The sequence below is a fragment of the Quercus lobata genome, chromosome 3 (genome assembly GCF_001633185.2).
Source record: "Quercus lobata isolate SW786 chromosome 3, ValleyOak3.0 Primary Assembly, whole genome shotgun sequence".
NCBI classification, from domain to species: Eukaryota; Viridiplantae; Streptophyta; class Magnoliopsida; order Fagales; family Fagaceae; genus Quercus; species Quercus lobata.
Window position 1 is genome coordinate 12,428,926 of NC_044906.1, and position 72,089 is coordinate 12,501,014.

General features: G+C 34.5%; 3 protein-coding genes and 6 long non-coding RNA genes across 21 annotated transcripts; 2 read left to right on the plus strand and 7 right to left on the minus strand.

The window, feature by feature from the left end:
- The first annotated feature begins 11,878 nt into the window (after positions 1-11,878).
- LOC115978704 lies at positions 11,879-13,109 on the plus strand. The gene is made up of 2 exons (XR_004088832.1): positions 11,879-12,026; positions 12,866-13,109. It is a non-coding gene; the product is annotated as an uncharacterized LOC115978704 (long non-coding RNA).
- A 905-nt stretch (positions 13,110-14,014) lies between these two features.
- On the minus strand, positions 14,015-15,743 carry LOC115982084. The gene is made up of 2 exons (XR_004089508.1): positions 15,552-15,743; positions 14,015-14,331 (listed from the first exon to the last, which is right to left on the minus strand). It is a non-coding gene; the product is annotated as an uncharacterized LOC115982084 (long non-coding RNA).
- Positions 15,744-17,649: 1,906 nt separating this feature from the next.
- Positions 17,650-38,081, minus strand: LOC115979356 (putative disease resistance protein RGA4). Of its 11 annotated transcripts, none has more exons than XR_004089039.1 (10): positions 34,103-34,231; positions 32,629-32,916; positions 32,402-32,505; positions 32,172-32,231; positions 31,037-31,174; positions 20,672-21,368; positions 20,496-20,586; positions 20,320-20,379; positions 20,068-20,200; positions 17,650-17,948 (listed from the first exon to the last, which is right to left on the minus strand). XR_004089039.1 is itself a non-coding variant. In XM_031101372.1 (10 exons), exon 1 carries the CDS (start codon positions 37,951-37,953, stop codon positions 36,757-36,759), a length of 1,197 nt encoding a protein of 398 aa, XP_030957232.1. In that variant the 5' UTR covers positions 37,954-38,081; the 3' UTR covers positions 17,650-17,948; positions 20,068-20,200; positions 20,320-20,379; positions 20,496-20,586; positions 20,672-20,774; positions 20,857-21,368; positions 35,116-35,253; positions 36,251-36,310; positions 36,473-36,576; positions 36,697-36,756. The 11 variants fall into 11 exon arrangements, 8 of the variants coding, with proteins under 8 accessions (XP_030957232.1, XP_030957234.1, XP_030957231.1 ...); XM_031101372.1 differs by lacking the exons at positions 31,037-31,174; positions 32,172-32,231; positions 32,402-32,505; positions 32,629-32,916; positions 34,103-34,231 and adding exons at positions 35,116-35,253; positions 36,251-36,310; positions 36,473-36,576; positions 36,697-38,081 and having other exon boundaries at positions 20,672-20,774; positions 20,857-21,368; XR_004089041.1 differs by lacking the exon at positions 32,402-32,505.
- Positions 38,082-48,128: 10,047 nt separating this feature from the next.
- On the plus strand, positions 48,129-50,797 carry LOC115982220. Of its 2 annotated transcripts, XR_004089557.1 has the most exons (3): positions 48,129-48,345; positions 49,245-49,306; positions 50,519-50,797. It is a non-coding gene; the product is annotated as an uncharacterized LOC115982220 (long non-coding RNA). The 2 variants fall into 2 exon arrangements; XR_004089556.1 differs by lacking the exon at positions 48,129-48,345 and having other exon boundaries at positions 49,055-49,306.
- Positions 50,798-54,009: 3,212 nt separating this feature from the next.
- LOC115978750 lies at positions 54,010-56,531 on the minus strand. The gene is made up of 5 exons (XR_004088854.1): positions 56,135-56,531; positions 55,709-55,788; positions 55,511-55,592; positions 55,208-55,393; positions 54,010-54,419 (listed from the first exon to the last, which is right to left on the minus strand). It is a non-coding gene; the product is annotated as an uncharacterized LOC115978750 (long non-coding RNA).
- Positions 56,532-59,153: 2,622 nt separating this feature from the next.
- Positions 59,154-60,977, minus strand: LOC115982559. Of its 2 annotated transcripts, XR_004089657.1 has the most exons (6): positions 60,749-60,977; positions 60,527-60,590; positions 60,248-60,419; positions 59,746-59,825; positions 59,319-59,398; positions 59,154-59,202 (listed from the first exon to the last, which is right to left on the minus strand). It is a non-coding gene; the product is annotated as an uncharacterized LOC115982559 (long non-coding RNA). The 2 variants fall into 2 exon arrangements; XR_004089656.1 differs by having other exon boundaries at positions 60,527-60,977.
- A 747-nt stretch (positions 60,978-61,724) lies between these two features.
- Positions 61,725-63,776, minus strand: LOC115982560. Its single transcript, XR_004089658.1, has 4 exons — positions 63,744-63,776; positions 63,436-63,617; positions 62,347-62,591; positions 61,725-62,217 (listed from the first exon to the last, which is right to left on the minus strand). It is a non-coding gene; the product is annotated as an uncharacterized LOC115982560 (long non-coding RNA).
- A 1,028-nt stretch (positions 63,777-64,804) lies between these two features.
- On the minus strand, positions 64,805-66,190 carry LOC115980345 (putative disease resistance protein RGA4). The gene has a single exon (XM_031102608.1). The coding sequence runs from the start codon at positions 66,188-66,190 to the stop codon at positions 64,805-64,807; it is 1,386 nt and encodes a 461-aa protein (XP_030958468.1).
- A 366-nt stretch (positions 66,191-66,556) lies between these two features.
- On the minus strand, positions 66,557-68,260 carry LOC115980346 (putative disease resistance protein RGA1). The gene has a single exon (XM_031102609.1). It carries the CDS (start codon positions 68,186-68,188, stop codon positions 66,557-66,559), a length of 1,632 nt encoding a protein of 543 aa, XP_030958469.1. The 5' UTR covers positions 68,189-68,260.
- Positions 68,261-72,089: the final 3,829 nt, after the last annotated feature.

A 72,089-nucleotide genomic window follows, 5' to 3' on the forward strand; every position in this document is an offset into this window, starting at 1 on the left:
ACCATAGGGTTTTGTGACCAAGCATCTTCTTGATCTTCGTCGTTGGGATGAACTGAAGAACTTTGCAGCCAACAACTTTCTTTAGTTGGTGATTAAAGTTGCGTACTGGGATCCGCGCATTGGTTAGTCATGTACTTGGGAGCCGTGCATCGAAAAGGGAAATTGTCACTACAGAACAAGTCCAATTGGGTATTGGGGTAAAGGTTCAACTGTAGGTTGGTATAAGGTACTGAGATTCCTTTACTTGTAACCGCTTGTTTTGATAATAGTGGACTTTCGGGAGTGGTGACCTGAAAATCACCCGGTAGGGTTTTTGCCGTTAGGTTTTCCCCATTCGTAAACAAATCACCGTGTGATTTATTTTCTGCTGCATAATTAGTTTATTGGTGATTTGTTTGTGCTACCACACGCTTTGCATGTTAATTTGATTAATTAATAAATTTGACTAATTAATTAATTAATTTATCACAAGGGGTCAATTCGTTTTTGGCCTATCAGTATTGACGAGGAATATATTGACGAGGTGAAATTCTGCTTCATCAAATATGTTTATACATATTTTATTCCTAGTGATAAAGAAAAAAGGATACCTTAATTAAGGTGGGATGACTGAAAAATTAATTAAAAAAGGATACCTTAATTAAGGTATTGAGAGAGAGAGAGAGAGAGAGAGAGAGAGAGAGAGAGAGAGAGAGAGAGAGAGAGAGAGAGAGAGAGAGAGAGAGAGAGAGAGAGATTTGTCTTTATATATATATTATGTGCTAACCCATATTTTTAGGAGTTTAATTAGAAGAATTACAATTAATGGTCATAAAATAAAATTTAAACTTGATATAATTAGGTGACGCCCATCATTTATAAGGTAGTTTTCTCTCTCTCTCCCTTTAGTAGTCATTAACCCATTATTTTAGCAGTTATTTCTTTTTTTAAATATGAATTATTTTTAGAAATATTTTAATTAAGAATTTAAGAGTCCAATCATTGTGTTTTTAAATAAATTTTCATTTTCTTATAAAGAGAGAACATTCGTTGTAAATTTAATGCACATCCTAAGTGGTTTCAAAGATTTGTAATCATTTTTTTTATGGGAGGTCATATATGTTTATTTCTATAATTGAGATAGACCACTTGACCTAGTACCGGTTGTGTAAGAATTGATTGAATTGATCATTAAAGTTTCACTCTGGTCTATGGACTATTCCACATTTGATACTCGCCCACTACACACAAGATTTTAGTTTAATGCTTATTTCATTTGTGTGATTGTACATGATCAAATGTGATGTGTATGCTCAATTGCTTGTGGATCAAGCCCAAAAATATTTTTGAGTATTTTATATGTTTTTGAAAGTGTTTTTATGCTTTCATGTTTTAAGTTTTTGTTCAAAACTGCATTTTTCATGTTTTTCTTCAAAAACTTCTTCAGAGGCATTTTCACAAGAAGCTCACAACTAAGCTCTTCCCGTAAAAAGAGGTTAAGGCAAAATCTTGAAAACACAAAATTCATAGAAAGACTTTCGCGACTGTCTCGTGACTGTTTCGCGACAAAAGGCTTCCCGCGAAAAGCTTTGTGCTTCAGATGCATTTTTCATGAGTAATTTCATGTGTATGTAACCCACGAAAAATGCGTGTTTTCAGTTTTAAAGGACTAATGTGACAGATTTTTTAAACACACTTGAGTTCCCTCTCTTCACCTTCCTCGTGCCTCTCTCAACCCAAAACCTTCTTTCACTCAAAAACCCTATCAAATCTCAAAAGAAAACCTTTGTTCTAAGGTATGTTTCTACAATCTTTTCTCTTTATTTTCTTAGATTATGTAGATAATTTCTAGGTTTTTCTTGAATTGGGTATTTTCGAAGAAGGGTTAGGAACCTATGATTTTGTCAAAAATTTTCAAATTTTTGATTGGGCTTTGTCCCATTTGTCTTGCTTGTGACTGTGTTGGCCCCATGTGGCAATTTTAACTTGTATTTAGGCAGATTTTCACATGATCATGCATTGCCCACATGTTAAGTAGAGTGTTGCATGTCAAGTGTTTGATAAAATGCTCAAGTGGCATTTTTGAGTTGTTTTGGACTCCAATGAGTTCCAAATCTTGGGATTTCCCATGATTGAACTTGTTTAACATGTTTTGATCTTTGGGTGTGTGTTTTACACACTTTGACCCACTTGTGCCCATTCATGCCTTGCCATGCATCACCTAGGCACACCTCATGCACACCACATGCACACTTGATGCACAGTTGTCATTTTTTTTTTACATGTTAATGATTATTTACATGTTTTAGCACTTATATCATGATCATTTGACACTGTTGTGTTTTGTTTTAAGTCTTTGTGCTTATGTTTTGGACTAACTTGACACTAATCAAGTTTGTGTTCATGTTTTTGCACTTGTTTTTCTCTATTTTGTGTTTATTTGTGCAGATGTCTCCATTTAATAGGTTAGCTGTGAAAAGAGGCAGTAGCAAAGGGAATGAGCCTATGATTGATGTTGATAACCTCTCTCCAAGGTCAAAGAGGACCCGATCACCGACAGGAGTTTATGATCCGAACAAGTTCAGATCTTATGTTACATTTCAGGCCTATGAGAGCTATTTTAGTGACGCCCTGTTGTTGGTTGAAAGGGTTGTTGACCAGCCATCTCTCTTTGACACCAAAATCCCTAAATGGTTTGCCACCAAGGATTGGAACTTCCTTTTCTCCAACCTTAATGATGCTTACGAGAACATGGTAAAAGAGTTCTATGCTAATGCTATTTCAAATGAAGAGGAGCTTAAATGTTGGGTTAGAGGAAAGAGTTTCTCAATGACACCCGTCTATCTGGCAGAAATCCTACACATCAACTGACCGATGTTTACTAAACCACCAGTATATGATGATCTGAATCCGGATGAGGAAGTTCTTCGAGAAGCCTCAGGAGATAACTTGGAGTTCTCATCCAATGGGAAATCAGTAAGTGTGGCATTCCTATCTCCCGAATTGAGGCTACTCACGATGATCATGTTTCACAACCTCTATCCTTTATCAAGCACCAGGTACATGAATCTTGGTTGAGCGTTATTCCTGCATGATCTGATCATTGACGAGGAGATTGATGTGTGCTCTCACATTTTCCACATCTTGGTAAAAACGGTTGAATGGACTGCTTCAAGGAATTGTTTTCCCTTCTGCTGCCTTAGCTCAAAGATCTTGAAGCTCAAAGGCGTGCATCCTTCGGAAGATGAGTACCCATACCCACAGCCAAGTCCAATACACATCCGCATTCTCAATGCAAGTATAAGTCACACCAAAAAGAGCACCAAGCAAGAGAGACATGCTACTCTGGGTAGTTCAAGCTCTACCTCCCATTCTTATGATGAAAGGTTAGACAACATCATGGCCACTCTCCAAGAGATCAATACTATAATATCCGGACTAGAAACCATCATGCACTCCCAACACATTCGCTTTGACACAAAGTTCACATCTCTCTAGACTCAGTTGGACCAAATTCAGAGGAAGCTAGAAGAACATGGAGACTAGCTATTCCATGACAAAAAAGGGGAGATGGTCATTGATAGGGGGAGTGTAGTGATAGGGGGAGGAGAAGCTAGAATTGCTGTTCATATTTTTATTGCTTTCTTTTAAATTTTAAGTACTTTGGATTCAGATCATCATATACCGGTGGTTTAGTAAACATTGATCGGTTGATGCGTAGGATTTCTGCCAGATAGACGGGTGTCATTGAGAAACTCTTTCCTCTAACCCAACATTTGAGCTCGTCTCCGTCTAAAATAGCATTAGCATAGAACTCTTTCACAATGTTCTCGTAAGCATCATCAAGGTTGGAGAGAAGGAAGTTCCAATCCTTGGTGGCAAACCATTTAGGGATTTTGGTGTCAAGGAGAGATGGCTGGTCAACAACCCTTTCAACCAACAACGAGGCGTCTCTAAAATAGCTCTCATAGGCCTGAAATGTAGCATAAGATCTAAACTTGTCCGGATCATAAACTCCTGTTGGTGATTGAGTCCTCTTTGACCTTGGAGAGAGGTTATCAACATCGATCACAGGCTCTTTCCCTTTGCTGCTACCTCCTTTCATAGCTAACCTCTTAAATGGAGACATCTGCACAAATAAATGCAAAACAAAGAAAAACAAGTGCAAAAACACAAAAACAAGAACACAAACTTGATTAGTGTCAAGTTAGTCCAAAACATTAGCACAAAGACTTAAAACAGAACACAATAGTGTCAAATGATCATGATATAAGTGCTAAAACATGTAAATAATCATTAGCATGCAAAAAAAAAAAAAAATGACAACTGTTCATGTGTGTGCATCAAGTGTGCATGAGGTGTGCCTAGGTGATGCATGGCAAGGCATGAATGGGCACAAGTGGGTCAAAATGTGTAAAACACACACCTAAAGATCAAAACATGTTAAACAAGTTCAATCATGGGAAATTCCAAAATTTGGAACTCATTGGAGTCCAAAACAACTCAAAAATGCCACTTGAGCATTTTATCAAACACTTGATATGCAACACTCTACTTAACATGTGGACAATGCATGATCATGTGAAAATCTGCCTAAATACAAGTTAAAATTGCCACATAGGGCCAACACAGACACAAGCAAGACAAATGGGACAAAGCCCAATAAAAAATTTGAAATTTTTTTGACAAAATCATAGGTTCCCAACCCTTCTTCGAAAATACCCAATTCAAGAAAAACCTAGAAATTATCTGCATAATCTAAGAAAATAAAGAGAAAAGATTGTAGAAACATACCTTAGAACAAATTTGAAGAGGTTTTCTTTTGAGATTTGATAGGGTTTTTGAGTGAAAGAAGGTTTTGGGTTGAGAGAGGCACGAGGAAGGTGAAGAGAGGGAACTCAAGTGTGTTTAAAAAATCTGTCACATCAGCCCTTTAAAACTGAAAACACGCGTTTTTTGCGGGTTACATACTTGCGAAGTTACTCGTGAAAAATGCATTTAAAGCACAAAGCTTTTCGTAGGAAGCCTTTAGTCACGAAGCAGTTGCAAGACAATCGCGAAAGTCTCGATTTGAATTTTGTGTCTTCAAGATTTTGCCTTAACCTCTTTTCGCGGGAAGAACTTAGTTGCGAGCTTCTCGCGAAAATGCATCTGAAGAAGTTTTTGAAGAAAAACATGAAAAATGTAGTTTTGAACAAAATCTTTAAACATGAAAGCATAAAAACACTTTCAAAAACATATAAAATACTCAAAAATCTTTTTGGCTTTGATCAACAAGTGATTGAGCATACACATCACATTTGATCATGTACAATCACACAAATGAAATAAGCATTAAACTAAAATCTTGTGTGTTGTGGGTGAGTATCAAATGTGGAATAGTCCATAAACCAGAGTGAAGTTTCAATGATCAATTCAATCAAGTCATACACAATCGGTATTAGGTCAAGTGGTCTATTTCAATTATATAAATGAACATATATGACCTCCCACAAGAAATGAACACATGTCAATATTTTATGTAATTGGCTAATCCTTTGACAAAACGCACTTTACTTGTAATTGGGTAGATTTAGGATGTGTTTAATACTTCAAGGAACAAGTTTTCAAGTTCAAGTGTTAAAACCATGCAACTCTGTCCAAGAAAACGAGTGAGGAAGTGCTGGATTTTAAAGCTCAATAGCTAGTATCTATTGAGGTTTAAAAGGTGCTAAAGCCCGATGCTCGACAGTTAGCTCGATAGATAGCTATTTAACGAGGTTTATGAAATTCAGTTTTTCAGAGTTGATTTTCATCAAATCCATGGGTATATGTTTGAGCTTTCTTTTCTCACAACCCTAAACATATATAAGGATTATTTTAAGGGCCGTCAAATGTTGCGCAAGTGTGAAGCAAAGTTTTGTTCATGCAAATTGTGACTGGAGACAAAATTTTCTCTAGTTCATCTTTCTCTTGAAGAAGCTGTTGTAATTGTACATTGTAGGGTTTTGTGACCAAGGAGTTTCTTGATCTTCATTGTGTGATAAACTGAAGAACTTTGTAGTCAACATCCTTCTCAAGTTGGTGATTAAATCGCGTACTGGAATCTGCGCAATTGGTTAGTCACGTACTGGGAGCCATGCATTGATAATGAGAGATTGTTGCTACAGAACAAGTCCAATTGGATATTGGGGTAAGGGTTCAACTGTAGGTTGGTATAAGGTACTGAGATTCCTTTACTTATAACCGCTTGTTTTGATAATAGTGGATTTTCGGGAGTGGTGACCTTAAATTCACTTGGTGGGGTTTTGCCTCAGTAGTTTTCCCTATTCGTAAACAAATCACCTGTGTCAAATTTTATTTTTCACTGCATTTAGTTTAATTGGTGATTTTTTTTGTGCTACCACGGTTATTGCATGTTAATTTGGTTAATTAATCAACTTGGCTAATTAATTGATTAATTTACCAAAGGGGTCAATACATTCTTGGCCTATCAAATCAGTGATTTTTTTTTTCTCACATGGGATTTGGTTGTTAGTAAAAATTAAAGATGTTTTTGGGCTTCAATAAATACTTACAATAGGTTTTGGGTATTAATTCCCATGTGCTATAATATTTGCCATAAATTATTTTGTAAATAATATTTGCTATAGGACTTTTGAATAATGACTCTAACAGTTTTTTACATTGTTTTAAAAACGAAACGGTCAAAGAATCAGAAAAGGGTCCAGTTTTTGGTTTTTCCCAGTTCTTGACTGGTTATTCTGGTTTTATCGGACCGGTCCTAGGTCCGATTCAATTGGTTGAATTGGCTGGTCTGGTCCAATTTTTTAAACAATGGGTTTTTTTTTTTTTTTTTTTTTTGTGAATAATATTTACTACGAGTTTCAAATATTAATGAGATATGATAAACAGTTACTATGATAATATGATATTCTCATGGCTTTTTGATAGATAGTCATAATGGGCTTGTAGGATGAATAATTACCATGGATTTTGGGAATGAATATTATGAATGTTGTGATATAAGATAAATAGTGATCATGAGTGTAAGGTTGAATTTTATCAACCATCATGTTGGCTTTATTCCGTGCCAAATTTGCTTATATTTTAGCAATTAGTAACCCTGTATTTAGGTGGAAATCATGTAAGGATAGTGAGTTAGAGAGTGTGAAGAAATGCTCAAGATTGTGCAAGGATGCAGAGACTCACAGTTGGGACTTGCAGTTGACTCGCGACTGGCAAGCCGCCAACTGCAGCATACGAGTGAAGCTTATAGAGAAGATGAACAGTCATGCCAGCTGGAGCACTACAGGACAAAAAGTCCAGCCTGGCCGTTTTGTTAACTCGCGGCTTGAACTTGTGACTTAGTCAAATTGCGAGGCCAAGCCGCCAGCCAGCTCTGTTTTGAAAAACTTGACTCTTCGTATTCCACTCTCACCCTAATATAAATAACTCTTATAGCCACGAAATGTAGAGAGCTTCTAGAGAGAATTTTGAGAGAGAAACTCTAGAGAAATACGAGATTTACTCATCCACAATCTTCAAATAGAGACTCTTCAAATTTCTCTACTCTCTTCCTCTCCATTGTTACATCCTTGAGAGGTGTATTACCAAAAACTTTTCTCACAATACCCATATCTGTGAGAAGGCTATTTGGTACTTTGGGAAGCAGTTAATAAGGGACCAATTTCATATTGGTTGATGCTATGGTCAAGTAGCAGAATCGAGTAAGCTAAAGAAGAAATAGGTTTGGCGTAACCTCGTTGGAGTAAGAGCTTGGAGGGCTTAGGTATACTGGGTAGATTAGGCTTGGAGGGTCTTCTGCTATTCATGTATCCCAACTATATTCTTTAGTGGATTATTTACCTCTTGGAGGGCGGCGGAGAGGTTTTACACCGAGGGCTTCGGTTTCCTCTTCGATAACACATCGTTGTGTTGTCTTTGTGTTAGCATCTCTCTTCCCTTAATCTTTGCTATTTAATTTCTGCTGTGGATGTGATTTTATTTGGTTTAGATTGTTTATCAATTCTGTATTAAGCTTATGTTCTTATTCCGCACATTGATGGTTTGATATTAAGCTTGAATTGGTAATTTGTTAATTGGAGGTCTAAACATTCACAGTGTTTTATACACTAATTGAACTTTCAATTTTTTATATAAATTCCATGGGTTTATAATATGGTTTGAAGTAAATATGTGTCATGGGTTTAAGATAAATAATCATGACTTCCCATGGGCATTTATAAGATGATTGCCATGAGTTTTGAAAATAGATAACATCCAAAGATTACATGGGCATAAAATAAATTATAGTAATGACTTTAAGAGCTTAAAGCATTGTTCATCGTTGGGCTTTAAGTGAAATACTTATGATATAGTATTTGCCAAGTATTAATAACCTTGGGCTTTTGATAAAATAGTGCCAAGAAGCAATGAATTTTTAATGGTGCCATATAGCAATGAGCTTTTGATGGTGCTAGGTAGTTAGGTTGGGTTTTTGATGATGCCAATAAGAATTGGACTTTAAATAATTTGCCATGAGCTTGAAACATGGGCTTTAATTATGAGATTTGACTTCCCTTGATAAAATAGCTTTGACTTGAATCATGAGTTTTTGAAATATTGCCAAGTATAAGTTGTCTAGGGCTTTGAAAGAATGAGATGTGTGCATTGGGCTCATAGGGTCGATTTTGGGCTCAGCTAAATAATGATAATGAAATTGGATAAGATATGAGTTTTCAGGCTTTTGTGATGGTTTATATTACAATCTAATTTAGATAATGAGATAAGAAATATTTGTGGCCCAATAATATGTTGAGATAGGGAAAATATCTATGGGCCAATCTCATAGTAGGATGAGAAATATTTATGGTGGCCCAAAATGATTTATGGGTGATATTTGGATAGTTTTTGGTGAGTGAATAAATAAGATAGAATAGGATTGGGCATGTGACACGTGTGAAAAATTGTATCTCAACAAACATGCACACACACACACACACACACATATATATATATATATTTTTTTTTTTTTTCCTTTTTTTAATAAGTGTGTTCTAGGTATATTGAAAAAACTAAGAAAAATCAATATATATATATATAAGTACAAACTTCATGCGAGAGAGTATGAGGTTCTGCCAAATGGTGCACTCTATGAAAAAAATTGAAATACTCTTAAGTCACATTAGAGCTAAGAACAAATTTAAAAATAGATACTCTTTATTTCCTTTGGTTCAATGTTTCAAGACTATTTTCTGTTTCCTTTGATTCAATGTTTCAAGACTACTATTTGTTTCATTTGGTTCAATGTTTCAAGACTTTTCCATTCACCTTTTTCACTTCTACTCCTTTACATACACATGCTCACATCTTTTTATGCCATCATATCTCATATACACTCAGACCAAAAATGATATCATTTACTTTCAACTTTCAACGACACCTACATAACTCCAATATTGTCGTACATACCATTTGATCTTAACCCGCATGAGTAGGCTATGACCAAGGAAAGGGGCTTGCATTTTTTATTCAATGACTATAGCTAACGATTTTAATGTTGAAGTTGGACATTGTGGATTTTGTGAAGGTTGTGATTCGCTTTGAGTCTTTGGGTGTTTGAGATTTTGGTTTGGGAAAGTTATAAATATATTTTTTTTTAGAACTAAAGAGAAAGAAAAAGAACATTCTAATTGATTATATATGAAGTTAGCTATTTTTTAATTTTGTTTAGAACTCATAATTTGTAGGTTTTTTTATTGCTATTTTGTGCAGTACGAGTCATAATGATAAAAATAAAAATGGATGATGATTTCAAAGTTTTTTTTTCCACTTTTGTTTTTTAAAGGATAAAAAAGCCCAACTAAAATTAAAGTTTGATACATGGATGTATTTTTAGCCAATTTATCTTTGTTTAATCACATTCTCTCTATATTGATACTTACAAATGATTTCCTTAATTTCATTGAGTTCATAAATCGGGTGTTTGAGATTGAGATCTCCATATTTGGTTGTGAGAATAGAGTGGTTGAGGAAGTTTTTGGGAGGTTGCTTAAATTTATGTAAGTTTAGGATATAAAAGTATTTTATACTTAAAATTATTATTTATAGATTTCAAAATAATTTAATTAGTTTAAAAAATAAAGTCTACTTTTAACCGTAAATATTATAATATATTATATTCTTATCGTGTTATTCAATTTTTTTTTTAATAAATATGAATTAAGAAAATCAAGTTTCAAAGTATTCAACAATTATGTGGGCAACCATAAATATTATACAACAAAATAAGTATTATATGTAGGTTTTAATATACATAACAATGATTTCAAATGAAATTATAAAGTATCCGTGTATCACATGGGACATTATCTAGTAATGGATAGAAGATGGAATTAAGATTCAATAGAATTCACGTGAGCAATTAATAATTCTAAAGTTTTGTATTTAGATCTTGACGCATTTATGATGTTCTTTTCATGTTATATAGTATATTTTGATAGTTGTTTGGTTAATAATTATTTGACCAGCACCTCTTTGTATATGCATGATTTTTCATAAAAGTCTGGCTTGAATTTCGGGTTTAATGAATTGCCTGTCCTAGACACTTTTGTGCCCAGAAACTTTCAGCTCAATACCATTGGTTGATTCCCTTGCTTGTTACATTTTGTTTTGGATTTTGACTGATTACTATATTGTTTATGGTCTGCTAATAATATCTCAGCGCTCTTTTTATTTTTAAATAAAAAATTGGTTAGTTATTACAGGAAAGAGGGGGTTCAAACACTAGATATCTTCGTTCGAAATACCAAAAATGTATCAGTGAACTACACGACACTTAGATCAATAGTGTTTTATAAGAATAACAATTTTGGAAATGCTACAGAACCCAATGGCACTAATTGATTGATGATAGTCATTTTTCTTTTATTATAACTAATAAGTTGCTTGTGCGATACACGGATAATTTTATAATATTTTATGTAAGACGGTTTTGGATAATGTTGTACATATATTATAAAGAAAAAGTAAACTAAATTAGAGTAAAGAAACATATATATTTTGAGATATTAAAAATTAGTTTAGTAGCTTCATTGCATATTTGTAGCCTTCTTAAGGTAAGATTTTAAAAAAAAAAAAATCATGAAACCAAAAATAAATGCAAAAGAGCAACAAGACCATGAAAATCAACTAATTTGTGTTGTATTCACATATTTCATGCTATGAAATAAAAGTATGCCCAACTCTCCTAGTGTCTTCCACTCATCGATAGTGCGACTTTAAGATATAGTGTGGGCAAGTGTGTATGCATATGTTTTATAGATGATTTAAAATTAATCCATAGTAGAATATGATTTTACATTGCGCACCAAATATTCTCTTTACTTATATACCCAAAACAAAAACTATCCAACCAAATTATCTAAACCTAAATCATATTTAAACCCTTAATTTAAATTGAAAAAAAATTACTCATAGGGGTTTCAGTGTCTTGATGGTGGTGGTAGGCGAGTATAACGGAGGTGGTAACCCCTCAGATTCCTCTTTCTCTCTCTTTCAAATGTTTTGTTAGTCTTAGGTCTTTTATTTTGGTAATATATAGTGAAATAGTACATTTTATTTAACAATCTATAATATTTTTGTGTCTCTCTATCTCTCTCCAGGGCCTTATCTCATTAGTTATTACTATTAATCCTTACTTTTGTTTTTTGTTTTTTTTTAAAAAAAAATACTAAAATAATGGGTATGCGAACAGAGAATACTTTCTATCTGAAGCTGGCTTGAAGCAACTATTTTACGCCACCAATAATAAAGCACCACGTCAGACAATAACTTTAAAATTTAATACACCTTGTTACACATGATTATAACCCACATAATATCCCAAAACCCAGCGACGTTCTTGTATCTGATCCCTTTCATCTCTGTTTCTCTCTCCCTCTCATCAAAACCTAGCGACGGTCTTCTCCCTTCACTCACACCACCTCTAATCTGCCATCACCCAACAATGATGCTCCAAAAACTGGTCGTGCATTTCAGCCACTCACCTCTGTTTATTAGATAAGGTAAAATTTTGATATCCCTTTCTTTAATTGAATTTTTTCCCCTTCCTTGCTATAGATCTCTGGTAACTGTAGTTGGGTATTGGCCTCTCTCATTTCGATTTCTCTCTCTAATGTCTTTTTTTCCTGAAACCCTTTAGGTCTTGTTTTGTTTCAATTTTGATCCTTTGGATAACTAGGTTTTATTAAGGAGTGTAAAGCTTGATAATTTTTCTTGGGTTTGGTTGTTACGTATAAAGCTTGATGATTTTGCTTGGGTTTTAAAATTGGGTTACAGGCTATGGCCGAATGTGTAGTGATTGAACTAAAAGTGACCTGCTTGTAGTTGGTGTGTGTATAGGTCTCTTGGCTTTAGCATTAACCAAGAGTAAGTTCCAAATTGCAGAACATTGGCTGATTTGAATGCCTAATGTGAGTTTGGTAGTCATCAAGATCATAGTTGCAACTTGAATGAGCTTTCATATGTAATTGTTTCTTATTAGGATACCCCTTTGCTTATATGGACAATAACGATATAGATAAGTAACCACACATTTAATGGCTTTGAGTTATCAATTCTTGAGCTAAGATCTTTATTTTTGTTGTAATTTTACAAGTATTCTACTAGATTTTGTAGTGTTTGTATCCCTTCCTTTGTAGACTTTGTTAATAATTTGAATTTTAGCTTGTAATTATTTAGAGGGAGTCCATGTATGCTGCTTGTATATACTTATCCAAAAAAAAGTGTGCTACTTTTATATAGATTTTCTTGTTTACTAATACAATTTGTATCACTTGTCAAATAATAAGTTTGCTAATATAGTTTGCTGCTAACTTGAGTTTGTATGATCTCATGCTTGAAGGTGACTGTACTGATCTATTCCTAGCTCTATAAAATCCAGAGAAATGTCTTTTTGCCCCTTTTGGAACATTAGTTGAAGACATCCAGTGGAGAGCATCACAGTTCAGAAATTTTTTTTTTTAGTTTCACAAATTCTTTATGTAATCAAGTAGCTAATGTAATATCAAAGGAAGCTCTCAAGAGAAATTCTAAGGGAATTTGGGTGGAGGAATGCCCCCTTTCCTTCTTAATTCTGTATAGATAGACATATATGGTAGACTAGGAAGATATAGTATCTGCTCTAGAACATGTCTTGTATGCTAGAGATTTGATATTGTTTCAAAAGCCTTTCAGTCGGAGGTGTCTCATATTGTACTGAGCAAGTTTGCTCCTACTGTATAGTTTGCTTTGTTTTGCATAAAATTTCTGCCGTCTAACCTCAAAAAAAAAAAAAAAGGTTTGTATCACTTGTCAAATAATAAGGCATACAGTAGGTGCTCTTATCATCTCTTCTTGTGGGCTGGTTTTGTGCTTGCAAGAATTGGATTATTTGAGGAATCCTCTTAGTATTGATTGGACAATTTGGATCCATCTTTGCATGACTGCCTATTTACAGTTGAACTCAAATCTCTACTAGTCAAGCCAAATATCTGTGAAATTAGTCTTTTAAGTGGTATTCTTATATCTTCTTTACCATATATATTGTATAAGCGTTGCAAGTGGAGCACGTAGAATGGTGCACATAGTCGAGCCATTTTTCTAGCTTAGGATGCTGTTTTTCTAATTTAGAATCATGTTTTGTAATCTTTGACATAAGTTGTGGACAAATGCTCTAATGGTTATTTATATACCAATTGGTTTGGTAATGGTTTACTAGTGTTTTGAGTATACTTCGTACATATGAATATATGGAATTAGGATACATTTCAGATTCATAGCTTGTTTTGAAGCAAAAGATCATAAAAAGAAAAATTCTCCAAATGCAAATCATGAATGGAAACAACATAAGTTTTTTTTTTTTTGGAGATATGACTGAAATTCATTCAGCAGCAAAGAAACAATACAAAACCAGCCAACACAGTATATTCAGAAGCAAGGAAAAAAAAAGTACCAGCACCAATCTAGACCACAACTAGACTCAATTACAAAGAGACCTCAGAGCTTACAGAAGTTACTACCAAAAATCTCGCTTGTTAAATTCATAAGAACCTCTTATCACTTACACAAAAGTTGCAAAAGAAATTCAACATGAGACAATTCAAGATTCACATTTTCAACAAAGAAAGCAATCTACAAATCAAATACATGTAATACTTCCTACTAAGGGTTACAAATGCTTGCTCAACTTTTGGGAAGTTTATCCATCTTCTCCTGCAAGATCTCTTTTATACTTAACACTTAGGTTTTGCCACCATATGCACCCTAGTTGTTAGTTTAATATAAGTATGATCTTGTTTTTTTCGCTTCACTCACCACAAAACCCAAGGTCTGTAACACAAAACAAGAAATCACAGTACATATCAATTGCTATGAATTTATAGTCACAGTACATGGCAGTAATATCTTTCCAAAAGCAAAGCAAGTAGGACTAATTGAGTTCTGCAGCAGCTTTAAGGAAAAAAAAATCTTTGTTCAATTTCTCATATTTTTTTTTTTTGATAAATAACGGAATTGTATTAATCAAAAGTCCAGGTACACCGGGGGTGTACGTGGAAAACAGTACATCAAACACAAAAATTACAAAGATCAAGCATTTCTAAAAAATTAGAACAAGGGAAAAGATTGAAGGATGAACTCCACTCTAGCAAGGTGTGGAGAAGAAGAGATTTTAAATCTGAAATAGACCGTTCCTTCCCTGTGAAACATCTGCTTTCTCATATTTTAAATCTTTGTTCAATTTCTCATATTTTAGGAGGCACAACTGCTTTTTCTCACTAGTAGAAAGACCATTAGAAGTCACTTGTCACTGATATCAAATTCTCCCCTAAGTCAAATATAGTTGCTCAATTTGGCTTTTTTACTTTTTAGTTTTACCCTCCAAAATCTATTGCTTCAATTAAATCAACATCACAACCTTTGTCTATTAAAAAAAAAAAAAAAACACAACTTTTGAACAGATTGGCCAAGACATGTGCACAAAGTAAGATTCATAGATTGGCTAAGGCATGAGTTCCTCTAAATTGTTGTAAATTGATAAACGCAACAGGGAGCATCAATTGGACAAAAACAAGAAATCAAAGAAAGAAAGAAAAAATTGCATATGGCGTTAAATTCAATAGAGAACTTACATTAGGCATTCAAATCAGTCATGCCTTCCAAAGATATTTGTTGAACTTATATATAAAATTTGATCAGCATATAACTTAAAAATAAAAAGATTTTGTCAATGTTTTGAAATTTGGAATTTATTCTTAGTAATTTTGTCAACTTCAGGGCACTTTCCATTCAATCACAGCATATTCGGCCATACCCAACAACCCCAATTTTCAAACCCAAGAAAAATTATCAAGCTTTACACTCCATAATAAAACCCAGTTATGAAACAAAACAAGACAGAGGGTTTCAAGAAAGAAAAGAAAGAAAAAAAAAGACATTAGAGAGAGTAATAGAAAATAAGAGAGGCCTATACCCAACTACAGTTACCAGAGATTTATAGCAAGGAAAGGGAAAAAAAAATTCAATTATAGAAAGGGATATCAAAATTTTACCTGATCTAATAAACAGAAGTGGGTGCTTGAAATGCACGGCCGGTTGTTGGAGCATCATCGTTGGGTGATGGCAGATCGGCGGTGGTGTGGGTGTAGGGAGAAGATCATCACTGGGTTTTGATGAGAGGGAGAGAGAAATAGAGATGAGAGGGATCAGAGAGAAGAACATCGCTAGGTTTTGGGATATCATGTGGGTTATAATCATGTGTAACAAGGTGTATTAAATTTAAAGTTATTGTGTGACGTGGCACTTTATTATTGGTGGCGTAATGCCAGCTCCAGATAGAATGTATTCTCATGCTAAAAAGCATGAAGAATATAGACCGATGTGGTATAAGATTTGACAATTAATAAGATATTAATGAAATAATAGTAAAAAAAAAAAATAAACTTTTAGGTAATAATAAAAAATAAAAAAACATAATGAAAGAGAGAAAAAAAAAAAGGGCTAAATGCAAAATTAAAGTGCTATTTGGCAAGACCTCATGCATTTCTGCATGAGATCTTTGAGTGCATGACGTCTTTACTTATATATAAATATATATATATATATATATTGATTTTAATATAACTAGAGGTAGTTTACAATCATCTTCTCGAATTTCTATTGCCTTATTCTTTTATGCATTGTCTTTGGGGTTTTCTGGTTCTTTAATTTTCCTTTGCATCGTTCTGGCTTGTTGCAACTTGTCTTGCATCAGTTAAGCTTTAAGATTAACACTACAATAATATAGGGAGAGAGATGTGTACTTCAAAAATTAATTTCTTAATATGCTTAACTAACCAATAACCATAGACCCATGCCATGCCCGGTATTAATTTAAAAAAGAAAAAAAGAAAAAAGACACAAATTAGCCCCAAAAAAAAGTGCAATATCCCAAAGTTACTCTCACGACAGTGTGACACAATTATAAAAATTCATGTATTATAAGTAAAAAAATATCAGCTTGAAATTCAGGTTTTTGAGTGTGGAATTTTTTAAATTCTTTGGCAACAACATTATCTGAAATTGCAGTACATACACATCACAAAAGATTCATTGTTTTTGGTCATATCTCTTGAAGCTAGGAAAAACTAAGAACACTTCAATTATCTCAATTAGAAACTAGAAAAGGAATTTCCCAATATGAATATAGCAACCATTAGTTAACAATAAATGCATCATACACGCCTGAGCAATTGAATCAAAATTTGCCATTTGAAATTGATGAGAAAACAAAGGCAAGTTCCTTCAAACATAATCACTGTTTGTTGCCATCATTTGCAAGCAGCTAGTAGGCATGCGGCATGCCTTCCATGTTGTTCCCAGCACTATATTCCTTCATGCTGCTTCACACTTAACGGCAACTGCATGAACTTTTCAAAATCCAAATTTTCTGTATTGAATAAAACTAGTAAACATGCACAAGTAGACTATCACCTGCCATCCTTGTCATTATATATATTGGGAAGTAAAATTTTCAAATAAGGCAATCAGTTACAACAAATAGAAATGTGATTTTTGACAGCATTACCATGGTGGCATGATCTGTAGAATATTTTGATAAATATATGTAGTTGTATTATTATTTGTTCAGTCAACCAAAGATATATTCAGTCAAGCAAGATGGTTGCTTAACCAAGAGTCAGACAAAAACTTTCTGTGTGAAATTTTGAGATTCAATTTTTTCTTTGGGGAAGGGTATAACTCCTAACTAGTTATTTCCATGATGTCTATTCATTAAAAAAAGTCACAAACTATAAATAGAGCACAACTTCAGTTCTTTCCTGTAATTACTATTGTTTTTCTGTTGAACACACTTTACTAGAAGTTCTTGAGTATTTTCAGAATTGTTATTTGCAGATAATCATTTTTTTTTTTTGTACCCAAGAGACTATTTGCTTGTAACTCTTAGCAAACTCGTGGAGTTGGGGCAAATCTAGTCTTAAGGAACACGTTTATATTTGCCTGAAAGCCTTTATCTTGTTCTTTCCCTTACCCACTATACCCAACATAATCTAGGGACTCTAAATCCTTCATTGAATTAGGGAAGTTCCTTATCACACCCTGTGAAAATGAGATTACAAAAACATCTAACCATCATAAAGTTCTGCATAGAGATGAATCCACTGATGCTAGGCCTTAATAGTGTAAATTGTTCTCACAGACTGAGCTACAGTGAATGTCTTTGTGAATAACCAATTCTAAAATGCAGCCTACCGTTGTTCTCCTGTAATTGAAGTTGTCAATACAAATCAGACTTAAATAAAATCATGACGAGTTTTTTTATCCCTTATTGCTGCTTCACTTCATCATCAATTGTACTAGCAAAGTCTGCTATTGTCCAAGGGCCAAGAATCTTTTTTTCTAAAATATTTATTTTCTTATGTTGGATGCAGTTCAGTGGTTAACAGAGCCTGCAAACATGAGAATGAGGCAGACGTTAAGACATAAGAGAGAATGATTTAGAATACAGATATTGACATAAGTAAATGATTTAGAATAATGATTTAGACATTGCATATTTATAATACAAGTATCAACATAAGTAAATGATTTAGAATGGGAGGAATACAGTGGAAACAGGAAACTATACAAAGTTCAGAAGTAGGGACAAACTATAACTCAAAAGAGAGGAAAACAATGTCAAATTCTCATACTTGAATAATGGAGGCAGGATGGAAGGTGATACCTTCCTCCCTCTCCCATTGAACATAAAAAGAAAATGAATACAGACAAAGATGCCATATAGTTACTTCCAAAGGGGCACAATGCAGAAGGTGATACCTTCCTCCCTCTCCCATCGAACAACACGCATTGCTAGGGAAAGAATTAAGACTTAAACTTCTTTCTTCCCATAGCAGCTTGCCAATTTGAAGCACCTTTTTCTTTGACTCTTACTGATGTTAGAGTAATTATAAAAACTGCAACTTGATACCAAAATTCTTTAATTGTCAATTTGCCAAAACTAATGTGTTTTTAGATCTTGAAATCCACGAGAAGCAAAATTTGGTGCAGATAAGAGACACAATTGTCTTTCTATCATTTTTTTAACATGAATTAGCAATAACTTTGGACTTGTAAATGATCCACTAAAAAAATTGGGCTTCCGAGTTCTGACAACATCTTTGTCATTTTATATGGGCACATTATCCTGGCATTTTGCTTTAGAGACTGAATACTAGTGAAACAAAAGCAAGTTCAGGTTGTGAAACTAAAGAGTTGGTTTTGTCCTAATTCAGAACTACTGAAATCCATAATCAGCCATTTGGTCTACTGCCGGAGATCTTGCAAAAAATCATTTCAAGGACATATGTCTTAATATTGTCTTCACATTTTCTAGAAAAGAAATGGAAGGTCAGAATTTTCAATTTAATCTTCTTAAACTATATTTCAAAATTCAGATGGGCTAACATAAATATTCTCAAACATCTATATCATATGTACTTTAATTTCCAGAGCTTGAGTGCAAAAACTGAAAGATTTCAACTCTATAATATTAAGCAGTCTCAATGTCTCATCAAGGGAACATGCCTGTGTGGGAAAAAAACAAAAAACTGAAGATTTTCTCCAATGCTCTAGTACATTAATGAAGACAGATTTCAATTTTTGAAGAAATATGGAAAGTTCACCACTTCTAGAGAATATTCTTATAAGAAAGCCTTGTTTTTAAATTCTTCTCTGCCAAAATTTTACCTTAATGCAAGAAGATTTTCTTCTAGGGGCATTCCCTAGAAATAACAGATATCAAAATAAGAAATTACAGTATTACAAGGAACTAGATTTCAATAGAATTGCACTAAGGCCTCACATTTCTTTATAAACATTTGTTTACTCCTTAATTGCTATCTATTGTTATTTTATTTGTTACCATCTTCAACTTAAATTTTTTTTTTATCAGAAAAATGAATTCCTGGACTGAGCACATACAAGATTCCAATTTATATGACTTTAATAGATTTCAAACAAAGGCTGGATTATAACTTTATGCCTTTATGTTAAGTTAAGCAGCCCTAAGCATTCAAGACTATATCAAAGATGAAAGAAAATCCATGCTATGTAAGTGCAAAGCAATGCTCTGCTCTTATGGTGTCTCAACTTTTGAGATCCATATTAATGGAATATTTGTCCAGGACAACAGCTATTCACTCTATGGAACATAAAATTGGTCATAATCCATTTATTGTTGCTAGTATGTTGAATCAACGATTTATGCTAATAATCCATCAACCTGATGGCTTTGTTTACAAACTAATATGCATCCATATCTTTCTGGAATATACTAAAAGCCAAAGCTATGAATATATAAATTAACTTTAAAACCTGTTATGTAATAAGTTGCCTATCTAACCTGGACTAATATTTTTCTCAACGATGGCTGTGAATAAGAAATTTCAAACCTATATAGGCTTTATAAATATTATTATTTTCATTGGTAAAAGAGTTATCTAGAAACAAAATGTGTCAAACTGAATCTCATAGGCAATCTGTTTCACTCGTAAAGCAACTATAGGGAGGACAAGGTGAAGTGATTACCCTTGCAACATTCTTATATGAACGAAAAAATTGATGGTCCACTTAGGTGGTAGAACTTCTGAAGTAGAAGATGAAACTGACATTCGTAGCATCTTGCGTGCAAATTGAGGATTTGTACTTTGATTAACTGCATCTGCCAATGGAAAGAAAACAAGATAAGGATTCTTAATCTGACTTTTACGAAAGCTATTACAAGATAAGGATAGAGATAATAAAGACTCAAATATTTGCTTGTAGATGCATAAGTAATACCAGCCTTTTTCGAAGAAACACCAACTCTAGCTGGTTTAGAATTCTGACCACCTCTCATATCTGCATACAGAATCAAATAATTAAGAACCTTAACTGAATTTAAACAAAAGAAAACAAGAGAAAGTTGGGTATTTGATTAACGCAAAAGAATTGAATATTGAAGGAGATGTATGAACCTTTACAAATAGTGGAGTGTATGATCCTCCAAAAATCTTCCAATCTCAAGGATAATTGAGCAGTGTCGGAGCAGTCCCCACCTATTTCCACCTAGCAGCACACTCACAAGTGAGGAGAAGGAAATACTAGAAAGTTTTTAACACTATGTTTTATGCCAGTTTACAGAAAAACACACCTGATTATTTTTTTGAATTCACTTGGGTGTTAGTCTCTCTAATTCCAAAGAATACATCGTTCAAATTTTAATATTGATCAAAGCTACACTGAATTATATACAACTGATCAAAACTGCACTGAATTATATCACATGCTACAATTAAAATAACTAATCTCCAAACAACCCATAACAAACTCTCTTACTGCTCTAAAGGCCTTCAGTTACACCAGAACTAACCCCACATGCTGATCTAATTGAGTTAGCCTTTACTGCACTAAGAAGGCTGCCGCATGAGGCATTTTGTGTTTGCATTGCATGAGATGTTGCACATGCTGTTAGTACTGTCATAGCAGGCTGCTGAGCTTGCATTATTGGGCAGTTAGATGCCTCATTCTTAACACTTCAGGCCTCCTGGTTGTTGTCACAACCTTGTGAGCACCAATGAGTATCCTTCGTATCACCAAAATTGTCAAAAAGTTCTTTTAAGTGGAATGAAAACTCTGTTATCCCCTCCTAAGATTCGATTCTATCAGAGTTGAATGATGAGCACCAAATGGTTCTTATGAATTTTGCCTCTGGGAAATTCAATGTGGGATTGACACCAAAGTATTCTCCAACCAAGGTTTGTTGCTCTGAGGGCGAATTGCCTATGATGAAGACTACAATGCATATGCGTTTTTTGTTGAAAACATGCATGAATTTGAGGCCTCCCAATCTGCCATATATGTAACATCAATGTCAAAAGGATGATAATACATGCTGTGCAATGATGATAAAAATTGTAAGGAGAGCTAACTAAGATGAGAGGAGGAAGGGATTCAGATTTTTTTTTTTTGGTTAGGAATTAAAATAGAGTTCAGAAATTTAATATCTTCATAAATGAGTATGGCCAGATGGAGTTTGCAAGAAGTGCGATGGTGAAAGTGTAGAGGCGATACGACACTGATTGGGGGGTGTGACACAAATCAGTGCAACATAAGTATCACAATTTTATGTATTACAAGAACTGTATTTACAATATCAACTTTTTTTTTTGATAGGTAACGAAAAATAATAATAAAAAGCCAACCTGGGTACATTGGGGATGTATTATGGGGGCACAAATCAGGAACCAAAATTACAACGATCAAGTAAAACAGGATGGACAAGACAAGAAGAATGAGACAAAGCCACCCTCCAATTATGGGGAGTGCTAAAAAAAAAAGACTTATAAGCTTGTACTCCTCTTCTTCAGTATAAGCTTTTTAAATTCCTGTAATTCAATTGCAGTACATACCCGACATAAGAAAATATACTCTCAGTTTCTGTTAATATCATCATATGGTTTGAAGACAAGAAAAACTAATTGTCAATTTGCCAAGAATCCACAAGAAACAAAATTTAAACAGATATGAGAGACAATTGTCTTTCTATCACTTTTATATGAATTAGCAATAGCTTTAGACTTGTAAATGATCACCTAAATACGTTGGGATTTTGACAACATTTTTGTCATTTTAAGTAGCATCTTATCCAAGCATTTTGCTTCAGAGATTGAATACCAGTGAAACAAAAGCAATTCAGGTTGGGAAACTAAAGAGTTGGCTTTGACCTAACTCAGAACCACTGAAATCCACAACCAGCCATTAGGTGTACTGCCAGAGATCATGCAACAAAATCATTCCTGTAAGGTTGAATTTAATCAACCATTTTGTTGGCTTTATTCCGTGCCAAATTTGCTTGTATTTCAGCAATTAGTAACCCTGTATTTAGGTGGGTTTGTTGTAAGGGTAGTGAGTGAAATAGAATGTTGAATGCTCAAAAGTGTGCAAGAAAACAGAGTCTCGCGGGTGACTCGCGGCTGCAAGCCACTGGAAGCAACACACGTGTCAAGCATGCCAGAAGCGTCATGCTAGCTGGAGCATTACAGGACAAAATAGGACAACTGGCTGTTCTGTTATCTCGCGGCTGGATCCGCGACTCAGTCAAGTCGCGAGGCCAAGCCGCGAGCCAGCCCTATTTTGAAAAACCTGACGTTTCACATTCCAGTCTCACCTTAGCATAAATACACCTTATACCACGAAAAAAAAAGAGCTTCCAGAGAGAATTTTGAGGGAGAAACCCTATAGTAAAACAAGATTAATTCATCCACAATCTTTACATAAGAGACTCTTCAAATTCTTCAACTTTCTTCCTCTCCATTGTTAAATCCTTGAGAGGCATTTTACCAAAACCTTTTTCTCACTATATCCATTACTGTGAGAGGGCTGTTTGGTGTTTTAGGAAGCAGTTAGGAATGAACCACTTTACATTGGTTGATGCTATGGTCAAGTAGCGGAATCCGGGAAGTTAGAAAAGAAATAGGTTCAGCACAACCTCGTTGGAGAAAGAAGCTTGGAGGGCTTAGGTATACTGGGTAGATTAGGCTTGGAGGGTCTATTGCTGTTCATGTATCCCAACTACATTTTCTAGTGGATTGTTTACTGCTTGGAGGGCGGCGGAGAGGTTTTACGCCGAGGGCTTCGGTTTTCTCTTCGATAACACATCGTGTGTTGTCCTTGTGTTTACATCTCTCTTCTCTTTATCTTTACCTTTTATTTTCTGCTGTGGATGTGATTTTAATTGGCATAGATTGTTTACCAATTTTGTATTAAGCTTTTGTTCATCTTCTGCACATTAATTATTTGATATAAAGTTTGAATTGGTAATTTGTAAATTGGGAGTCTAAACGTTCAAGGGTGTTTTTACACTATTTGAACTTTCAATTGGTATCAGAGCGGGTACACTTTTAGTGGTTTCATTACCATAGTATGATCCTTGACTCCCTATTGAGATGGATCGGTCTCAATCCTTAAATGCACCTTCATATTTTGATGGTAGTAATTATGCTTTTTGGAAGGTTCGCATGAGAGCATTTCTATGTTCCATTGATGAATCAGTTTGGGATGATGTTGATATAGGTTGGACCAGGCCTGAGGAAGCCAAATCCACACGGGATAAGGCAGCACTCGCTGCATCTAATGCTAACAGTAAAACACTTAATGCAATTTCTGTAGTGTGTCTCCAGATGAGTTTCATAGGATTTCTCACATTAACGTTGCCAAAGAAGCATGAGAGATATTGGAGACCACCTACGAAGGAACGAAGAAAGTGAAAGATACCAAATTACAGATGCTAACCACTCGGTTTGAGTTAAAAATGAGTGAGGATGAGTCATTTGACTCTTTTTATAGCAAGCTGAATGAGGTGATTGTAAGCAAGTTCAATTTGGGAGAGAAAACGAAGGATTCTAAAATTGTAAGGAAGATCCTTCGATCATTGCCGGAAAGTTTTCGTGCCAAAGTGACAGCGATTGAAGAGAGCAAGGACCTTGATGACATCAAAGTCCAAGAGCTGGTTGGTTCTCTTCAGACTTATAAAATGTCGCTGCCCAATCAACGGAAGAGTAAATCTCTTGCTCTTAAGACCATTAATGAGAAGGTGGGAAGTCCATGACTCATCAGAAGAAGATGTGGTTGACAAAGATGTTGCATACCTTGTAAAAAAATTCCGAAAATTCTTGAAATTCAAGAATAATGGCAAATTTGGTGATAAAGGAAAATTCCAAAGTTCAGGAAGGGAGAAAAGGGAATTCAAAAAGAAAGATGGAAAAGAATTCCAATCTACACAAGGTGTCACTTGTTTTGAATGCAACGGGCATGGACACTTTAAAAAAGAATGTCTGAATTATTTGAAATCAAAAGGCAAAGTATATGCCACGACATTGAGTGATTCGGATTCATTCGACTTAGATTCTGAGGAAAGCTGTGACGGAGAAGGGAATTATTCAGCTTTTATGACTATTGCCCATGTTAAGTCTTCAGACGAGTTAAATCTGCTTGTACGAGAACTTGGAGAGCATAGCGATGAAGAATCATTGGGAAATGTTGAAGAATTAGATGCTGAAGAAGATGAAAGTACAGCCAATCTTCAAGAGAATTATAACTCACTCCTGGAGAAGTAAGGTGAGTATACAAGGGTGGCCAAGGCAGCTGTGAGAAAGATGAAGAAGGCAAAGGAGGACTATAAAAGTCTCCTAATTCGCTATAAGGAGGCCAAGTGTGAGATAGAAACACTGAATGGTGAGCTGTCGGAAGCCTACACAAAAGTGAGATTTCTTGAGCAAGAGGTTGTGCAAGCAAATGCCAAAATAGAGAGGGTCTCCACCAAGAAGCTAAATGATGTTATTTCACCTCAAAAGCATTTTTCAGACAAATCTGGGTTGGGATATACCGGAGGGAGTAGCTCATTTGGCAATGTCACAAAAGAAGTGAAGTTTATAAAGGCCAAAGAGCCAGTTGAAGTTGGTCCTACTGCTGAGAAGCCCAAGGTAGAGGAGAAGAAGAATGTGGAGAATGAACGGTTGTTGAATCCCCGTAATCAATTTGTGGGCATGTCTAAATCCCAAGCCAAGTCTTGTCCACGACCACAAAGAGGTCCTAGATCAAATTATGTGTGTCATCACTGCGGACTTCAAGGACATACTCGACCAAATTGTCAAAAGCTGAGAGCAATGAATAGAGCAACTCCTCAAAGGTCACGAGGACCTAGAAATGATAGGAGAAATTGGGCTAGTGAACCATCAAGAGATCAAAACGGTGATCTCGGAATGATGGACGTGATGAAGATGATTGGTGCATTCACCAATTGCTTGGAAAGCTTCACACGAAAGTTTGAAAGCCCTAACTCCCGTACCCAATCCTATAAGGAAATCATCCCAAACGCAAGTGACATGTGGGTGAAAGAGGATACTCATGCATAAGCATTACAACATGTTCATACATCAATACTTCCTATGCTTTGTGACGGTGTTTGATTGTTTGCTTATTGATTATGTTGGTGGTTGTTTGTTTGTCTATTTGTGCATACTTTTGTTCATTTTTGTTTTTGATTAATCTTTTTCTTCTTATGTGTCAAAAATCCAAAAACCACATAAAAATAGAAAATCAAAAAGTTTGATTGACATTGTTGAGTTTTGTCTCAAAACTTGTTTTGCCTTGTACCTTTGTGCTAATGGCTTTGTGCATTTACGAGTATAGCTTATTCCTTTGCACTCTTATCACTGTGGAAGAAATCTTGAAATCTATGTGACTGTTGTAAATAGATCTTCAAACTTGTCATGAATGATTAGTGAATGGTTATGTTGATCTTGAGACATGCATAGACTTGTGCCTATATATCTTCCCACTCTTTATTTTTGTTTTTGCTAAAAAGAGCTCACCAAATGTAAATCTCCAAATGAAAAGAGATATTGAGCTGCAAAAGTCTGTCGCACATACTAGTGTTCAACTAGGAAAAAGGGAAAGCGACCAAAAAAAAAAATTTTAAGTGAATGACTATTCAAAAAACCAAAGGCTGTATCATCAAGGTGAAATACCAAATATCACTCTCACAAGGAAAGGTGATTGTTTCAAAAGGATCAAAAAGATCAAATGTTATGCTTAAAAGTGAAGTCAAATGTAAAGCTCCAAGTTATGTTATCAAGTCTTGTGGGAGGTCATATATGCATACTTCTATAATTGAGATGGGTCATATGATCTAGTGCTAATTGTGTATGTCTTAGTTGAATTGATCATTGAATCTTCACATTAGACTAAGGACTATCTCATTGTTGATATCCACACACAACACACAAGTTTATGTCCAATGAATGTCATATTCATTTGTGTGATTGTACTTGATAAAATGTTTTTTCACATGCTTAATCTTTGTTAATTCAAACACAAAAAGATTTTTGATTGTTTAAGTTGTTTTTAGAAAAGTGTTTTGTTTTTACAAAAAACTAAAAATCTTCAAAAATAATGTCCTGTTTTGGCGACTCAGTCGCGGGTTACCCAAGTCGCGAAATTCAACCGTGAGCTCGCGTGTTAATTTTGGCAACTTGTTTGCGAGTGAAAGGTCCAGTCACGAGGGTTACACAGAGATTTTCGCGGCTCAGCTTGCGACTCCCTCGCGAGTAGACCTTCCAGTCGCGAAAAACACTTAGAAAATTTTTCACAATTTTGTCTTTGAATGTTTTGGCGGCTAGACCTGGCGTTTTGTTGGCGACTCACTTCAGTCGCGAAAAATGCGTGTTTGGCAAAAACTGGGGCAGTTTTTAAATTTTTTTCAGTTTTCTCTCGTACTTTATGTGACTGTTCATTTTCTCTTTTTTATCTGAAACTTCCCAAACACACCGTGTAACCGACTTCATACTCCATTGTTACTTCATTTCTTCTCAAAATCATTAAGAAAAGGTATGGGTCTTATCTTCCTCACTTCATATTCTCTGTTTTGTGTATTATTTTCTTGCCATTTGAGTAGATGCTGTATTCGAAACATTCTTCTCTTTGTTTGCTGGGTATGGTTGGTTGTGTTTATTGTTGATTTCATCCGTTTTCATATTGTTGGTCACATTGTGCTATTCTTTGTTCTGTGCTTTGGCTGCTGTTGGTTTTCATACTCATTTGGTACATGGGTTTGGTACTTTTTGTGTTTTACTCCATTTATTTGTGGGAGTGTTTTAGTATGCCTGAGGCATTGGATTACTCATCTCATATTACTGTGTTTTTATGTTGACATAACATGTGTGTGCTTGCGTCTTGAGGGTATCTCTTTAAAACATTTCATTTTCTGAATGTTATGCCTCACTGCCATGTGCTCTATTTTGGGTGTCTGTGGTTTCCACTGTTCTTTCATATTGATGTTTTATGCCTGTTCCTATCTTCTGTGGTCTTATTTGTGCTATCCATCCTTATTGTTCTAATGTTCTCAATCTGTGCATATCATGGTCATGGTAGAACTGTCTCATTGACAGTTATTTATAAATTTGTGTTTCTCTGTGATCTCTTGCACTATCACCATTTTGATGCACATGCTTCATTTTGCACTTCAGTATTGCTTATGGTTTTTTTTGGGATTGACCTAACTTATGTTTGTATTTGTGTTTGATATCTCTGGTTTACACTCATATTTGAATCTAATCAAGTTGATATCTGTCCTTTGTGGTGCTGTTTTTGGTTCTTTGCTGTGTGCCTATTCTCTTGCAGATGTCTCGTGGATCCTTTAAGGGCAAAGACATTGTTACTGATGATCCATCAACCCCAGTTGCTAAAAGGACTCGATTCTCATCTCAATCATCTCAAGACTCCAATTTGGAGAGGTTTAGAACCCCGCTTACCTCACACATCTACTCAAACATTTTTGACAGGGCATCTCCTATAGTGGAATGGGTGGTTGAGTTTAATACCTTGGGGACCACTTTTATCCCTCGAATCTTTGAACCAAGAGATTGGACAAACTTATTTGGGAATTTTGACGACCCAATGGATGAACTGGTCAAGGAATGTTACCCTAATGCAAGTGATCTTGGAGTTGAGTTAATTTGCTGGGTAAGAGGAAAGGAATTTATCATCACCCCAAACTCCATAGCCGAAATTCTCTGTATCACTAGACCTTCGAATGTGGATCTAACTTCGTATGATGATCGAACTCTAGAGACTCAAGACATTCTACAAGTTCTTGGACTTGACCATGAAGTCTCTAGTACAGGCACATCCATAAGCACTGCCAAGTTTGCACCTGAGCTGACCACACTAAAGTTGATCATGTTCTCAAATCTCTACCCATTGTCCAACACAACTTTCATCAATCTTGGAAGAGCTCAATTCCTCTGTGATCTTATTACAGGAGCCCCCATTGATAACTGTGCACACATCTTTCAAACCATAAGGAAGACCGCGGCTCGATCTGCAGCTCGAGGATGTATTCCATTCTGCAGTCTCATCATGAAGATCATTCTTCGTGAAGGTATTGTTCCTCCCTCTGATGGAAAAATGATGACCCGTTCGCGTCCAATTTCCATGTTCACTCTACAAGCCAGCAAAAGTCATTCCTCTAAAACACCAAAGAGTGCACACATCTCTCTGGTACTCCATCTGCTCCTGAGTCAGAGACACATGGACATACCACACCTATTTCGCGTGTCATCCTTGAAGTTCAACAAACTACCATTCCACAAGCACAATCTGATCCTCAAACTGATATAGTGGGTCGTTTGCTTGAAAGTATTCAGAAGCGCATTGACGAAATGGTGAACCTTCTCTACTCCACCAATAACCATGTTCAAATGCGACTCGAGACCATGGAGAATCAATTAGAAGCTATTCAACAGAAGTTAGACGACAGCCTTTAACTATTTGTGCCAAAAAGGGGGAGAGCATACAGTAAGGAGGAGAAAGTTCAAAGGGAAGTGTGCATAGTAATAGGAAGAGTACTCATACTTTTGTTTATGTTTTTGGATAATTTTTTGTTACTATAGGTTTGATACACTGTGGTTTTAGTGTATGTTTGTTTCTAACTCTTAACACATGGATGGTTTTGAAACTTGGTTTACTCTTTTTATATATATATATATATATATGTATATTGTTGATGTTTTTCAGTATATATTGTTGTTTGTACCCATGTTGCTTTTGTAAGCTTTTAGGGTTTCTTGTAGGTTTTATGTTTGTACCATGCTTTATGCAGCCTCTATGTTTTTGTTAAATCAGTACTTCTATCTAAATGTCATGCATTTTCTTGTTAAGTATTGTCACTCTTGTGCCCTTGTAGGATTGTTCCTAGATGCATATACTTGGTGTATTATGCATTGGTTGAGTGTTGGGCATACAAGCAACTTGCATTGTTCTTGTTAGCTTGTATGTTCAAGTGTTCATTCCAAGTGTGAATGAGCACTGTGATCACTACCTTGTAGTGATTACTTGTTTGATCAAGCCATGATTTGTTTCTTAACTTCATCTTTACTTAATCACTTTTTGCCTGTTTCATATGCATTTCATATTTTCTGCATACAATGATCATGGTGTATTGTTGTGTTTCAGGAGTTTCATGTTCATATGATTCAAGTGCCTCACAGTTTCTAGAATTAGGTGTGAGTGAGTTTTGCTCAACTGTTCCCAACTCACATGTTAAGTCTAGAGTCTGTTTTGGGGTTTTGTCACAGAATAGCCAAATGGGGAGATTGTAAGGTTGAATTTAATCAACCATTTTGTTGGCTTTATTCCGGGCCAAATTTGCTTATATTTCAGCAATTAGTAACCCTGTATTTAGGTGAGTTTGTTGTAAGGGTAGTGAGTGAGATAGAGTGTTGAATGCTCAAGAGTGTGCAAGAAAACAAAGTCTCACGGCTGGATCTCGCGGGTGACTTGCGGCTGCAAGCCGCCAGAAACAGCACACGTGCCAAGCATGCTAGAAGTTGAAGCGTCATGCTAGCTGGAGCACTACAGGACAAAATAGGACAACTGACCGTTCTATTATCTCGCGGCTGGATCTCGCAACTCAGTCAAGTCGCGAGGCCAAGCCGTGAGCCAGCCCTGTTTTGAAAAACCTGACGTTTCACATTCCTGTCTCACCTTAGTATAAATACCTTTTATACCCACGAAAGAAAGAGAACTTTCAGAGAGAATTTTGAGAGAGAAACCCTATAGTAAAACAAGATTGATTCATCCACAATCTTTACATAAGAGACTCTTCAAATTCCTCAACTCTCTTCCTCTTCATTGTTAAATCCTTGAGAGGTATTTTACCAAAACCTTTTTCTCATCATATCCATTACTGTGAAAGGGCTGTTTGGTGTTCTACGAAGCAGTTAGGAAGGAACCAATTTACATTGGTTGATGCTATGGTCAAGTAGCGGAATCCGGGAAGCTAAAAAAGAAATAGGTTCGACACAACCTCGTTGGAGCAAGAAGCTTGGAGGGCTTAGGTACACTAGGTAGATTAGGCTTGAAGGGTCTATTGCTGTTCATGTATCCCAACTACATTTTCTAGTGGATTGTTTACCGCTTGGAGGACGGCAAAGAGGTTTTACGCCGAGGGCTTCGGTTTCCTCTTCGATAACACATCGTGTGTTGTCCTTGTGTTTGCATCTCTCTTCCCTTTATCTTTGCTTTTTATTTTCTGTTGTAGATGTGATTTTAATTGGCATAGATTGTTTACCAATTCTGTATTAAGCTTTTATTCATCTTCCGCACATTAATTGTTTGATATAAAGCTTGAATTGGTAATTTGTAAATTGGGGGTCTAAACGTTCAAGGGTGTTTTTACACTATTTGAACTTTCAATTCCATTGACATGTCTTAAATAATATTGACTTCACATTTTCTAGAAAAGAAATAGAGGGAAAAGGGATTACACAGGGATCTAAAACAAAGAAACAGGACTCAAGCAACACTAAAACCACATCACATAGAACTTTACCAGAATTTTCACCTTAACTTTCATAAGATATATTTCAAAATTCAGATGGACTAACATAAATATTCTCAAACATCTCTTTCATATGAACTTCTATTTGTACAGAATAAGGAAATAAGGAAATGTCACCTTCTATTTGTACAGAATAATGCATCTTTTTCTAAATTCTGAAAAACCTCTTCAAGAGAAAATTGTAATGAGAAAGCATTGGCATTCAGTTCTTCCTTGCCAAACTATTTTCCCAAAGCCAATGGCACTCTGAATTTCCTAGAAATAGCAGATATAAAAAAATAAGACATTAGTATAAAACCAGGAACTTGATTTCAATAGAATTACACCAAGACCTCACATTTCTTTATTCCTTGACTGCTATCTATTGTTATTTTATTTGTTACCATCAAGCATTCAACTTAATTATTTTTTGTTCATTAAAAATGAATTCCTGGACTTAGCACATACAATATTCCAATTTATATGATTTTTATAGATGTCAAACAAAGGCTGGATTGCAACTTTATGGCTTTATGGTAAGTTAAGCAGCCTTAATAATTTAAGACTACATCAAAGACAAAAGGAAATCCATGTTATGCAAGTGCGAAACTGCTTTCTAAACAAGTTTCTTATGATGTCTCAACTTTTGATATCCATCTTACTGGAATATTTGTGCAGAAACCTAAGTTTGGTATTAATCAAAGTATTCTTCCTAGTTTGTTGAGTCAACAACTTATGCTTTTAATCCATCAACCTGATGGCTTTGTTTACAAACTAATATGCATGCATAATTTAATACTATATACAAAAAACCAAAGGTATATAAAATAAAAATTTAACTTTACAATGTGTTAATATTATATGTCCACCTGTTTAATCTGGAAAAAATATTTTTGCTCAATAGTTGCTCTGAATAAGAAATACCAAACATAGGCTTTATGAATATTGTTATTTTTGTAGGTAGAAGGGAGTTATAGAGAAAAAAGTGCATCAATATAGGGAGGAAAAAGTGAAGTGATTGTAATGTTCTGATATGAACAAAAAAATCTTGCTCCATTAGGTAGTGGTAGAACATCCCAAGTAGCAGTTGTCTAAAACTGAAGCTATCCTCAGAAAGGTATTGGTAGAAGATTAAACTAATATCGTATTATCTTGCGCGAAAATAGAGGATTTGTATTTTGATTATTTAAATCTGACTTTTACAAAAGCTATTGCAAGATAAGGATTGAGATAATTAAGACTCTATTTTTTCTTGTAGATGAATAAGTAGTACCAGATTTTTTTGAAGGAGCACCAACTCTAGCTGGTTTAGAATTCTGACCTTGTCTCATATCTGCAAACAGAATCAAATAATTGAGAACCTTAATTGAATTTAAAGAAAAGAAAAGAGAAAGTTTGTTATTTGATTAACACAAAAGGACTGAATCTTAAAGGAGATGTATGAACCTTTTGAACTGGGATTTTAGAGTCTATGAAGAACTGGGATTACCGGATTACCCATACCTGAGAATTTGAAGAATTGGTTCGTCCACGTAAGCAATTGTAGGCCATCCTTTCATGTTTCCTCGGCCACCTTCCAGTTGTTTTAATTCTGCTTTGAAAAAAATCTGCATTGTAAATAAATTGGCCAAGACATCAATATTGAAGAAGATAAAAGAAGTCTGCACAATTTGAAAAAAAAAAAAATTTATTTTTTGATTGCATAGAAAGTACAAGTACATTTGTATCACCTGCCCAAAGAAGCTGAAGCATATTAGTTGCTGATTTGAAAATATGGGACATGAGCAATCTTACGCCAATCTCGCCTCCATTTAGGTATCTTTCTTTCAAGCGGATGCGGACACCGATCATTGATTATTAGGGATTGTAAGGAGGAGAGATTGCCGATCCCTTCAGGAAGTGATTTCAGGTTGGGACATCCCTCAATTTCAAGGTCTTGAAGTGATGTAAGGTTACCAATCCACATTGGTAAAGTAATCAAGCACAGAACATATGTCTTAGTATTGTCTTCACATTTTCTAGAAAAGAAATGGAAGGTCAGAATTTTCAATTTAATCTTCTTAAACTATCAAAATCAGATGGGCTAACATAAATATTCTCAAACATCTGTATCATATGTACTTTAATTTCCAGAGCTTGAGTGCAAAAACTGAAAGATTTCAACTCTATAATATTAAGCAGTCTCAATGTCTCATCAAGGGAACATGCCTGTGTGGGAAAAAAACAAAAGACTGAAGATTTTCTCCAATGCTCTAGTACATTAATGAAGACAGATTTCAATTTGAAGGAATATGGAAAGTTCACCACTTCTAGAGAATATTCTTATAAGAAAGCCTTATTTTTAAGTTCTTCTCTGCCAAGATTTTACCTTAATGCAAGAAGACTTTCTTCTAGGGGCATTCCCTAGAAATAACAGATATCAAAATAAGAAATTACTGTATTACCAGGAACTAGATTTCAATAGAATTGCACTAAGGCCTCACATTTCTTTATAAACATTTGTTTACTCCTTAACTGTTATCTGTTGTCGTTTTATTACCATCTTCAACTTAATTATTTTTTAAATCAGAAAAATGAATTCCTGGACTGAGCGCATACAAGATTCCAATTTATATGATTTTAATAGATTTCAAACAAAGGCTGGATTATAACTTTATGCCTTTATGTCAAGTTAAGCAGCCCTAAGCATTCAAGACTATATCAAAGATGAAAGAAAATCCATGCTATGTAAGTGCAAAGCAAGGCTCTGCTCTTATGGTGTCTCAACTTTTGAGATCCATATTAATGGAATATTTGTCCAGGACAACAGCTATTCACTCTATGGAACATAAAATTGGTCATAATCCATTTACTGTTGCTAATATGTTGAATCAACGACTTATGCTAATAATCCATCAATCTGATGGCTTTGTTTACAAACTAATATGCATCCATATCTTTCTGGAATATACTAAAAGCCAAAGCTATGAATATATAAATTAACTTTAAAACCTGTTATGTAATAAGTTGCCTATCTAACCTGGACTAATATTTTTCTCAACGATGGCTGTGAATAAGAAATTTCAAACCTATATAGGCTTTATAAATATCAGTATTTTCATTGGTAAAAGAATTATCTAGAAACAAAATGTGTCAAACTGAATTTCATAGGCAATCTGTTTCACTCGTAAAGCAACTATAGGGAGGAAAAGGTGAGGTGATTACCCTTGCAACATTCTTACATGAACAAAAAAATTGATGATCCACTTAGGTGGTAGAACTTCTGAAGTAGAAGATGAAACTGACATTCGTAGCATCTTGCGTGCAAATTGAGGATTTGTATTTTGATTAACTGCATCTGCCAATGGAAAGAAAACAAGACAAGGATTCTTAATCTGACTTTTACAAAAGCCATTACAAGATAAGGATAGAGATAATAAAGACTCAAATATTTGCTTGTAGATGCATAAGTAATACTAGCCTTTTTCGAAGAAACACCAACTCTAGATGGTTTAGACTTCTGACCACCTCTCGTATCTGCATACAGAATCAAATAATTGAGAACCTTAACTGAATTTTTAAACAAAAGAAAACAAGAGAAAGTTGGGTATTTGATTAATGCAAAAAGATTGAATATTGAAGGAGATGTATGAACCTTTACAAATAGTGGAGTGTATGATCCTTCAAAAATCTTCCAATCTCAAGGATAATTGAGCAGTGTTGGAGCAGTCCCCACCTATTTCCACCTAGCAGCATGCTGACAAGTGAGGAGAAGGAAATACTAGAAAGTTTTTAACACTATGTTTCATGCCAGTTTACAGAAAAACACACCTGATTATTTTTTTGAATTCATGGGTTTTAGTCTCTCCAATTCCAAAGAATACATCGTTCAAAATTTAATATTGATCAAAACTACACTGAATTACATCACATGCTACAATTACAATAACTAATCTCCAAACAACCCATAACAAACTCACTTAACTGCTCTAAAGGCCTTCAGTTACACCAGAACTAACCCCACATGCTGATATAATTGAGTTAGCCTTTACTGCACTAAGACTGCTGCTGCATGAGGCACTTTGTGTTTGCATTGCATGAGATGTTGCACATGCTGTTAGCACTGTCATTGCAGGCTGCTGAGCTTGCATTATTGGGCAGTTAGATGCCTCACTCTTAACACTTCAGGCTTCCTGGTTGTTGTCACAACCTTATGAGCACCAATAAGGAAATGTCACCTTCTATTTGTACAGAATAATGAGTCTTTTTCTAAATTCTGAAAAACCTCTTCAAGAGAAAATTGTAACGAGAAAGCATTGGCGTTCAGTTCTTCCTTGCCAAACTATTTTCCCAAAGCAAGTGGCACTCTGAATTTCCTAGAAATAGCAGATATAAAAAATAAGACATTAGTATAAAACCAGGAACTTGGTTTCAATAGAATTGCACCAAGACCTCACATTTCTTTATTCCTTGACTGCTATCTATTGTTATTTTATTTATTACCATCAAGCATTCAACTTAATTATTTTTTGTTCAGTAAAAATGAATTCCTGGACTTAGCACATACAATATTCCAATTTATATGATTTTTATAGATGTCAAACAAAGGCTGGATTGCAACTTTATGGCTTTATGGTAAGTTAAGCAGCCTTAATAATTTAAGACTACATCAAAGACAAAAGGAAATCCATGTTATGCAAGTGCGAAACTGCTTTCTAAACAAGTTTCTTATGATGTCTCAACTTTTGATATCCATCTTAATGGAATATTTGTGCAGAAACCTAAGTTTGGTATTAATCAAAGTATTCTTCCTAGTTTGTTGAATCAACAACTTATGCTTTTAATCCATCAACCTGATGGCTTTGTTTACAAACTAATATGCATGCATAATTTAATACTATATACAAAAAACCAAAGGTATATAAAATAAAAATTTAACTTTACAATGTGTTAATATTATATGTCCACCTGTTTAATCTGGAAAAAATATTTTTGCTCAATAGTTGTTCTGAATAAGAAATACCAAACATAGGCTTTATGAATATTGTTATTTTTGTAGGTAGAAGGGAGTTATAGAGAAAAAGTGCATCAATATAGGGAGGAAAAAGTGAAGTGATTGTAATGTTCTGATATGAACAAAAAAACATGCTCCATTAGGTAGTGGCAGAACATCCCAAGTAGCAGTTGTCTAAAACTGAAGCTATCCTCAAAAAGGTATCGGTAGAAGATTAAAACTAACAACGTATTATCTTGAGTGAAAATAGAGGATTTGTATTTTGATTATTTAAATCTGACTTTTACAAAAGCTATTGCAAGATAAGGATTGAGATAATTAAGACTCAATATTTTTGTTTGTAGATGAATAAGTAGTACCAGATTTTTTTGAAGGAGCACCAACTCTAGCTGGTTTAGAATTCTGACCTTGTCTCATATCTGCAAACAGAATCAAATAATTGAGAACCTTAATTGAATTTAAAGAAAAGAAAAGAGAAAGTTTGTTATTTGATTAACACAAAAGGACTGAATCTTAAAGGAGATGTATGAACCTTTTGAACTGGGATTTTAGAGTCTATGAAGAACTGGGATTACCCATACCTGAGAATTTGAAGAATTGGTTCGTCCATGCAAGCAATTGTAGGCCATCCTTTCACGTTTCCTCGGCCACCTTTCAGTTGTTTTTAATTCTGCTTTGAAAAAATCTGCATTGCAAATAAATTGGCCAAGACATCAATATTGAAAAAGATAAAAGAAGTCTGCACAATTTGAAAAAAAAAAAAAAAAATTTGATTGCATAGAAAGTACAAATACATTTGTATCACCTGCCCAAAGAAGCGGAAGCATATTAGTTGCTGATTTGAAAATATGGGACATGAGCAATCTTACGCCAATCCTCGCCTCCATTTAGGTATCTTTCTTTCAAGCGGAAGCGGACACTGACCATTGATTATTAGGGATTGTAAGGAGGAGAGATTGCCGATCCCTTCAGGAAGTGATTTCAGGTTGGGACATCCCTCAATTTCAAGGTCTTGAAGTGATGTAAGGTTACCAATCCACACTGGTAAAGTAATCAAGCACAGAACATCTGAAATTTTGAGAGTTTGCAAAGAGGTAACACTAAAAAATCGTATCTCATCATCACTGAACAGATCAACCTCCTCGCAGCCCCTAATTTCCAGCGACTTGAGGGAGGTGAGGTGTTGTATGGATCGAGACAGAGGCAGATATTTTAGTCCAGCACATGCCTCAATTGTTAGATTCTCGAGAGAAGCCAGGTTTTGCAACCACTGCTCTGCCAGAAACTCTAGGTCCAGAATCTCAATCAAATACAGAGACTTTAATTTGGAGAGAGAAGGGGAGGGGTATGAAGAAAAGGAATGCGAAGAGGTTGCTATGCGTTTTAGATTAGGCATATATTTAAGAGATAGATCTCGGAGACACGGGAGTTGATACATTGGTGGTAGATGATTGCACTTTGAATTCGATATTTCTAATTCAACAAGATTTGTCAATGAAGCAAGCCAACTAGGAAATCTCACACCCTTGTACCATTCCACGTACAAATTTTTTAAATTTGGGTGTGGCCGAAGGCCTTTCATTAAATTTTCATCATTACGAACATCTTCGACATCCTTACCCTTCTTAGCCTTCTGCCTGTCCCATTGTAATTTCAACCTTCTAAGATGTTGCTTATCCTTCAAATTCGCAGCCTTGGCTTCTGAGGCAGCATTTTTCACCCGCGCCAGATTAAGTATGATACATAGTTCTCCTCTCAAGTTATTTAGCTTGTTCAATTCGGCTAGACTACCACAATGCTTGGCGAAGAAATTAGCTCTAGGTTTCTCTTTCACAATGAGTAGTTCCGCTAGACCACTACAATACTTGGAGAAGAAATCAGCTTCAGGTTCCTGGGTCATAATAAATAATGGTAATACTTGAAGGGAAGTCAATTGCCCTAATCCAGGTGGCATGTGAGTCAAACTATGACAACCATTTATCTCAAGACATCTGAGGTTGGCCAATTTTGGAATGTTTTCAGGTAGTTCTTTAAGCCAAATACAATCACTAAGGTTTAACATTTGCAAATTAAGCAATCTAATAATAGAACCAGGGAGAACTTTAATTTTATTCTTGGAAAGATCAAGGTACTTTAAATAAACCAACTTGTCTATAGAATGTGGCAACGCAACAATACTTAAGCCATGTAGGTCTAATGCATGCAAGCCTCCAAAACTAGAAAAAGGTATTTTGAGAGTTGATTTTTGACGAGCTAATTCTTCCCTGCCTTGAGCTTTATAGAGACTCTTATGAAGTATTTTGATAGTTAATTTTTGAAGAGCTAATTTTTCCTTGCCTAGATCTATCCAGGAAGTGAATGTCAATATAAATGTGCGTACCTTCTTTGCTTTGAATAACAAGCTTAAATTCTTCTCAAAAACTTTTTCAAATGGAATTGATAGATGACGAACATTTTTATTGACATTTTCTGCATTGGAATCAACAAGTGTGCACTCAATATTTGAGATTGATTGTGCCAAATCAAGGATTAAATCATGAATTTTAAAACTAACAATATTTCCAAAGCGATCTTCACTAGCCTTTTGGAAGAAAGACCTCCAAAGTAGATTCATAAAGTACTCATTAGCAACATCCTCCAGCCTTAGCCTTTCGTTTGATGATTGGATAAATCCTTGTGCTATCCACAGTTATATCAATGTTAACTTCGAAATCTCATGATCTTTAGGAAACAATGAACAATAAGCAAAACAACACTTTAAATGTAAAGGGAGATGATCGTAACTTAATTTTAGAATTGATAAGATACCACTATCATTTTCCCCTTGAGTTACATCTAAAAGTTCTTTATCCTTGATATATGACCATTCATCCTCTGTCTCTTTGAAGTATAATATTCTACCTACCGTTTTGATAGCAAGAGGCACTCCACAACTTTTTTGTACAATGTCCATTCCAATTGCTTTAAGTTTGAGATCAATGGTCTCTTGCCCTTTTTTAAATGCCATTTGCTTCAACAAAGACCAAGATTTATTTTCTGATAGGCCTTCTAGAAAAATTGGTGAGACTGTGCTAGTGATCTCGGCAACCAATTTAATCCGTGTAGTTATCATCACCTTACTTCCCTTAAAGCCACCCAACGAAATTTTTTTCAAGTTACACCAACCTTCCACGTTTTCATTCCACACATCATCCAAAAAAAGTAAGTACTTCTTTTGGTTGAGTATTTCACGAAGTTTAATTTGCAGTTGATCCATTTCAAGGTTTTTAGGTTTTCTCCCTGTCGCACATCCAATTATCTTTTCAGCAATTGTTTTCACGTCAAAGACATCAGAGACATACACCCACATATGCAACTCAAAATATGTCTTCACTTTCTCATCATATTGAGCAAGGTTGGTTTTTCCTATACCTCTGATTCCCACTACGGATATGAATGAGACATTCTCTTCAACATCATAGTTCAATAATAAATCTATAAGGTTCTTCTTATCCTCTTCCCTCCCGATGACCTCTTCTTCACTTATAAAAGAGTGAGTTTGGTCTTTCTCCCTAGTCACAGCCCTCACCTGTGAAGGAACTTCTACGAACTGGAAATTGTTCCTTATTTGCCATTTCATCACCACCCATCACCCTTCTCCGCAAATCTTGAGTGGAGAAATCGGTCAGCAAGTCATCTGCATCATAAATTGCGTCTTTGAGTTTCATGAGCCAGTCCTTCACTTGATGGCTCTTGTCCTGCAACTCATCTGCGTCCTGAAACACAGCTTGAACAGTGGATACCGTGTTCTTCAATTTCTCAAGGTCATCTTTGACACCGCAAAATCAGTGGCGGAGCCAAGGTTTTAGTTTAGGGGGGGCAAAATTGAAAGGCTAGATTGAAAGTAAAATTAATCTAAATATTACTAATCAATATAAATAACAAAATAGATAAACAATTATATACTAATGTAATTGTCATACAAGATCAAATATAATATAAACTTTAATTTATATTTGCATACCTAGTTTAATTTACTCAATTGGAAGATTTGCAAAATATACCTTGATACAAGTTTGTTTAAAATTTGATTTGAAAATCATTATTTTGATTAGGCTTCATCATAATCTCAATTGCTTACAAGTACACATTTTATATAATTAAAATAAATAAAATCACTTCATAGTTAATAACAATCAAATTAAGAGATTAATTTAAAGACATAGAAGTTAAACATGTGATTTGATTCCTCAAAATAAATCAATGTAAAAGTGTTAAGGATATAAAAATATACCTGCAAAGTTGTACTTTCTTGGCCTTGAATACTCTTAAAAAGTTATGTAAAATTCAATATTTCTTTCTCTATTCTTTTAAGTGGTAAGATCTAAGAAGTTAAAATTTTGGTCTATGGCAAAAATAAAGTATTTGAAACTGTGAAAAAGTTAAGATAGAAAAGAAAACAATTAGGAGGCTAGGGTTTTAGTTTGATATAAAAGGTTTTAAATATTATTTATTATTATTATGATGACGTGGATACCCTAATTCAAAGGAAATAATTGTGTGAAAAAGGCACTAGGGGGAAAAAAACTTGCAGTTGCTTAAGAACATGCGGCAGGAAAAAAAAAAAAAAAGGAATATGGTTTTTAAGTGGGACCCAAAAAACATAGTTTTGTTTAAAAAGACAAATAAACCTATGACATGTTTGTGTTATTTCTTATGGAAACTACACATGGAAAAAGACAAAATAGTGTTATTTGTCCTCTTGGGAACCAGATGCACAAAGCCATGTAGAATGTGATGATCATCCAAACTTCAGTATAGAGCTATTTCTAGTGGACAACCCAGAGGCATATGAGGATTCAAGTGAGCCAAGGTGGCATGGACATTCCCATTTTCATGTAGGAGAGAACAGCGGAACAACAAATGATCCGAATGAAATCCAAATCACAACTGGCATTCTCACTACACTGGAACAAGCTGGTCCACAGGAGAATAATTGGAAGCAAGAGATTCCCCACTGGCAGATTACACACACCAGAGTATAGCATTTTGAATCAGAAGTTAGCAAGAGCACTAACAACCCAGTTTTAATGGGAATAGCGCTGACGGTATATCTATCTAAGTCACAATCCCCTGGCTATATTCTAAATTTGGTCCAACTGTTTTCTCAGAACACTATGCAATCAATGGGCCTTTTCTTTCAACAACTGGTCCCTCAATGGCTGTACGACATTCATGCTATTCGACAGAACCAAGGATCAAATCCTATCACAAACCCACTGCATGAAAATCAAGCAAGCTTTGCCATTGAAGATATTACTCCTGGTAGGACCACATTAATGGACGGATTGGTTCCTTTAGCTACACTAACTGATGTTGAATCCAGACCTGCCTCACCTAAGAGACAGCGTGATGAGGATGATGGAGAAAAAAGCAGAGTTAATAGGAGAAGATTGAACCAAGAGCAGGGGAACTTCTCCAACAGGAATCACAACTTCACTGAAGAAGCTGATCCAATAATTACTTTACTGCATAACATTGAGTCTGAGAATAATGAGTTCATTCTTAGACTTAGAATCACAGGTCAATCTGATCAGTTTCAAGAGACTGAAGTTATATGGAGCAGACAGAATGCAGAAACTGAACATCAGCAGAACAAAGTTGCTAATCTAATCCAACTTTTGGCACACATAAGGCTTTCGGAGGCAGCCCAACAAAGGCCTCCGCAGCAGCCATGAAGACACTGGTATGGAACTGTAGGGGTCTTGGCAATACCTCTGCAGTTCAGCTCATCTCAAAAATTGTTGAAACTACTAACCCTGTCATCCTATTTCTAATGGAGACAAAGCAGAAGAAAGGAAGGGGAAAGTATTGGACCCAAAGGTGGAATTTTGAAAACTTTTGTGAAGTTGAAAGAGTAGGATTATCTGGGGGGCTTTTGTTGTGTTGGAAAAATATCAGTTTGAATGTACTAGAAGCTACAAAAAGTTTCATCCACACTAGAATGAAACATCCTACTTTTGGTTTGTGTTATTTCACTTTTGTATATGGCCATCCAAAAACCAGCAAAAGAAAGGAAGTGTGGGACCAACTTGCATCTTTCCAAGAACACATAAATGGTCCTTGGATATGGATTGGTGATTTTAACCAAGTGTTATCCAATGCAGAAAAACAATCCTCAACCTCTCAAAATTGTCCAGGAGCTTCATATTTACATAATTGTCTACGAGACACAGAAATGATACCATTACAATCTACGGGAGTCAAATACACATGGAAAAATAAAAGAGGTGGGGATGCGCTAGTCCTTGAAAAATTAGACAGAGCATTTATTAACAATGTATGGCTGCATACTTTTGAACATTGTACTCTTGAAGCCTGGCCTATCACGATATCTGATCATGCACCACTAGTCCTAGACATCAACAACATCCCCATATACAGAAGAAGGCCATTTAGATTTGAAGCTATGTGGCTACTACATCCTCGCTGTAAACAAGTAATCCAGCAAGAATGGCAGAAAAAGATCTCGGGTTCCCCTGCTTATATCCTTAAATCCAAACTTTACAATGTCAAGCAGGCTTGCATCAGTTGGAATAGAAATGAATTTGGAAATTTGCACCAGAAACTTTCCAAAATAAAGGAGGAGCTTACGTATATCCAAAATAACAGTGATATTCTAGAAATTGCCCAACTAGAACAACAAAAACAAAGAGAACTCCAACAACTTCTGAATATGGAGGAAGTATTTTGGGCACAAAAAGCAAGGAAGGAGTGGACAAAAAAGGGTGATAGAAATACTAGATATTTACATGCTATTGTTCACAAAAGAAGAGCAGCTAATCGCATCACAAGACTTAAGGGATCATATACAACAACATTTTCAAAGTACCTTCCATTCAGAATCAAGGGTAAATACTGCAACTATTATGGAGGCTTTGAATGAGTACACACTACCAGGACTCTCGCACCTACATCGGCAAATCCTGGATAGAGAATTTAACATAGAAGAGATTAAAAAGGCTGCTTTCCAATTGGGTTCATGGAAAGCCCCAGGCCCTGATGGTATTCCAGCAATGCTTTTCCAGAAATGTTGGGACACAATGGGACAAACAGTGACACAAGCTACATTAGTTTTCTCAGAACAGGCTACATACTCAAGGAACTAAACAACACGTTTATCACGTTGGTTCCTAAAAGTCTCAACCCAGAGAAAATTAGTGAGTACACACCTATCAGCTTATGTAATGTGGCCTATAAAATTGCTGCCAACGTTTTAGCAAATAGACTGAAACTAGTTATTGACGAGCTTATCACTCCTCACCAAAATGCATTTATCAAGGGTAGATTGATCACTGATAATATCATCTTGACTCATGAATTACTCCACACAATTAAGAGGAAAAAAAAGGGAAGGGTTTGTTTCACTGCACTAAAGTTGGATTTGAGCAAAGCCTATGATAGACTAAATTGGAATTTTCTTGAAGCCACACTCCAGAAGTTGGGTTTTAGCCAGCTATGGATTCAATTGGTAATGCAATGTATCACCACAGTAACATACAGCATTCTAGTCAATGGATCTCCCACAGAAAAATTCAAACCCAACTGTGGTATAAGGCAAGGTGACCCGCTATCACCATACCTATTCATCATTTGCACAAATATTCTGTCATGTATGTTGCAGAAATTAGAAGATACAGGTATGCTAAAGGGAGTGGTAATAAACAAGGGAGGGCTTCCTATCTCACATCTCATGTTTACGGATGACATTATCATCTTTTTCAAAGTTGCCATACAGAATACAGACAAGCTCAGCCAAACCATACAAAGCTTTTGTGAAATGTCAGGCCAAAAGATAAATGGCACCAAATCAGTCATGGTGGTCAGTCCTAACTATGACGACGTTATAAAAGAAGACTTAGTTAGAAAGTTCAAAGTAAATATTGCAGAGAGGATTGGAAAATATCTAGGGATCCCAGTAGACCCGGGAACAACTAAAAGAGAAGTTGGCAACCAAATCATTGATCGGCTACAAAGTAGACTCCAAACTTGGAAAGGTAAGCTCTTATCACCTGTAGGGAAGCTAACTCTTATGAAATCAGTTATGCAAGCCATGCCAATCTATTCTATGTCGATCCATAGATTATCAAAAGATACCTGCAATAGAATTGACAGAATCATTAGAGATTTTTGGTGGGGAAACAATGCAGAAGTGAGGAAGTTACATACCATAGCTTGGGATACAATTTGCCAACCTAAGGAATTAGGAGGTGTCGGTATTAGGAAGACAGAACAATTTAATCAAGCACTCTTAGCCAAGCAATACTGGAGAATAACCTAGAATCCACAATCACTACTAGCTACTACTCTTAAAGGGAAGTACTTTCTAACAGCTCAAAACCTCTGGGATATGGAACGATGTCCAACTACTGCATCCCAAATATGGAAAGGAATATGGAGGACAAAAGAAACACTACTGATAGGAGCAAAATGGCAAGTAGGTATGGGAGATGGCATCAAATTAAAGGATCCACTATGGTATAGACCATGGAATGAAACATCATTGGTGGAATATGGACTGGACTGAGGCACAGTTAGAGATCTTATGGATACTGAAACAGGCACTTGGAGGGCTGAAATCATTGCAAATGTATATGAAACGAGAGTTGCACGAGAGATTTTTAACACTCCACACTCAAAGTTTGGAGTACCGGATAAAATTTTATGGTTGCAATCACAGAAGGGGACCTACAAAGTAAATGAAGGATACAAACTGATTACTATGGGGCAAGATGGGACAATTAATTATGGAATGAATAGACATGGCTAGAAACACCTTTGAAAACTAAAAATACCATATAAAATATGTCTGTTCTTATGGAAATTATTACATAATGGGCTACCCACTAGATTGGAGCTAAACAGAAGACAAATTATTGTTAGCACCAATTGTGTAATGTGTGAGCAAGAAGAAGAAACATTGGACCACCTTTTCCTCAAATGTCCTTTCGCTAGAGCTTTATGGTTTGGCTCATCACGGAACATTCGTTTTGATGCTATCCCCTCTATCCGGCAATGGTTGATAAGCATTCTTGAAAAATATAAGGCAGGTAATGGATAGGAAGATAATGTTCTTACAGATATTAGTGCTACTCTTTGGGTGATTTGGACTTACGGAAATAAGGTTCTATTTGAGAATAAAGCTGTTGACATCCAACAAGCCATTTCAAGCAACAGTTACTTCATGACAGAATGGAAAATAGAATTAGATGAATACCTCCAAATTGGTTCAACAACTACTGAAACTGCTGGAAACCAGTCTACATGCAGAACTCAGAATTGGCAAGCAATATTTATAGTAGATATAAAAAAGCGTTCGCGCGAAGCTATTTGGAATGGAGGTGCCTTTGTGATCAAAAATCGTTTAGGCCAGTCCGTTCGTAAAGGTTGTTATTCCTGGCATTCCAGCAATGATGAAACCAACTTACTATCCACAATTAGAGAAGCTTTGTATGAGGCGTGGAAACAAGGTTTCAGGGAGGTAATCCTCTTTCTACAATCAAATCACGGAGTAAAGCTAATTCAAACACATTGCTTGACTAGCTTGGAAAAGGTCCCGATCATGGAAGATATTGCAACATTACAAAAGATGTTTAAACATATTCACGTCCAAGTTGCTCCTCAACTGGTGATCCAACAAGTTCAGGGATTGGCAGACATGGCAACAGTATGCTTTACAAGGCTCACTTGGATATGATTTGTTTGGTGGTAACAAAAAAAAAAAAAAAAAAAAGTGTTATTTGTCCTCTGAGTATGGAACATTTGAGTTCAAAATGGCAGGTATTGTAAATTGCAATACTATATAGGATTTTTTTTGGGGAGGTCAGGGGGGCAACTGCCCCCCCTTGTCCCCCCTGCCTCCACCCCTACCGCAAATGGATCCGATCTCTTTGAAAGTTGTGGAGCCCAATAATTCAATGATCTTTCGTGCAACACCAAAAGGGATTGCTTCGGCCATTTCTTCTTGGTCAGTGAAAGAAAACACAGGAAGATAGATTACAAGGAAGCTGAAGGCTGTAGTAAACTTTTTGGGATGGAAAGCTGTAGTTAAACTTGAAATGTCAGTGGGAGCAGGAATAGTTTGAAGTTGCTCCGAAGCAAGGTTTTAGCCAAATAAAATGAGGGCCGACTCCACTGACAAACAAAACAGGACAAACAGAACATGGGAGGGTATTCTTTTTCTTATTATATTATTATACGAGTATTTTATTTTAAGGCAATTATTAATAAATTATTTTTAGGCAACTTTAATATAACTAAAATATAAAAAGGGTTAAAAATTTTAGTTTTTTTTTTTAAATAAAATGTTTTTAAAAATAATTTCTACAATAATGCTTTTATGACATCCGTCAATTTTTACCTATTATTATTAGACACGCTTCGGGCGACAAATCATATGCTTGTGAAATCACTTAAATGTTTTAGTTTGGTAAATTCATTTCACTTAGTTTTGGGTGGCAACTTTTGTATCTTTTAATTTTTGTTTGGGTATGTACATTGTTCATGGTCTTGGCAAGTGGGCGTTGCAAAATGATTTTGTTGGCAGAGTAGTATCTGTCATACCCTCTTCGCCCCTCATATTGTTCACTCTACTTGAGTTACGTTGGTCACTTCTTTTCAATTTGTTTATATATAAAATAGTTATCCCCTTTTGTGATATTGAGTTGAGCAAAATCCTTGTATTATTTTGTTTGTTTTGATAGAAAATCTTGTATTAAAAAAAAAATATATATATATATATATATATTTTAATGTTTGGTAGCATAAAAAAAATGAGTCAAAACGGTCAACATAAAAAGTATGACTTATTTTTTAGAAATTGTTAGGAGATCGTTATCCAACTCTATCTCACTGCAAACTAAATAAAGGAAGTTAGGAAATCGTTTCCTAACTCATTTAACATTGCTATTAAACATAGGAAAATGAAATTTTTTATTAAAAAATAAGTTTTGAAAAATGACTTATTTTCTAGAAAACATTAACGTCAAAATAAAAAAAAAAAAAAAAAATGCTTGTTTGATACATTCATAATTGGAGATGAGAAGATTTGAATTTTGAATGTCTCCATTAGAAATGCTATGAGGTGCCAACTAATTGAGTCATAGGGCTTATTCACATAGAAGAGGTCAGATATCGTTTAAAAAACAAAAGTTGTATTGACCAATCGCTTTTTGTGGAAATCACTTGCCACAACATCAAGGCTTTTGGTTAGGTATTATAAAACCCATTAAAAAAAATTAACTATATATCAAAATAGTTCTACAAGTTATATATTCTTGATATATCAAAAATTTAAGTACCTTAGAGACTAAAAGCATTCATTCAAAACTTCAAAGACTAAAAGCACTAAATAAATTTTATTCTCATGTAATCATTGTTACTATCAAATGTACCCTAATAGAACTAATGTAACACCCTGACCCAATTTTTATAATTAAACAATGTGTTTAAGTGGTTAAGTATTATTATTATTTTTAAGCCACTTATTTTCTAAAATTAATATAAGAGTAATTAATAAACATATTACTTTATAATGCCATTATGTGGTTAAGTTATGAGATATATATATATATATATACATATATATAGTTGTTGGTGTTCTAACTATATATGATGCATGAGATATTATAGTGAAAATTCCACCCACATGCAATCAATTGAAATTCAACACATGTAAAGCCAAAGAACCATGCATGATGACAAACCCCATAGACCAAGACTTGGCCATGCAATCACCAAGTTCCACCTCACTTCTTCCTTGACTTTTCTCAAGCTCTAGGACATCCCATAAGCTCTCTTGCTCTCATTTCCCACGGGTCCATGCAAAATCTGAATTCTCACTTCACTTTTATCTCTTTTCTCTTAAGGAAAGTGCTAGAAACTCTCTTAAGTCCCTTTTGTCAAACCCATGGGTCCACACTTTGAAAGAAAGACAAGACTCCATCCTAATTCTTCTTTTATGCTTTCTCAAAGTAATTAGAACATATATCCTCTTTTAATGTGATGGATATAACTTTATAAAGGTAAGGATATATATATATATATATATATGTACATGTAAAGTGATATTATTTTTTTTAGGAAAGTGTAAGTGTGAATGCAAAGAAAAAGAAAGGTTGAAAAAGTGGGTGGTGAGATTTTTCCTTCGCATCACACGTATTCCACCCAAGTCCACTCTCCTTATCTGATTTTGCTGCCCCAAAAGTCTTCTCCCATATCTAATCTTCTTGGCTGCACCAGACAAGAAAGTCCAGCTCCTTTACTTCTTTCTCTGTTCCTCTTTCTTTGCTCTTCTTTCTCTCTTCTTCCTTTGTTCTTACATGGCAGCCCTCCCTCTATCACCAAAGAAAAATATCTCTCTCTAAAGAAGAAAGTAAAGAGTTAACACTAAAATTTCAACTTCAAATTGTTTGGGGTAAGTAATCAAAACTTCATTTATTTATTTTTACTTCTTTATCCTCTATCCTGATTTTAGAGGCTGAACTATGATTCTATGTTTGTGATTGAAAGTTTGATGACATTTTGATCAATTGAATGCTTATTAACATATTTTAATATGTATACTATAGGTCTAAAAATACCCAAATGAGATTAAGGCCTATTGCTATTTTTATGATGATTTTGTAAGAATATGTACTGAAGCTGTCTCTGTGACAGATTTGAGGTTTACAACAAGAAAAATATGTATTAAATCATATTTTGTGAATTAGGAAGCTAGGAGTAGTTTTTGTGAACTCTAAGACACATATGGTTGTTATGGAAGTGGTCTCACAGAATTTGGATAAATATAAAAATAATGGTTTAATTTCCAAGTTGCATGAAATTCTGTCAGGACAGATTTGAGTATGCTGTCTTGTGTGATTTTTAGTAAATCATGGGTTTATTCTTTGACTCGGAAATTTTTATGTTTATAATGGACATACAGGGGAGTATTTATGTAAAATTTCATGATAATTGGATGTGTTTGGACAGCCCATTTGTATTTTACAAATGGAGCATATGCTGCTGAAATGAGCAGTGAACAACATACACTACACCTAATTTTGTGGATTTAATTCTCAAGTTAGGGTGAATGTTTTGAGCTATAATTTAATATGCTCATCCTTTGGTATGTTAAAATCATATATAAATTTTATGAATTGGTTTCTCTATGATTTAGTACATCATGTTGTCTGAAGAATGTATTTTGTATTTGTGGGAACCTCTTTGAGGTGGGATTAGAACTTTCTTGATTCTAAGAGATAGGCTTTGAAATGAATGTGAAGTTTATGATAAGGAATTATGGATAGTAATAAGCTTTGATATTTGGTTTAGGTGTTACCAGTATCCAAGTCTAAGATCCTTCGACTTTAGGCTCTCGATTCCTCTGCTTTCAGGTAAGGGATAAGTTATATGGGTATTTGGTAAGTCATGAGGTTATTTTAAAGTATATTATGCATTAAAATGTTTTTGATTATAGATATTGCATGTAATCATTATTTTGACAAAGATGTGTTCGTGCGTTTTCGAAACTCTATGTATATGATTTGAGCATATTGATGCCATTACTAATTTCCATGAACATGAAGTTTAAAGAAAAGAATGGAAATGCTATTATTATGAAATGTTATGCAAAATAAGAAATTTTAGTATGATGTAAAGTATGAAATGTTTTCGGGTTATGTCCTTTGGTGATTTGAACTCTGCCAGTAGGGATTAATTATTGGCTTTCCATGGAAAACGTTATATGATTGGCCATTAAGTGGGACTAGCTCTGCTGTACCCGCCCCTTGTTGGTTATGGCCAACTTGTTGGGGAAGCCAACCTACCCCCATAGTTGGAAGATATGTATTATGATGTAATCCTGGGAATACCTGGCATTGTGGGGAATGCTGGATGCCTAGCACCGTGGTGCTAGAAGCCTCCCAAATAAGTACAGACTTATCAGATATAGACTAACCAATAAGTTATTTATGAACAACTATGTTATGTTATTAATCATGAGAGAATTATTTTGTTAAAATGCATTATGAAAAGTAAAAGCTCTCATGGCAAGAAGAAGTTTCTGATGAAAAGAAAGACTGTTCATTAAAGATAAAAGTTTCTGAAGTTCTATTATGCTATAAAGATAAAACTTCTGATGAAAGTACAAGTTATGTTTAAAAGTTATCAGATACCTGTTCTTTATGAAATGTTAAGTTTTATGACTATGAAAGTTATAATATTTTTCACAAAAATGTTTATAAAGAAAGATTTTCTTATTGGGTCAAGATGTTTCTAGTTTAGTACAAAGTTGTTGATTATCTAATTTAAGTAAAAATGATTATTTTGTAATGAGAATATACAGATGGTGACTTTGTAGGAAATGAAATAAGCTTAATCCGAAAGGTTTTGGTAATATTAACTTGATAAGAAAAAGGAGAACAATTATTTTCTATGAAGAGCATATAAGCTATTATTATGAATAGTATAAAATACTATGCATGGGAAAATGTTCTCCTATTCAAATATTCATAGAATGAAATAATCTGATTTACATGCATCCTTATTAAATTCTCATATATCTTACCTTTACTGAGTTGTGTAGCTCACCCCTTCCACTCTTTCAGTTAGCAGGTTTTATTTTGGTGCAGAGGGAGCCTTAGTCGAGTTTGGAAGGAGTTGGTTTTAGTTTTATAAGTATAGATCCTAAATTAGCATTCTGACGTTTAGCTTTATAGTCATTGTGTATTGTAGGATCAAATGAAAGTTGTGTACCTTAAAGTATTAAGAGATGTATTATGTAAAAGTATGGAAATTAAATGACTGGTGGATTATGTTATATTTTGAGTATGGTGTAGATGCTCTGACTATCAATTGAAAAATTATATCAAGAAGTAAAGAAACAAGTATGAAAAGAAAAAGATAAGCTTTTGGAAAATTTTTATAAAAGTTAAGTTGGTTCTTGTTAATATCAGGTTTAAACTTGATATTAGCATGCCGATCATGGTCACAAATCCGGGTATCGGGTTTGGGGCGTGACAACTAAAGCCAGCTCAAGGTATTGTGGGGCCTAAAGTTGGTACTTCAAATGAGACCCTATTCTTATATCTTAAATATTAATAAAAGATTTATTTAAATTTTGATTTTTTTTCATTTAAAAAATATAGTTATTGATGCAAAATTATGAATTAAAACTAATCTAGTCCAATACTCAATGACTATACAACTAAAATAAGCACTATCTATTGAGTGAAGCAACCAAATAATAAAAAAAGTTTAATTGAAAATTTTAATAAAATTATACATTTAATATCTTAAAATAAAATTTGACAATAAATTTATTTACCATTATTAGTTATACATTTATTTAATTTTTTTTTACAATTTTTTTATTATATAGAAGTGTTGATGTGGACAAAAAAAAAAAGTGAAGGTGAAAATCTATTTAGTAAAAAAAACTAAGAGCTAAGTTTCAAGAATAAAACAAAGGAAAAGTAAAGCAAGAACTACAGTTTTTAAAGAACTGTCAAACTTGAAATGAAGTACACTCATCACAAAGCTCAATGGAGAAGATGGTTGGAAGCACAACTTAGAAGCTTTAAAAAAATCACTTTCCCACATTTTTTTATTTCATTTTTTTTAGAGAGAGACATAGAGAGTGATCTTTTGGCATTTGTGTGGGAGATTAATGAGTTCTATACTCTAAAATTGAGAAAAACAAACAGTCATTGCCATATCCAATGAAGAAGATTTTTCTTTTTATAGTTTTTCTTTGAGAAAAGATTTCTTTTTATTTATTGGCTAATATTTGGGGCTTAATTAATACTCTCATTGGTATATAGATCTATTGGATAAAATTTAGGGGTTTTTTTTCATGGGAGTCCTTAGGTGGTTGGCTATTTGCCTCATACTGTTACCCGACCTTGATTAAGGTAATAATGATTTTGATTCTATTTTCTTGACTTAGAAGTGCTTGTTTAGTTTGAGCATAAAGGTGATTCGTAAATTATAAGAACAAACCATTTAACCCAACCGGAAATTCTAAAGAGTACAATATTATAAACTACACCTTCTCCTTTTCTTTTCTTTTTTTCTTTTTTTTTTCCTTTTTTCTTTTTATAAATATTAAAAACTACATCTTCTCATTTAGATCTGTTTTTAATCCTTTAATTTATTTTTATTTTTCATTTCAGTTCTTTAAATTTAATACGATTTCAATATAGTCATTTGACTATTTATGTACAATCTCAACACTAATTTTTTTTTATAAAAAAAAAAAAAATTAAAAGGATTTAGAAATCAATTGAAGTTAAAAAATTGAAATGAAAAAAGAAAATTAAAAAAGAAAAGAAAAAGAGAGAGTTAAGGAACTGAATTGAAAATATGTTAAAGTTAAAGGATATAATTATTTACTTAGCCTATTATTTTTAAAATTTTACTATTGGAAATTTTGTCTACATCAATACTAACCTAAAAACAATATGAAAAGAAAATACAATTATAACTTATAACTTATAACCATCCATCTTTGAAACCTTGACAATATATATTAAGAGAAGTAGCTTCATTTCTTATTCTTTTCTAAGCAATTCATTCATTATAACCTTGAAATTAAGAAAAAGGTCTGAAGTGGCTCAGATTTACAAGTTTTCATAAAGGGAACCCCACTTCTGAACTCAATAATAATTCTGCCTAAGAAAAAGCTTCACAGCTGAACTCCTCGTGAAGACTATAAAGACTATAAGAAGATTATAGGGTAAGCTCAAGCTTTCCGTAACATGTGCATGTGAGATGTTGATCATAAGTTTGAGTAAATGTTAAGAGCTTTGTAGCTGGGTCTTGTGGTTGAGTCTTATAACTTAATTAGCACCTCTTCATGCATAAAATGCTTGAGGTTTAGGGCAAAATGGCTCAAACTGTGGGTTAGCAGCTTGAGTAAATTCATTCCACCTTAGTTTTGAGAGGAGAGTCTTTGTATCTTATAATCGAAGAATCGCCAATGTGTTACAGTTAGTTCAACTAGTAAAATCTCATGTTGTCAAATAAGTTATCTGGGGTTTAATTACCGTCTGCACAAAAAATTTGGTATCTTGAGCAAATCCTATAGATTGAAACTATCTCTCAAAAAAAAAAAAAAATTGTATGTTATCATTTAGTAAAAATAATATTGGACATATAATGATATGATATATGATATTTTAATGTAATTATGAAACCCCTTTTTTTCATAATTAATAGTGTCAAATGTCAAAACTAAACTTCGCACAAAATAAAAGATGATTTTATAATAAAATTTTTAATTTTATCCATTAAAAGGAAAATTGTTGCAAATTTAACATAGGATTAATCATAAATGATGGTTAAGATTCAAAATAATGTTGAGTTGCATTTTGATAAATCACAAATAATTGAGTAGAAATATATTAAGAAAAAATATTTTATATATTTTCTTTTGTTTCTATTTTGTTAATATTAAATGTTAATTTTATATTTCATAAATTAATTTAATTTTGAATTTTAATATATTAAGAGAAGAAGCTTTGAAGCAATTCATTAGTATGTGGGAGAAGAAATAAGTTTGTTTGAGAAGGTAAAAAATAAAAAATGTACTCTTTTGGTATCTCTTGACCAGAAAGTTTTATAATCCACCTGGGGTGCCTCAACGGTAAGGGAGAGTGTCTAGACTAATTGTAAACCCAGAAATCTTTGGTTTGATTCCTAGCTAAGGCATTTTGCAATTCACCTGCTGCCTGCTCAATGGGTGTGTGTAGGCATTTGGTGATTACCCTTAGGGATGGTCCCACTGGCTCATACCTTGGAGGGGTTCCTCATCATCACTCATCATAAAAATAAATAAAATAAAAACATTTCTCCCAATGTCCAACTTGGCGTTGACTCTACGGCTAGTTTCATCCACTTATATTAATATCATTTGCATGAGCTTTAAGCATACATCAAGGGACTTCATCTTGAATTGATCTAGTATGTCATCCATAAACAATGAATTGATCTAGTATGTCATCCATAACCAATGCAAAGAGATATGACCTTAAAGCTAATCCCTGATATAAACATATTTTCATAGAAAAGTCATTTGTAATGCCTTCACTTGTTCTCATAGAAATTAAAATTTCATTAAACATATCCTCAGTCACCTTAGTATACTTAATAGGAACCCTTTTACTTTCAAATTTCACCACATAATCTGTCTAGATACTCATTAGAATCACTTAAGATTTTAATTATACAAAATTAAGTAGTCTGATCAATGGAATATGTCTCTGTGGGGAATAGAAGAAAAATGAAGCTTTTCTCCAATGCTCTAGTAAATCAATGTTGACCAATTCCAAATTCTGACAGCAATATGGAAATGTCACCTTCTATTTGAACCCAAAAGGGCATCTTTTGCCGAGTCCTGAATAACTTCTTCTAGAGAAGATTGTTGCAAGAAAGCCTTGGTGTGAAGTTCTTCCTTGTCAAATTTTTTCCTTAATATAACAATATTTTCTACTTACGGCACTTTGAATCCTAGCAATAGCAGATATCAAAATAAGAAATTAGTAGAAACAAAAAGAACTTGATTTCAATAGAATTGAACTATTGCCTCACATATCTTTATAACCATTTGTTTATTGCTTGACAGCTAGCCATTGTTATTTTATTAGTTACCAACAAGCATTCAAAAAAAAAAATTTTATTAAAAAAAATCATTAAAATGAAATCTTACCCGACCCTACAAAATTCCAAATTTATGTGATTTTTATAGATGTCAAAACAAAAGCTGGATTATACTTCAAGACTACATCAAAGATGAAAGGAAATCCATGTTATGTAAGTTCAAAACAACTTTTCAACCAAGGCTTTAATGAAGTCTTAACTCTAAAGATCCATCTTAATGGAACATCCACAATCTTTTCCAGGACTGAAGCTACTCAATATATGAAACATAAAATTGGTAATAATCCATTTATTTTTCCTAGCATGTTGAATCAACAGCCTATGCTTTTGATCCATCTACCTTATCACTTTGTTTACAAATATGCATCCATAGTTTTCTGGAATATAAAAGAAGCCAAAGCTACAGAAAATATAAATTTACTTTATAAACTGTTATATAATAAGTCACCTATTTAATCTGGATAAATATTTTTCTAAATAGTTGTTGTGAATAAGAAATTCCAAACATATATAAGCTTCATGAATATTGTTATTTTCATAGGTAAAAGAATTATAGAGAAAATGCATCAAACTGATTCTCATAGGCAATCTGTTTCAATAGCAAAGCAACTATAGGGAGGAAAGTGTGAAGTTACTACCTTTCAATATTTAGATATGAACGAAATACTGATGCACCAGAAGATACTGGTAGAACATCCCAAGTAGCAGTTGGCTAGTTGCCCTAAATCTGAAGATAAACTCAAAAAGGCACTGGTAGAAGATAAAACTTGTGACATTCGTAGCATCTTGCATGCAAATTGAATATTTCTTGTATTAAACAAAATCTGCCAATGGAGAGATAACAAAAAGGATTCTTAATCTGATTTTTAGAATGGCTATTACAATATAAGGATTGATTGAAGTAAGACTCATTTTTTTTCTTGTAGATGCAAAAGTAGTACCTGTTTTCTTTTTCTTTTTCTTTTTCTTTTTTGAAGAAAACACCACTCTTGTCTGGTTTAGAATTCTGACCTTGTCTTATATCTGCATACAGAATTAAATCATTGAGAAACTTAACCAAATTTAAACAAAAGAAAACAAGAGAAACTCGGGTATTTTCTTAACAGAAAAGGATTGAATCTTAAATGAGTTGTGTGAACCTTTCAAAATCCGGGACTGTATGATCCTCCAAAAATCAATTCAAATCACAAAGATTAGAGCAGTCCCAACCTATTTCCACCTGGCATCATGTTAAAGAGTAAGGGAAAGAACATACTATAAAGTATCCAATTCTATGTTTTCGCCACTTTACAAAAAGACACTCCTAATTAATTTTGGTATCTCCAATTCCAGTTATTTAAAATTTTATATTTCAATTCATCCATTTTTTTTAATAATTAAATGCATAATCCGTTTGGAATTGAGTACATTTATAAACTCTATATTTCAAGCTGTGCTTTTAATAATGAAGCTAAAGAACGACCAGCTAAGAAAGCATATAGATTTCTGCGTTAAAATCTCCTACAAATCTAACAAAACTTGATAGAAGCCCTATACAAAAAGAAATAATTTAAGCAACAAAATACCTGATTACTATTTGAAATAATCTAAGAACACAGCATTACTCCAATATCAGCAAGTGTGACTTTTGACTTTGTTCATGCACCTAATCAATAAACAAACCAAGTATATCACTTTACCAAATTGATTTTGAGATACTTTATGTGTAGTGATGATTAGAATTATAACGAGGGTAGTTAACAGAGATGAGAGGAGGTTGGTTTCCAGGTAGGGAAGAAAATAGAGTTGAGAATTTGAAGTTCTACAACAATTAGTATAGGCAGATGGAGTTTGTCAATGGGTGGGATTGTTTAAGAGTAGCACAACAGGACAGAGTTAAAGAAGACAATTCTTTTGGTAGAGTTTACGTTGAATTTGTAGTTCGAGTGTACGACTGACTGAATATTACGACTTTGAATGCAGATAAAAATAATATGAAAACATTAATGTTTAAACGTGCACATATCATTAGACTTTATCTTCAGACATTAAAAAGCAACTGAAATCAATTTGCAATTTGAAACTGACGAGAACACAATGGCAAGTTCCTTCAAACATAATTGGCTTGTTGACATCCTTCTCAAAAAGCTAACAGGCATGCCTTGCATGTTGTTCCTAGCACTCCATTCCTTCCAGCTGATGCAAACTTAAGGCAGTCGCACAAAATTCTTCAAAATCCAAATATTTGTATTGAATAGAACTAATTCAAATACAAAAGTTGACAATCAGCTTCCACTCTTATCATTATATATTTTGGGAAAAATTTTTAGTGACAACAAACAGAAATGTGATTTTTGACAGAATTACCATGGTTTGCATAATTTAGGGCCTGTGAATCCTTCATCAAATTGGGGGAATTCCTTATCACACCCTGTGAAGACAAGAAATTCAAAAGGCTTTATGAATATTGTTATTTTCTTAGGTAGAAGAGAGTTAAAGAGAAAAATGCATCAAATTGACTCTCATAGGCACAACCTATTTCACAGATTTCATGCAAAGCAAATATAAGGAGGAAAAATTGAAGTGATTACCTTTGTAATATTCTAATTTATAAAAAACCTGATGCTCCATTAGGTAGTGGTAGAAGAACATCCCAAGTAGCAGTTGCCTAAAACTGAAGCTATCCTCAAAAGATTTGTATTTTGATTAACTAAATCTGCCAATGGAAAGAAAACAAGATAAGGATTCTTAATCCTGACTTTTATGAAAGCTATTATAGGATAAGAATTGAGATAATTAAGACTCAAGTTTTAGCTTGATAATGCATAAGTAGTATCAGCCTTTTCCGAAGAAAAACCAACTCTAGCTAGTTCAGAATTCCGACCTTGTCTTACATCTGCATACAGAATCAAATAACTAGGGACCTTAATTGAATTTAAAAAAAGAAAATAGGAGAAAGTTGGGTATTTGATTAACACAAAAGGATTGAATCTTGAAGGAGATGTATGATTATGAACCTTTAGAAATAGTGGAGTGTATGATCCTTCAAAAGTCAATTCCAATCTCAAGGATAATTGAGCATTGTAGGAGCAATTCCCACCTTTTCCACCTAGCATCAAGCTGACAAGGAGAAGAAAATACTAGAAAGTTTTTAACGCTATGTTTTATGCTGGTTTACAGAAAAACACTCCTGATTATTTTTTTGAATCGCTTGGGTTTTGGTCTCTCTAATTTCAAAGAATAAATCATTCAAAATTTAGTATTTCACGTCATCCTTTGGGTGTTTTTTTTTTTTTTGGGGGTAATTAAATGCATAATTTGGAAACTATCTAAAATCTATTGCATTTCTACTCTCAAAATTTCAAGCTGTGCTTTTAATTCAATCACACTACACAAATAACACAACAATAATTCAAGAAAGCATAGCGATCTATGTGTTAAAATATCTTAAAATTTGAGCAAAACATGACATGGTACAAGCTGATACATACAAAAAAATTTCAGCAACTAAATACTGGTACTGGATCAGTTATTTAAGTTGATCTTCAACAACAATATCACTCCAATATCAGCATTTTTCAATTTGTCAAGTTTGTAAATAGGAGAGGCAACTCATTTCTTCAAGAAGTGATATCAGATTTGGGCATTAATAAATTTCAATATTTTCTTCTAGGGGCACTCCAAATTTCCTATAAATAACAGATATCAAAATAAGAAATTTAGTATAAAAAAAGGAACTTGGTTACTATAGAATTGCATTAAGGGCTCACATTTCTTTTTGACTATATGTTTTTTCCTTAACTGCTGTCTATTTCAAGGCTTTAATGAAGTCTTAACTCTAAAGATCCATCTTAATGGAACATCCACAATCTTTTCCAGGACTGAAGCTACTCAATATATGAAACATAAAATTGGTAATAATCCATTTATTTTTCCTAGCATGTTGAATCAACAGCCTATGCTTTTGATCCATCTACCTTATCACTTTGTTTACAAATATGCATCCATAGTTTTCTAGAATATACAAAAAGCCAAAGCTACAGAAAATATAAATTTACTTTACAAACTGTTATGTAATAAGTCACCTATTTAATCTGGATAAATATTTTTCTAAATAGTTGTTGTGAATAAGAAATTCCAAACATATATAAGCTTTATGAATATTGTTATTTTCATAGGTAAAAGAATTATAGAGAAAATGCATCAAACTGATTCTCATAGGCAATCTGTTTCAATAGCAAAGCAACTATAGGGAGGAAAGTGTGAAGTTACTACCTTTCAATATTTAGATATGAACAAAATACTGATGCACCAGAAGATACTGGTAGAACATCCCAAGTAGCAGTTGGCCAGTTGCCCTAAATCTGAAGATAAACTCAAAAAGGCACTGGTAGAAGATGAAACTTGTCACATTCATAGCATCTTGCATGCAAATTGAATATTTCTTGTATTAAACAAAATCTGCCAATGGAGAGATAACAAAAAGGATTCTTAATCTGATTTTTAGGATGGCTATTACAATATAAGGATTGATTGAAGTAAGACTCAATTTTTTTCTTGTAGATGCAGAAGTAGTACCTGTTTTCGTTTTCTTTTTCTTTTTTGAAGAAAACACCGCTCTTGTCTGGTTTAGAATTCTGACCTTGTCTTATATCTGCATACAGAATTAAATCATTGAGAAACTTAACCAAATTTAAACAAAAGAAAACAAGAGAAAATCGGGTATTTTCTTAACAGAAAAGGATTGAATCTTAAATGAGTTGTGTGAACCTTTCAAAATCCAGGACTGTATGATCCTCCAAAAATCAATTCAAATCTCAAAGATTGGAGCAGTCCCAACCTATTTCCACCTGGCATCATGTTAAAGAGTAAGGGAAAGAACACACTATAAAGTATCCAATTCTATGTTTTACGCCACTTTACAAAAAGACACTCCTAATTAATTTTGGTATTTCCAATTCCAGTTATTGAAAATTTTATATTTCAATTCATCCATTTTTTTTAATAATTAAATGCATAATCCATTTGGAATTGAGTACATTTCTAAACTCTATATTTCAAGCTATGCTTTTAATAATGAAGCTAAAGAACGACCATTTAAGAAAGCATATAGATTTCTGCGTTAAAATCTCCTACAAATCTAACAAAACTTGATAGAAGCTCTATACAAAAAGAAATAATTTAAGCAACAAAATACCTGATTACTATTTGAAATAATCTAAGAACACAGCGCTACTCCAATATCAGCAAGTGTGACTTTTGAATTTGTTCATGCACCTAATCAATAAACAAACCAAGTATATCACTTTACCAACTTGATTTTGAGATACTTTATGTGCAGTGATGATTAGAATTATAACGAGGGTAGTTAATAGAGATGAGAGGAGGTTGGTTTCCAGGTAGGGAAGAAAATAGCATTGAGAATTTGAAGTTCTACAACAATTAGTATAGGCAGATGGAGTTTGTCAATGGGTGGGATTGTTTAAGAGTAGCACAGCAGGACAGAGTCAAAGAAGACAATTCTTTTGGTAGAGTTTACATTGAATTTGTAGTTTGAGTGTATGACTGACTGAATATTACGACTTTGAATGCAGATAAAAATAATATGAAAACATTAATGTTTAAACGTGCACATATCATTAGACTTTATCTTCAGACATTAAAAAGCAACTGAAATCAATTTGCAATTTGAAACTAACGAGAATACAAGGGCAAGTTCCTTCAAACATAATTGGCTTGTTGACATCCTTCTCAAATAGCTCACAGGCATGCCTCGCATGTTGTTCCTAGCACTCCATTCCTTCTAGCTGATGCAAACTTAAGGCAGCCGCACAAAATTCTTCAAAATCCAAATATTTGTATTGAATAGAACTAATTCAAATACAAAAGTTGACAATCAGCTTCCACTCTAATCATTATATATTTTGGGAAAAATTTTTAGTGACAACAAACAGAAATGCGATTTTTGACGAAATTACCATGGTTTGCATAATCTAGGGCCTGTGAATCCTTCATCAAATTGGGGGAATTCCTTATCACACCCTGTGAAGACAAGAAATTCAAAAGGCTTTATGAATATTGTTATTTTCTTAGGTAGAAGAGAGTTAAAGAGAAAAATGCATCAAATTGACTCTCATAGGCAACCTATTTCACAGATTTCATGCAAAGCAAATATAAGGAGGAAAAATTGAAGTGATTACCTTTGTAATATTCTAATTTATAAAAAACCTGATGCTCCATTAGGTAGTGGTAGAAGAACATCCCAAGTAGCGGTTGCCTAAAACTGAAGCTATCCTCAAAAGATTTGTATTTCGATTAACTAAATCTGCCAATGGAAAGAAAACAAGATAAGGATTCTTAATCCTGACTTTTATGAAAGCTATTACAAGATAAGAATTGAGATAATTAAGACTCAAGTTTTAGCTTGATAATGCATAAGTAGTACCAGCCTTTTCTGAAGAAAAACCAACTCTAGCTAGTTCAGAATTCTGACCTTGTCTCGCATCTGCATACAGAATCAAATAACTGGGGACCTTAACTGAATTTAAAAAAAAGAAAATAGGAGAAAGCTGGGTATTTGATTAACACAAAAGGATTGAATCTTGAAGGAGATGTATGATTATGAACCTTTAGAAATAGTGGAGTGTATGATCCTTCAAAAGTCAATTCCAATCTCAAGGATAATTGAGCATTGTAGGAGCAATTCCCACCTTTTCCACCTAGCATCAAGCTGACAAGGAGAAGAAAATACTAGAAAGTTTTTAACGCTATGTTTTATGCCAGTTTACAGAAAAACACTCCTAATTATTTGTTTGAATCACTTGGGTTTTGGTCTCTCTAATTTCAAAGAATAAATCATTCAAAATTTTGTATTTCACGTCATCCTTTGGATTTTTTTTTTTTTTTTTTGGTGGTAATTAAATGCATAATTTGGAAACTATCTAAAATCTATTGCATTTCTACTCTCAAAATTTCAAGCTGTGCTTTTAATTCAATCACACTACACAAATAACACAACAATAATTCAAGAAAGCATGGTGATCTATGTGTTAAAATATCTTAAAATTTGAGCAAAACATGATATGGTACAAGCTGATACATACAAAAAAAATTCAGCAACTAAATACTGGTACGGGATCAGTTATCTAAGTTGATCTTCAACAACAATATCACTCCAATATCAGCATTTTTCATCAATAAGCCAAGTATATCACCTTTAACAACTTATTTATGAGATACAATAGAAATTATTTGGATGAAGAAGCAAAAGATAGGTTTATGTACAACACTTTCAGGTCAAATTTTATGAGAGAAGAAAATAAAGGAAATAGAAGGTACCAACCCACCTAGTTGTTGACTATTCACACAATTGCAGAGCCCAAAAGTTTTAAACAAGAAAAAGTACAACAATGGGACTTTTTCTATAATTCAATTGCTTTTGCATATGAGAGCAATGGTACCAGTGGCATGCCCCCTTTCCTGCTGGGTTTAATTCCTTATATATAAATGCCAATGTCTTTCAGTAGAAAGATCCAAAGAAAACAAAGAATTGGGATTACTCATATCAGAAATCGTGAGGAATTGGGTTCATCCATGTGAGCAATTTTAGGCAATCCTCCCATGATTCCTCTGCACCCTTTCAGGTGTTTGTATAGTTCTTTGAAAATATCTGCAAATTAAATTGCAATTAAATTGGCCACAAACATCAATATCGAAGACAAAGAAGTTGGCATAGAAGGGAAAAAAAAGGTTGTATTTTTTATTGCACAGAAAGTACAAGTAGAGGTGTAGTACCTACCCAAAGAAGCAGAAGCATATTGGTTGCTAAACAAGAATTTAATCAATAATTCAAAAATATGTGAACATGTGGGACATGAGCAATCCAATCCTTGCCATTCTCTCCTGGTATCTTTCTTTCAAGCGAGGACAGTCAATGATTGTCAAGTTTGTAAATGGGAGAAGCAACTCATTTCTTCAAGAAGTGATATCAGATTTGGGCATTCATAAATTTCAATATTTTCTTCAAGGGGCACTCCAAATTTCCTATAAATAACAGATATCAAAATAAGAAATTTAGTATGAAAAAAGGAACTTGGTTACTATAGAATTGCATTAAGGGCTCACATTTCTTTTTGACTATATGTTTTTTCCTTAACTGCTGTCTATTTGTCATTTTATTTGTTACCATTAAGCATTCAACTTAATTTTTTTTTTTGGTAAAAATGAATTCCTAGACTTAGGACATACAAGATTCCAATTTATATGCTTTTTTACAGATGTCAAACAAAGGCTGGATTATAACTTTGTGCCTTTATGGTAAGTTAAGCAGCCTTAAGGATTCAAGACTACATCAAAGATGAAAGGAAATTCATGAAATGTAAGTGCAAAACCACTTTCTATACAATACTCTTATGATGTCTCAACTTTTACTATCCATCTTAATGGAATATTTGTGCAGAACAACAGCTACTCAGTCTATGAAATATATAATACGTAAAAATCCCTTTATTCTTCCTAGGTTGTTGAATTAACGAATTATGCTTTTAAATCAAAGGTACAAGATTGGTAACTATGCTTTTGACGGCTTTGTTTACACACTGATATGCACCCATATTTTCATAGAATATACAAAAATCCAAAGGTATAGAAAATATAAATCAACTTCACAACCTGTTAATACTATAAGTCACTTGTTTAACCAGGATAAAATATTTTCTCTCAATAGTTGTTGTAAACTAAGAAATTCAAATATAGGCTTTATGAATATTGTTCTTTGTGTAGGTAGAAGAGAGTAATAGAAGTAATGCATCATATTGACTCTCATAGGCAACACATTACAGTTTTCACTAGCAAAACAAATATAGGAAGTAAAAAGTGAAGTGATTACCCTTGTAATATTCTGATATGAACAAAAAAAACTAATGCTCCATAGGGTAGGCGTAGAACATCCCAAATAGCAACTAGCAATGGCCTAAAATTGAATCCTCAAAAAGGTATTGGTAGAAGATGAAACTAATATCCGTAGCATTTTGCGTGCAAATTGAGGATTTGTATTTTCATTAACTAAATCTGCCAATGGAAAGAAAAGAAGATAATGATTCTTAATCTGACTTTTACATAAGCTATTACAAGATAAGGATCGAGATAATTAAGACTCAATACTCAATGTTTTGCTTGTAGATGCAAAAGTAGTACCAGCCTTTTTCAAAGAAACACCGACTCTAGTTGATTTGGAATTTTGACCTTGTCTCATATCTGGATACATAATCAAATTATTGAGAACCTTAACTGAATTTAAACAAAAGAAAGTTGGGTATTTGATTAACACAAAAGGATTGAATCTTAAAGGAGATGTATGAACCTATTGAAATATGCAGAGAGTCCACACCTATTTGCTTGAATTGATTTTTGAAGTGATGTCAGATTGGGGAGAAGAAAATACTAGAAAGTTTCCATCACTAAATTTTATGCTGGTTTACAGAAAAGCACTGACCTTTTCCTTGAATTCACTTGGGTTTTGGTTTCTCCATTTCCAAAGAATAAATTATTCAAAATTCATCGGAAATCTAGTGCATTTTCAAGCTCAAAATTTCAAGCTATGCTTTCAATCCAATCATACTACACAACTATAATTCAAGAAAGCATAGAGATTCATGTGTTAAAATATCTTAAAATTTGAGCAAAAAAAAGTAGAACATTGGGATTTTTTCTGTGATTCAATTGCTTTTGCATATGAGAGCAGTGGTACCCGTGGCATCCACACCCTTCCTGGCGGGTTTAATTAATCCTTTTACTTCATAGTTCACATAGAAAAAAAAATTGACAAATGAAATAAATGCAAGTGTTTTTGGACATACCAAGAATAGGGTTACCCATTGGGTTCATCAGTGAGCAATTTTAGGCAATCGTACATCCCATGTGTCCTTGGCAATTGTACAATGCTTTGAATAAATCTGCATATTAAATTGCAAATAAATTGGAAGGGAAAATCATTAGGTATTCCTGAAGTATCATAAATGCGTACTCCCACCTCTCACATAAATAGTGAGCCCCACCATAAATTTAATTAGTAAGACCCACCATTTATATGAGAGGAGGGAGTATACATTTATGGTACTTCAGGAGTATACAATAATTTCCCAATTGGAAAAAGATAAAGAAGTCGGCACAAAAAGAAAAGAAATAGTACAAGTTGTAGTTCTTAACTGAAGAAGCCGAAGGATATTGGTTACCGAACAAGAATTCAATTCTTAATACTAAGAATCATAATATTGAAAATTTGGGACATGAGCAATCTCGCCAATTCCCTTCTGGTATCTTTCTTTCAAGTGGGGACAGGCAGCGATTATCAGGGTTTGTAAAGAGGAGAGCCGATGCATTCCTGATGAAAGCGATGTTAGATTGGGGCATGAACGGACTTCAAATCTTTTGAGTGATGTGAGACTTCTAATCCCTTCAGGAAGTGATATCAGATTGGGCAAACCAGAAATTTCAAGTGTTTGAGGCGCAGTAAGGTTGCCAATCCCTTCGGGAAGTGATATGAGATTGTGGCATCCATCAATTGTGAGACGTTGCAGAGGGCTGACACCAACAGATTGTGTGTCTTCATCATTGAACAGATCAACCTCCTCGCACCAGCTAATACACAGCTTCTTGAGGGAGGTCAGATGTTTCATAAATAGAGACAGAGATAGAGATTTTAGTCTATCGCATCCCTTTATCTCTAGCTCCTCAAGAGAAGCCAGGTTTTGCAACCACTGCTCTGGCAGTAACTCTATGTCCTGAATCCTATCCAAAGATAGAAACTTTAATTTGGAGAGAGGAGGGGAGGATTTCGAAGCAGAGGGAATTGAAAAGATATCTATCATATTCATTGTTTGTTGCAATGGATTGCAACTGGAAACTGTTAGTCGTAGCGGTTCTTCAAGATTTGGAAACAATGGCATGCAAGTCAGGTTTTTGCAAAAAGAAATTTCCAATTGTAAAAGCCGAGGAAAAGAAGGCAATGAGACATGCGACTGGTATTGATGACTTGATGTTACCACACCCACTGTATCCCTCCTCCACCATCCCTTTAGATTAGGGCAGCTCCACAATTTGAGTGACTTTAGGGATGGGAAAAATGTTGATGAAGCAGAGATCTCTTCAGTGATTTCCCGGTCTGATATGTATTCCAGACCATCCATAAATTCTAGAGATAGATTTCGGAGATTTGGGAGTTGATACATTGGCGATAGATGTTGGCACATCGATTGTGATATTTCTAATATCACAAGACCAGTTAGCGAAGGAAGCCAACTCGGAAATCTCACACCCTGGTACCCTACCACCGTCAACATTTTTAAATTCTGGTGTGGCCGGAGGCCTTCCATTAAATTTTCATCTTCCCAAACACGTGCGACATCATTACCCAGCTTACCCCATATTAATTCCAATTTTCTAAGATGCTGCTTGTCCTTCAAATTCGCAGCCTTGGCTTTAGAGGTGGCATCTTTCACCCGTACCTTAATTCTAATTCTTAGTTCTCCTCTCAAGTTATTTAGCTTGTTCAGTTCCGGAAGACCAGCGCAAGAAAGTTCCTCGTTTACAATAAACAACGGTAATACTTGAAGAGAAGTCAACTGCCCTAATCCAGGTGGCATATGAGTCAGACTGTAACAAGCCTTTAAATCAAGATTCCGAAGGTTGAATAATTTTTGAATGTTTCCCGGTAGTTCTTTAAGAAGAGTACAACCATTGTGGTTTAATGTTTGCAAATTCAACAATCTAGTAATAGCACTAGGGAGAACTTTAATGTTATTCGCAGAAAGATCAAGGTATTTTAAATATGTTAACTTTTCTATAGAATTTGACACCACCGTAATATATGAGTTACGTAGGTCTAATGCACGCAAGCATCTTAAACTAGAAAAAAGTATTTCCCCAGATTCTTCCTCACCTAAAATTTTAGTGAAATTCTTTTTTGGATCCACCAAAATAAATGTGCGTATCTTTTTTGCTTTGAATAGCTAGCTTAAATCCTTCTCAAGCACACCAACAGATGCAACTGATAAGTGGCAAACATTTTCATTGACATTTTCTATATTTGAATCAATATATGTGCACTCAACTCTTGAGATTGATTGAGCAAGATCATGGATTAGATCATGCATTTTAAAACTAATTGTATTCCCAAAACTATCTTCCCTAGCTTCTTGGAAGAAGGACCTCCAAAGTAGGTCCATACAGTACTCATTAGCAACATCCTCCATATGTAGCTTTTCATTTGATGATGATATAAATCCTTGTGCTATCCATAGATTTATCAATGTCAACTTTGAAATCTCATGATCTTTAGGAAACAATGAACAATATGCGAAACAACACTTTAAATGTGATGGGAGATGATCATAACTCAATTTTAGAATTGATAAAATGCTACTATTATTTTCTTCTTGAGTTACATTTGTAAGTTCTTTATTCTTGATATATAACCATTCATCCTCTGTCTTTTTGAAGTATAGTATTCTCCCTATTGCCTTAATAGCAAGAGGCACTCCACAACATTTGTGTACAATATCCATTCCAATTGCTTCAAGATTAGGATTAATCATCTCTTGCCTTTTTCTAAATGCCATTTGCTTAAATAAAGACCAAGATTGGTTTTTCGAGAGGCCTTGTAGATAATACGGTGAGATGGTGCTAGTAATCTCTGCAACCAATTTAGTCCGTGTAGTTATCACCACCTTACTTCCCTTTGAGCCACCCATCAAAAGTCTTTTCAAATTATACCACTTTTCTTCATCCTCATTCCACACATCATCCAACACAAGTAAGTACTTTTTTTGGTTGAGTGTTTTACGAAGTTCATTTTGTGCTTGCTCCATTTCAAGGTTTTCAAGTTTCAAACCAATTGCACATTTAATTATCTTTTCAGCAATTTTTTGTACGTCAAAGACATCAGAGACACACACCCACATGTGCAGCTCAAAATAATTATTCACTTTCTCATCATTGTATACATATTGAGCAAGTGTAGTCTTCCCCAGCCCTCCAATCCCCACTATGGATATAAACGAAACATTCTCTTGCACATCATAGTCGAATAATAGATCCATAATGGCTTTCTTATCCTCTTCTCTCCCAATAACTTCTTCTTCACATACAAAAGAGTAAGTTTGCTCCCTCTCCCTAGTCAAAACCCCGGTTTGTAAAGGATGTACTATAAACTGGAACTTATTCATATCATTTGCTATTGCATCAAATCTCTCCCTCACCGATGTTATTTTTTTAGCCATATCATGACGAAAAGCAAGTTGGTTTGAACTCGAAAAGAAAGTAGTAAAAGAAGTACGTACCCTCTTTGCCATTTGATCACCACCCATCACCCTTTGACGCATATCTTCAGTGTAGAATTCGGTCAGCAAGTCATCCGCATCATAGACTGCATCTCTAAGCTTCATGATCCAGTGCTTGACTCGATGGCTTTTGCCCTGCTGCTCCTCAGCATCCAGAAGTACAGCTTGAACAGCGGAAACAGTATCCTTCAATTTTTCGAACTCATCTTTGACACCCCACACGGATCCAATCTCTGCGAAAGCCATAGAGCCCAAATTTTCAATGATCGTCTGCGCAATGCCATACAGGATTGCTTCAGCCATTTCTTCTTTGTGAGAGAAAGAAAACACTGAAAGATAGGTTAGATCACAAGAGAGCAAAAAGCAGTTGTTGAACTGGTTTTTGGATGGAAAGAAAAAGCAGTAGTTGAAGTTGAGATCCAAAGTAGTTGAACTGCTCTAAATAAAATAATGATAGATTCCACATAATAAATAAAATAATCACTCTGCCTGAAGACTTAAATGTGTGGATATAGCTTATTTTGCTAAAAATTGAAAATTGAAAACTGAAAATACTGTATCAAAATAATTTTTAAATATATAAATAGTGTCATGAGACTCATTTTTAATGAAAAAATTACTGAAAAGTGAGGTTCATGGGTTTAGTGAACACAAATCCACTAGTCTTGCTGAAAAGTTACTGAAAAGTCAAAAAGGGCGGCTAAAAAAAAAAAAAAACGTAAAACATGGACGTGCAAAACGTGAATCTAAACCGTACCTTAACAGTTTGGAGCTGCACCAAAAGAAGAGCCAAAGCCCAAATATTAGAAAGGATGATTCCACTTGACAAAAAGTTGAGACAAAGTCACAAAGGCAAAAAAACAAAGAGCAATAATAAAAAACCAAATAGACCTTAACGCCTGTTTGGTTATGAAAAAAACACCATTTTTTGTTTTCATTTTTAGTTTTTAGTGAGTTCTATAAACAAAAAATTGGTTTGATTTTAACATTTGTATTCAGGGTTTGTTTGTAATCCACTTATTTTGCTGAAACTGAAAACTTTTTGCTGAAAATACTGTAGAGAAAGGTAAAAGTTAGCTGAAATAGTATAGTAAGACCTATGAATTGTACCAAAAATTACATTAGGATCCATGAATAGTAACAAAAATAAGGTAAATAGTAAAATAAGCTGGCAAAATTATTCATGCCAAACGAACACTCAATCTCGTAAAAGTTGAATTTGAATACAAAAAATGAATATAACTTTTTAACGTTTTCGTATTCTATGTATACGAAGAAAGTGGCATATTTGCAAATATTGAGAAAACACAAAATTACCTTTTTTTAGTAATTTGATGTGTGTGAGTGAAAAAAAAAAATATATATATATATATATTCGAGCACTTCTTCTATTGGATGAGTGAACTCAAGCCCAACTAGCCCAATACAATAAATTTATAGAGAGTTGGTTCAAGAACTAGGTCTTAGTGAGGATTACAACAACCAGACATGGTTATGAACGGATTGAACAACAAGGACATGGACCAAAATATAAAATTCTGTCCTAGGGTCTTTCATCCGAGGAACTTAGTGTTCTTATTCTTTTTTCGGTGCTAGGCTATAAAGGTTTTCCGAAATCATGCAAACTGCTCCAGTCTTCTCTTTCTTTTCTTCTATCCCGGGGATCCCATCCCCCATTCTTGGAGGATCTCCCACATTATATATCCCCTTACAATCGATCTTGGCCCTCCATCTGTTGATCATGTAGGTTATTACTCGAGTGCTCGTCCCATCAGCCACCTTCCCAAATCCTCTGTGAGTTGCGGTGACCAACACCGCACTGTTTAGGGGTCATTCCCTCATTAATGCGGCCAGAACGTTAGTTGGATGCATTTAATGAGGAGATGACAGTTTCTCATTGAATCGCTCCTACGCCATATCTCCATGGGTGTCCTACTGTACTTATCCTTTTTCTGGGGGCGCTTTAGGAGGCTGCCTATGAAGGCATGCCATTCTTTCCTTCTGGGATCTGGGAGGCCGAGAACAGGATCGTCATCGGCAACGTTTCTAGGCTATGTGGGCTTTCTTTGTTCGTCCTCGACCATTCCTTCCTCCTTGGCATTGGCCTTGGGCTTAGTATAAAGTGGGCCGGGGTTGTCGAATTCTTCGACACCATAATAGCCCTTCAAAATCCTATTGTTCGGCTCCTTAGACGGAGATGAGGATTTTAGTGTCCTCGAGCCTATATCATGGCTTGTCAAGTCTTGTTCTCCATTAGTGCCAGAGCCTCTTCACTTGTCTAAGGCACGTTCCTGGCGCCTTGATATACGGAGAGCGTCTTCATTAAATCTTGGCGGCTCTGTGCTCCCCACATTCAACGGTGTGATGGTAATCATATAGTGAAGATTTCCTTAACCTTAGGGGCGGGAAAACCCGCACAATTACTTTTAATAAGAGGTATAAATACCCATTTGAATCGATTTTTCTCTTTACTTTTGCACTCAAGAGTTCTTGCACACGTATCCTGAGTTCAGTTAAATCTTCAGCTAAACTCACATCTCTTTCCAGCATAAAAAGCCTGTCCGAGGAGCTTTTCCTCATTTCTGTAAGTTTTCTTTTCTCTCTAACTCACGTTTTCTTTCTTCTAAGTTTCTTTCCCTCTTACTTCTCTCCTTCTTTCGTCCTTCCCTGAGTCTTTTTAGTCATTTCTAGGTATGGGTAAATTAAAAAAGTTGGTTGAGCCTGAAGAGGTGATGGAAAAATTCAACGCCAATTATAGGATACCCCCTTATGTAGGTTTGAGATACTGTGAGGAAGGGGAGTGGCATTTTAGGAGGTAGGAGGGTGAAGTACTGATTCCCCTAATCGCCTTCATAGAAGGTGGCGTGAGAATCCCTATGGGGCCGATAATGAGGGATTACCTTAGGCATTTCCAGTTAGCTCCCACCTAATGCGCTGCCAACGTGTTTAGGATTCTGAGTTGTGTGGACGCCTTAAATGAGAAAATGGGGTTGAGTTTAACCTATCAAGATGTAAATTGGTGCTACAACCTCCAACACCTAAAGGGTAAGTCCTACTATATGAAGACGAGGGACGTAGGGATGGACCCAGGCAGAGGGCTAAGGGGTCTTGGGCCCCCCCTGGGCCCAAAAAAAAAAAAAAAATTTAGCAAGTAAAATTTTCAAAAAAAAGGGCTTGGGTCCCTGAGTTTTTAGCTCCCCCCCTTGAGTTCATAGCTCGGGCCCCCTTCCAAAAATCATGAACCCTATCCTATCATCCGGCTAGCCCAGGAGCCCATGACCCATGTAAATCTTATTAAAAAAAAAAACTCAGCTCTCACTCTCAGCAGTCCAAAACCAAACGTAGAAAGCAAAAAAATGAAGGAAACAAAAGAAAAAAAAAAGAAAAAAAGAAAGAAAGGGAAGTGAGAGGCGAGACAGAGTAGAGATAGAGAGTACTCAGAGAGACGGAGACCCACTCACCCACGTTGTGACGCTGCCGCCCACACCCACGCCGTGTCGCCGTGACGCCGTGACACTTGCGAGTTGCGAGACCCATCTCGTACTTCAACGGCATTTCGTTATCGTACTTCAACGGCTCCACCAAATTACCTCTGTGAAATTGAAAATTTTTCAAAGAGGAACTGAGTGTGTAATTTATAAAAAAATAAAATATATAAAAAGGTTAGAGGAAGGAAGAGAGCTGCTTTGTTTACGACGGCATTTTGGGAGGCAGGGATTCGAGAGCTTGGGAAGAAATTCAGTTTCAAAAAGGAATGAGAAGTGAGAGGTGAATAGGTGATGATGAGCAATAAGAGTGATGAAGCAAAGATGACATTTTTCTTTCTTTCTCTTCTTTCAGTTAAAGAAGGAATGGATTTTTTATTTTTATTTTTGGTTTAGTAGCTGAGTTGGGTTTTGTGGGAGGAAAGTGGGGTTTGTGAAATTGTGAGCTTAATAAGTAGTATTTTTTATTGGAGAAAATATGGAGTTTGACTGTAGAGAGTACAGGGTTTAAAGTTTTAAACAAGTGCCTCATCCATTCATTTGTTTTTTACTTTATTTATACTTTTTTTCTTTTTTGGTTTAATGGTTATACTGTTATATAGTTATTAATAGATTTTTTTTTTTTTTTTGATAAGTAGTTATTATAAATGTGGATGTTCCAATTCTAGAAAATATGCATTTCCCAATTATGGAAAATGTCGATATTCCAATCTCTCAAA

What these genes read in the sequence shown, in the direction of transcription:
- LOC115980345 (XM_031102608.1), bottom strand. Translation starts at nt 66,190, where the DNA reads ATGCCACCTGGATTAGGGCAGTTGACTTCTCTTCAAGTATTACCGTTG.
- LOC115980346 (XM_031102609.1), bottom strand. Translation starts at nt 68,188, where the DNA reads ATGGCTGAAGCAATCCTGTATGGCATTGCGCAGACGATCATTGAAAAT.
- LOC115979356 (XM_031101372.1), bottom strand. Translation starts at nt 37,953, where the DNA reads ATGTTAAACCTTAGTGATTGTATTTGGCTTAAAGAACTACCTGAAAAC.